Raw genomic sequence first — 72,089 nt, 5'->3', positions numbered from 1 at the left:
AAGACCCTATTTTCAAATAAGGTCACATTCAAAGGTTCTTAACTCATTACATCTGCAAAGACCCTAGTTTCAAATAAGGTCACATTCACAGGTACTGGAGGTGAGGACTTGAACATATATTTTGGGGAGACACAGTTCAACCCACAACACTTGTGTCTTGCAGCCTTGCTAAATTCACTTACTAGTTCTCATATATTTTCCTGCAGATTATTTGGGGTTTTCTATATGGATGATCAGTCAGTTCACTTTTGACAAAACACCAGAGCCACATACAAACAAAGGTTTCTCTATATTAACCACCCCTCTTGTGTTATTGCCGTAGAGTTCGAGGTTTTTTTTTAAAAAAATGTTTCTGTTGATTCCAATCTTGACTAATCATGTTGAGTCTCTTTTTCAGCACTTATTTGACATGTCTATTTTCTTTGGTGAGATGTATATTAAAATATTTTGTACTTTTTGCTAATGGATTTTCTTATTGACTTTTGAGAGCTCTTTATATATTCTAAATATGTTCTTTATCAGGTATACATTTTGCCAATATTTTCTCCTAGTATGTAGCTTGTCAACTAATTTTCTTACAGTGTCTTCTGAAAAGCAGAAGTTTTAAATTTTGATACATTTCAAGTTATCAGGTTTTTCTTTTATAGTTCATAATTTTTTTGTCCTATATAAAAAATCTTAAGATCATGAAGATTTATCTTATGTTTTACTTTAGGCACTTTATAGTTTTAGCTCTATAAATCTTTTTTTAAATTTTTATTTATTGTCTTCTTTTCTTTATCATGGAAAATCTGGTTTCCTTTTTTCCAAAAATTGCACCAAAGTAAAGTAAAGCTCTAGTTGATGGTGGTGTCTTGTGTAGGTGTTAGCAGTAATGCCCTCACTGTGCACTCATTGGACAGTAATAAACCTTAAGTTGACTTTTCTAAATTATTTCAAGCTTCTCTTTATACTAGGTGCTGTCCATGTCATCACATGTTTTTCCAACTGTGTAGCAGAGTGGTGGATGAGAATGAAGTGAGTGAGGCATGTGCTCCAGCTGCAAAACTTAAGGAGACACCAAGACTTTGGAAATCAAGATAAATAATACCTTTATGCAATATTTTAAAAGTAGACATTCACGTAACAATCCATGATGAACAAAATATCAACAATATAAATAAAGATAGAGGATTTTGCCCTGTATTCACATGACCCTGCCTCACTCGCCTCACCCTAAATCTGGCCCTGCTGTCTTGATTGCTATCAGCTGCTCTTTCTGAATGTGATCAATGTCAGTGAAACAAATTATAAGGTGTTTAGCATGGCTTCAGGCACCAATTTTGCCAAGCTCAATACAAATCTTTTTTCTCCTACTTTCACCTGATTTAATCCTGTGGTTCAGTTAGTTCTCAGTCTTCCAGTTCTCAGTCTTCCACTCTTTTTTAAAAATTATTATACTTTAAGTTCTAGGGTATATGTGCACAACGTGCAGGTTTGTTACATAGGTATACATGTGCCATGTTGGTTTGCTATCCCTATTAACTGGTCATTTACATTAGGTATTTCTCCTAATGCTATCCCTCCCCCTGCTCCCTACTCCATGGCAGGCCCCGGGGTGTCATGTTCCCCGCCCTGTGTCTGAGTGTTCTTGTTGTTGAATTCCCACCTACAAATGAGAACATGTGGTGTTTGGTTTTCTGTCCTTGTGATAGTTTGCTCAGAATGATGGTTTCCAGCTGCATCCATGTCCCTGAAAAGGACATGAACTCATTCTTTTTATGGCTGCATAGTATTCCATGGTGTATATGTGCCACTATCCAGAATCTACAAAGAACTTAAACAAATTTACAAGAAAAAAACAACCCCATCAAAAAGTGGACAAAGGATATGAACAGACACTTCTCAAAAGAAGACATTTATGTAGCCAACAGACACATGAAAAAATGCTCATCAACACTGGTCATCAGAGAAATGCAAATCAAAACCATAATGAGATACCATCTCACGCCAGTTATAATGGTGATCATTAAAAAGTCAGGAAACAACAGATGCTGGAGAGGATGTGGAAAAATAGGAATGCTTTTACACTGTTGGTGGGAGTGTAGACTAGTTCAACCATTGTGGAAGATCGTGTGGTGATTTCTCAAGGATCTAGAACTAGAAATACTATTTGACCCAGTGATCTCATTACTGCGTATATATCCAAAGGATTATACTCTTCCATTTTTTTTTTTTTTTGAGACGGAGTCTTGCTCTGTCACCCAGGCTGGAGTGCAGTGGCCGGATCTCAGCTCACTGCAAGCTCCGCCTCCCAGGTTTATGCCATTCTCCTGCCTCAGCCTCCCGAGTAGCTGGGACTACAGGCGCCCGCCACATCGCCCGGCTAGTTTTTTGTATTTTTTAGTAGAGACGGGGTTTCACCGTGTTAGCCAGGATGGTCTCGATCTCCTGACCTCGTGATCCGCCCGTTTCGGCCTCCCAAAGTGCTGGGATTACAGGCTTGAGCCACCGCGCCCGGCTACTCTTCCATTTTTTAAGGAAATGATACCTGTTGTGATAGGTTACATGTACAAGCTTGGTTTCAGGTCAAAGTCACAATTTCAGAGCATATTCTGGATATATGCTGGATATATGAGAGTATATGTCCAATCCACAAGCCATACAGGAAAATTAGAATAGATTTACATACAAAAATCTATCTACATTCTTTCTGCTCTGCTTGTCTAATTTCTACCATCACGTGCCCTGTCTCCCAGCCATGTTATTGTGCCAAAGGCGGAGAGCTGACCCACAGTGAGCCTATTGCATTTTCTTGTCTTTTAATTTGGAATCTGGTTTCAGAAATCATGTAGTAAGAACCGTGTGGAGAGGAATTGGAACATCCAAACTCCCAAGCTGTTTTGCACCCAATTCTAACTTGTGAACTGAGAAGCAGAGAAAGTTTATTAGCAAAGGGAGAAGTTTGATGCAGAGAGGCAGGGATGAGAGATAGAGAGGTAGAGTCAGACTTGGCTTCCTAACGGTTTTCCAGTTCATACTTTCAATCTCTTCCTGAGATCCAACTCTATCCCTTCTTTTGAATTCTGTGAGATACCACATCATTCATGTAACAAACACCACGGCTCCACTTTTTTTTCTTATACTTCGAATTTGCTTTCATTAGTCCAAATTAGAGAACCTTGGCTAATATGCTGTTTCCAACTTTCGAAATTAGATGCTTTATCCTCCCTGGGATTCTAAGGAAACTTTTGCAAACTGCTCTTTCCAGTGCTTTTCCCTTGTTAAAATCATTTCCTTTAGGAATACAGTTATTCTTTTCTTTCTTTCTTTTTTAAAAAAAAAACTTTATTTCCATTCTTCTTTCTTTTATACATTTCCCTGGTGATCCTCATGCTCACCTCATTTGCATGGTTCCCAAGTTTACTCTTCCATTATATTCTGTTTTTTCTTAGCATGTTTTTGGTCTATCCCATTGTTAGTGTTTATTAAGTATCTGCATTGTGTAAAAGATACAGTCAGATTTCTCTTATTTTCCACCCTATTCATTACCCAAGGTCAATTTAAATATTATTTTCAACCATACTGCCAAAAGCAATCTACAAATTCAAGGCAATTACCATCAAAATACCACTGTCATTCTTCACAGAATTAGAAAAAACAATTCTAAAATTCATATGGAACCAAAAAAGTCATGCTGCATAGCCCAAGCATGACTGAGAAAAAAGAACAAATCTGGAGGCATCACATTACTTGATTTTAAACTATACTATAAGGCCATATCACCAAAACAGCATGGTACTGGTATAAAAATAGGAACATAGACCAATGGAACAGGATAGGGAACCCAGAAATAAACCCAAATACTTACAGCCAACTGATCTTCAACAAAGCAAACAAAAACATAAAATGGGGAAAGGATGCCCTATTCAACAAATAGTGCTAGGATAATTGGCAGGCCACATGTAGGAGAATGAAACTGGATCTTTATCTCTCACCTTATACAAAAATCAACTCAAGCTGGATCAAGAACTTAAATCTAAGACCTGGGACTATAAAAATTCTAGGAGGTAACATCAGAAAAACCGTTCTAGCCATTAGCTAAGGATTTCATGACCAGGAACCCAAAAGCAAATGCAATAAAAACAAAGATAAGGCTGGGCATGGTGGCTCACACCTGTAATCTCAGCACTTTGGGAGACTGAGGCAGGTGGATCACCTGAGGTCATGAGTTCAAGACCAGCCTGGCCAACATGGTGAAAACCCATCTCTACTAAAAATACAAAAATTAGCCGGGCGTGGTGGCAGGTGCCTGTAATCCCAGGTACTCGGGAGACTGAGCAGGAGAATCGCTTGAACCTGGGAGGTGGAGGTTGCAGCGAGCTGAGATTGTGCCATTGCACTCCAGCCTGGGGGACAAAAGCGAGACTTCATCTCAACAAAACAAAACAAAACAAAACAAGAAACAAAGATAAATAGCCTGGGCTTAATTAAACTAAAGAGATTTTGCACAGCAAAAGGAATAGTCAGCAGAGTAAAAAGACAACCCACAGAGTGGGAGAAAATCTGCACAATCTATACACCTGACAAAGGACTAATATCCAGAATCTACAACAAACTCAAACAAATTAGCAAGAAATAAACAATCCCATCACAAAGTGGGCTAAGGACATGAATAGATTAATTCTCAAAAGAAGATATATAAATGGCCAATACACATGTGAAAAAATGCTCAACATCACTAGTGATCAAGGACATGCAAACCAAAACCACAATGTGATACTACCTTACTCCTGCAAGTATGGCCATAATCAAAAAATCAAAAGATAATAGATGTTGGCAGGGATGCAACAGAGAGGGAACACTTCTACGCTGCTGGTGGGAATGTAAACTAGTTCAACCATCATGGAAAACAGTGTGAAGATTCCTTAAAGATCTAAAAGTAGAACTACCATTTGATCCAGCAATCCCACTACTGGGTATCTACTCAAAGGAAAAGAAGTCATTATACGAAAAAGATATTTGCACACTCATGTTTATAGTAGCATAATTCGCAATTGCAAAAATGTGGGACCAACTCAAATGCTCATCAATCAACAAGTGGATAAAGAAACTGATATATATATATCATATATGTACATATATATGTATGTATATACACACATATGTACACACACACACTCATAACAGAATATTACTCAGTCATAAAAGGAATAAATTATGGCATTTGCAGCAACCTGGATGACATTGGAGACTATTATTCTTAGTGAAGTAACTCAGGAATGGAAAACTAAACATCATATATTCTCACTCATAAGTGGTAGCTAAGTTATGAGGATGCAAAGGCATAAGAATGATACAATGGACCTTGGGGACTCAGGGTGAAAGGGTAGGAAGGGGATGAGTGATAAAAGATTACAAATTGGGTGCAGTGTATACTGCTCAGGTGATGAGTGCACCAAAAATCTCACAAATCACCACTAAAGAACTTAGTCAGGTAACCAAACACCACCTGTTCCCCAATAATCTATGGAAGTAAAAAATTAAAAAAAAAAAATCAGTTGGGCATGGTGGCTTACACCTGTAATCCCAGCACTTTGGAAGGCTGAGGTGGGTGGATCACCTGAGGTCAAGAGTTTCAGATCAGCCTGGCCAGCATGGTGAAACCTCATCTCTAGTAAAAATACAAAAATTAGCTGGGTGTGGTGGTGGGTGCCTGTAATCCCAGCTACTCGGGAGGCGGAGGGAAAAGAATTGCTCGAACCTGGAGGCAGAGGTTGTAGTGAGCCAAGATAATGCCATGGCACTCCAGCCTGGGCAACGAGCAAAACTCTGTCTCAAAAATAAATAAATACATTAATTAAAAAAAATGATTTCCACTATGAGCCTGTCTCACCAATCTCTTTTTTTCCTTCAGAAAGAATATGGACAGCTCTTTGTATATAAATATATTTGAATTTTCCTCTATTATATCCCCTCCAGGCAAGGAATCGTATGTTCCTCATGCTTGCATTATGAGCACTTAACATATAGGAAGTGATGGGAAGGGCTGGTTGGATAAATTAGCGAATTAATGAAAAGGGTGGCCTACTTTGCCACATATGAAATTGGGGAACATACTTGATCCCAAATATCCCTTAAACATTAGGTTCTTCTGGTCTCTGCTATTCTAACTCCCGTTCTTTTCCCATTTTGCCCTGTTTCCCCAGATGATCTCAGTTACTGCCATGACTTGAGTTACCATCTGCCATATGTGAGTCCATCCTGAGTCTATATTTTTAGTCCAGATTGTCTCCGGAAAGCTAGACCCATAATTCTAATTACTTATCAGGAAGCACCAGCAGGTGCTTCTGCAGGCACCTCAGACTCAGTTTAGTCTGCCAAATCCACCCACTTCATTCCATCCTCCCTCTCTTCCTTCTTTTTCTCCTTCTTCTCTGATGTTCCCTAAACAATGAATGGCAGCATTACTCTGTCAATTGCACAAACACCGGTGGATGGTTAACACAGAGCACATTGCCTGGTGCCTAGTAAGCACTCAATTAATATTTATTGAGTAAATAAATGCCACACACTAAAATGGTCAAATCAGTTGAAAATGATAGATTTGATGATTACATTCAGAAATAATCTTAGACTTAATAGTAAAAAGCTAGAATGAGAATAAGCCCTGGGAATTTCCTGTCTTTCACTTTTGCTGCCTTTGAAACATTAAGCAAACCAACATCGCTCATGAGGTGTGACTTGAAGATCAGACCGAGAGGCTTATTATTTGTGATCCTCCATGAAACTGTCTGCAATGGTTTCCTTTAGACAAATGGGACTTTGTCATTATGCCCGATTATGGACAGTCTTTATATACATGCCAAGGTAAATTTTTCTGAGGTAAGCTTATAGGGATTGAGGACATAGTGTGTATTATTCTACTGGGAATAAGGCTGATAACTAAATGTTCATTCTTCTATCCCAGGCTAATATCTGAGGCATCAGTGGCAGGGAAACAGCATGAGCTTTGGGCGTCACACTAGTTTGAGTCTGAATTCCAGCTCCTCCATTTACCAGCTTTGTGACTTTGAACAAGTTACTTAAGTTTCCTGAATCTCACTTTCATCTATAATATGGAGAAAATATTATGCATAGCATAGGGTTATTTGAAAGTAGATATGTAATAAGTTAAGCATAGTCTCTGAAACAAGGGGTGCTCACTAAATGTGAGCTTTCTTCCCTTGCCTTGTTAGAGGTGTGGTGATCTCTAATTAGGTTACTCAACTCACCTTGATTGTCAGTTTCCTTGTCAGTGAATGAAATAATTACACTATCCACAGAGTTGATGTGAGGACTGAGTGATAGTGTTTTAAAGTGACTATCACGTGATACATAGTGATTAATCACTACTAGATCCCTTTCTTTCTTCCTTCTCAGCAGGGCATGGGAAATGCCTGACTGTATTTTAAGTTTGTCGGAACTTCTAGGTGATCTAGCAAGATATGGACATGGAATATTGTTGCTTTGCTCGTGTGTATAATATAATACTGCTCAACAGAAACGATAAATAGAGGAAACTTGCCATCTTCTCTAGGTGACAGTTGCATGCCCCAGCCGACATCATCAGATTTGCCTTGGGGTTTTTCATCAGGGTGCATGTAACCAATGGAAAAGGATGAATGCCTGAGAAGTCTTATTGGTTACTTGGGGGATGCCACGTCCTCTGACTGGTGTAAGCATCAGCCAATCCTCATCCACGTATTAACAGCACTTCAATTATTAATCAGGCAGCTGCTGACTTTGGCTAAATCAAGGTATCTTGCCCGACCCTGTGGACTACTCTCTATTCCTTCCTCCCTTCATTCTGCACAATAACCACCTCCCTACACCCCAACTATACGAATACCATTTTGTCAAGAACTGAGTCCATTCCCTTTAAACCCTCAGGACGTTGAGCTTTCTGCTGCTAGCAACTACAATAGTTACAGAAATGACTTATTTCTTTAGAAACACATGACTCTAGTAATGAGGAAGCTAGTATAACTTCAGTGAGTATGCCTTTATAATGATATGAGTTGGGGAACAGGCATACATGGAGGCCGGTTTCTCTAGCAGGTGCCACACATTGAGATGATAACCATTGCAAAAAGCTATTTTCCAGGACGGGTAGGGTAACAGATGAATCTCACCAAATCTCATTGGCTTTACTATTACAGAACCTGTCAATAATCAGCTTACCTTTAACTGGTTGCCTCAGAAGCCTCCCTGTTTGAAATGCTCTGGGTGTGTAAAGAATGGGGGCTGGTAGATGAGTTTGACTAGTAAGAAGAGGGAGTGGAGCGGAGCCCATGGCAGCGGAGGCCATAGGGGGAGTTTCCATGTAAGAAACTTTTCGTATCTGGGAGCAAACGATTTATTACCCAAACCTCCCACTCGCTTGATAGATTGCTGTTGGCATCTGCGTTATTGGGGGCAAAAAAAAAAAAAAAAAAAAAAAAAACCCAAAAAAACAAAAACAGACCTTGCTTCTTAGGAAAAAAAAAATTGGTGAGACAAATACAGGACATTCAAATACAGCAGTGGGAAGGAAAAGAAAAGGGAAAATGCACTTGGCAAGAATTCAGAGAGAGCGACAGCCAATTGTCTTTATTGAAATGGCATTGAATTACAAACTCAAAGGAGGTAGTGGCGTCTCTTTTAGTAGAGAAATAAAAAACCATGCCATCCCTACCCAGTAAACTGTGTAGGGAAAACATTAACAACAACTCTATGCAAGGTAGTTTTTTTTGTTTCGTTTTTTTCTTTTCTTATCTCCAAACAAAGAGATCTGTGCTTGCTACCGAAACACCCTAAATATACTGCCCACATACCCTGGTGGTTAAATCCCCCTCAAGAGGGTGACTGGACCAGGCCAACCCTCTGCCCCCAACCCCCTTCTGTTGGAGGCTTTCAGTCTGGTATGTCCCGCCTCTCTGCCCCAGCAGAGCACGGTCCCCAAAGCCCCGCAGATGCAGCACGTTTCCAGAACGTGCACTTTCGCAATGGGCGGCATCTCTCGCTCTCTGATGAACGGTCAAAAATGAGATTCTGGATGAGAACAATTAGAAACTTTAATTACCCTCCAGGCATCTCACAATTATAAGCCACATTCTTATTTTTATAAGGAATTAGCTACAGATTGGATAGTGCTTGTCATGCTTTGAAACATTTCCTGCGTCTTTCTGGCATCACTCTGTTCTTGTTAGAATGCTGGCGCTTCTCACATCCCCACTACCGCGAGCCCCCCCCCACTGCCCACCTCTCTCTGTCTCTCTATATGTATATGTATATGTATATATGTATATGATGTACATGTATATGTATATTTTTGGGAGGCTTGCCAATTCCCGCACCTTCACATACATTACCCGTCCTTTCATCTCCAAGATGACCTGAAATGACCTTTTGCTTGGCACGAGACGTGATTCAACTGATAATAAAAGAGTTTGGGGGGAGGGTAGGGGCGGTGTCTGTCTGCGCCCGGCTGAGGAAGAGCCAGGAGAGGGGCGGAGAAGGGGGGGACCATATCCATTTAAAGACGAATGCTGCTGCCGCCTTTCGTTGTGCTATTTCCTGTAATTAATTTTCCACATATCACCTATTACACGAAAATAAAAGTTTTTTTTTTTTTTTTTTTTTTTAAGGCATACCACTCTCTTTGTTTAACCGGAGATCCTGGGCTGTTTAGACACGGCGGCGGTGGGAGCGGAGGAGGGAGAGTGGGGATAGGGGGCAGGCCGGGGGAGGCTGGGTGTCCCCCCGCAGAGAGGCCCGAGCTCTCCGCCGGAATGTGGGGTCGGAACCCCGTAGCTTTCTTTCTTTCTGCCTGGGTGTTTGCTGCTGGGAGCTTCTTTTCAAAGCGACGGCGCCTGCTAAGGTTCCCGCACACAGTTCCCTTCCATTTTCCATCTGCAGCCTTTGAGGGGTGTGGGCTTTTCCCAAAGCCTTTATTTCTTTGTCGTTTTAGGAAGCCTCAATTTTTGCACTGACTCCAGAACTCCAAATGGATGCTGATAGCAAGTCTCATCGATCGTCCCCCTCCCCCTTCTTACATAGGGAGAAAAAAAAAGAACAAACTATTTATTTGGATACTCAGCGAGGTTGTGGGAGTTGCCACAGCAACAGCTCTGAACCTTGCACAGCAAAAGGCTCTTATTGTAGAGTGTCCTGCCTTCCAAAAGATCTCCTCTTTAAAGAAACACGGCTAGCGATACTATATCAGTTTGGTGTGTGTGTACATTGACATATCATCGACACCATTTGAAGAGACAAAGGCGAGGGTTTACTTGGGTGGTTCATAAGATAATTTTAGTCAAGCTTGACCAGATGACATGTGAGAAGAGAAAAATGGACTATGAAGTCACATGGGGACCTGAGATTAGAGAACTTCCTGCCCAGAGTCTTGTGAAATGGTAGAAAGTATTCTAAAGGTGTCCTGTTCCTTCTGGAGGTCATAGCTTGCATGTGAACTGGCGGGGGTGATTATGCAGGCTTCCTGTCACCCTCTTCTGCCCTTGTGGAAGGGATCTTAGACATGAGATAGATGCTGTGAGCTCAGAGACGTGAGGAACTCAGCTTCCTGGGTTCCAGGAAGAACTTCTTTTCCCTGAAGTCCCTCATAGGCTGGAAGTTCCATGAAAAGCAAGAGGTTGCTCCACAGTCCCAGTTTCATACGTTCTGGCTTTCCTCGGAAACCATGAAATCATTAATGCCTCATAGATATTCATATGTGCTAGTCACTACAGACATAAAGGTACAATTAAAGACTGGTCCTTAGCTCCTGCTCTCAAGGAGCTTTCAGTCAAGATGTGGAATAGGCAAACAGATAAATACAGGGGAGAAGGAGTGACTATGGGGCTGCCAGATTCATTAAAGCCAGCAGCATGATCCCTTAGTTCATGGAATGCCTGACAGAACGCCAGTCAACATCCCTTTCCTTTCCTTCTTCAAAAGTGCCTCCTTATAGGAAAAATTGTCATTCTGGGCAGATGGACGCCAGGAAGTTGGCCTTGAGAGTCACACTGTGGAAGGGCACTGCTATCATCTTCAGTGAAAACCTCAGCCCAATTTCCAAACTGCTGTAGAAAAGGAAAAATACTAATATTACTGAGTACCTTCCATGTGCCATACATGATGCTATTTATTACACTTATAATAAATAACACCTATAATAAATGCTATTTATTAAACCTATAGTAGTAAATGCTATTTTACCCCTACAATAAACACTATTTATTATCCTATTGAATCCTCATGCAGTCTTTCACATGTAGTACCTGGTTTTTTTCTGAGCCACAGAACATAGGAAATGGTTTGAGTGACTTGTTTTGTCAATTACCCCAAGGATGGTGCATAACTAATACCATTCTATATGATAGAAGAGAAATTGATTCCCTTTGTACAATGAATGCTTGAAGGCATTAGTTTTAATTCCCTCTCAGAGTCCCTCTTGAGAAAGTTATGAAGTATTCTAACTTAACAGACAAGGAAACAGAGACTCAGGGAAATTGCTCAAGATTACACAGCCAACAATGCCAACAATAATGGAAATTTCCTTTTTGACTCAAAAATTTATAATCTTTTGAGATAGCATGAATAGATGGCTCTATACTTCCATTTGACTATTTAAAAAAAAATAGAGGCTGGGTGTGGTAGCACTTTGGGAGGTTGAGGCAGGTAGATCATCTGAGGTCAGGAGTTCGAGACCAGCCAGGCCAACATGTGAAAACCCTGTCTCTACTAAAAATACAAAAATTAGCTGGTCATGGTGGCACATGCCTGTAATTCCAGCTACTTGGGAGGCTGAGGCAGGAAAATCACTTGAACCTGGGAGGTAGAGGTTGCAGTGAGCCAAGATCACACCACTGCACTCCATCATGGGCCACAGAGCGAGACTCTGTCTCAATAAGTAAATAAATAGAAAGTTAAGGTTAGAATTTTCAGTGACTGACAGTCATACTAACTTAAAGAGTTAGTTTGATTAGAAGCTCTACAAAGAGAAGAACTGACTTTTTTTTCTTCAATAATATCTTTCTTGGAATTATCTGTCCAGTTAGGCAAATATTATTACTAAGAAAGCCATCATTCATAGTGAAGGGAACCCCTTGCTTTTAATAACTCAAACCATTGCCACTCAGCCTGACCACTTACCAGACTTAACCTCACATGACCTTTAAAATCAAACATATCTTCAAAGACTGGAGACATTCATCATTGAAATCAAAGAACAAGCCTTTAGCTCTAGGGCCATTGCAAAAGAAGAGCTAGTTAACTCTTGCTAGCAATAGTGACCTGTTTGGCAAAGGTGAGCGCTTTTAAAAGCATCAGAGTCATTTGTAAGAGTTTTTCTATGACCTCTTCTTTTGTACAGTAAATTCTCAGTTCAGACCCTGCATCCTTGGGCAAATTACTCAACCTCTCTATTCCTGTTTCATTTTTTTTTTCTTTGAAGATAGGGGCTTGCTCTGTCACCCAGGCTGGAGTATAGTGGCACAATCATGGCTCACTGCAACCTTGAACTCTTGGGCTCAAGTGATCCTCCTGCTTCAGCCTCCTGAGTATGTGGAGCTACAGGCATGCACCACCACGCCTTGCTAATTTTTTTAAAGTTTTTTGTAGAGATGGGTCTCACTGTGTTGCCAAGGCTGGTCCCAAACTCCTAGCCTGAAGCAGTCTTCCCATCTCAGCCTCCCAAAGTGTTGAGATTACTGGCATGGGCCACCTCGCCCACCTGACCCCATTATTCCTTAATTTTACATGAAAAGTGGAGGAATAGTAACATTTATGACACAGGATTGTGGTAAGGATTACCCTGAGATTAAACATGTACAGCATTTAGCACAGTACCTGGCTCATATGAAATGCTATTTATTATGCTATGAGTATGCTAATTATTATCATCACTTTTATTTATATTAGAATTGATTGATTAAAATGGATAGTTGACATTTTCTTTCCCATGCCATGGGTGGACCCTAAGCTATATTGTGAAGCTGATAAGTCTTTTCTTTTTCAACTCTCTGTTTTTCTCTCACCATGTCACTCCTTTTCTTATTTTTAAACATCCATTTATCCTGGCATTCCCCTTCTTCCTTCCCTAGTCTGCTCAAACAAAACAAAAAAATCTTGTTCTGAAAATGGCTCTGTGATTAATCATTTACATTAGGGATCAGCAAGATTTTTCTAGAAAGAGCCAGATAGTAAGTATTTCAGGCTTTGCAGGCTGTACAGTTTCTGTTGCAACGGCTCATCTCTGATGTTGCAGTGCAAAACCAGTCATGGCCAATACACACATGAAAGAGGGGGACATGTTCTGATAAAACTTTATCTATGGACACTGAAGTTAGTTGAATTTCTTGGAATGTTTACATGTCACAAAATATTATTCTTTTATTTTTTTCAAGCATTTGTAAATATAAAAAACGTTCCTGCCTGTATTGATGCATATATTGCTGACCCCCAATGTATACTTGACCATGAGTTCAATCACTATGACATGCTCAGGAATATTGCATTTTATATTTTCAAGTTACATAAGAATATACAGGAAACTCTACTTCAGAGGCAGTGGCATGAATAGTGTATGTGCTAATGGCAGCCTCCTCCCTTGGCTCTCTTTGGAAAGGAAACCTGGCAGAGTGACCCAGGTTGGCCAACTGAAGATATTCATTTACTGGAAAACATCCAGGCGTTTGGGAAGAGGCAGCAAAAAGAGCACTATTTGTGATGTCAAACTTGGCTTCAATCAAATTTGGATTCTAACCCCTTAGTGGTGTTTTCATTTGTGCAAGTCACTTAAAGTCCTTACACTTCAATTTTCCTAACTATAAAAGTAGAAATAATAATGCCTGTCTCGAAGAGTATGAGACTGAATTATATGTAGTCATTCTATGTGACAATGTATATTAAGAGGATGACAATTACAACGTGGTGGGCATTTCATAAATGCTTGAAGAGAATTAACAGGCACTCAGCTCATGTTTCCTTCAATCATTTATCGGTGGGGGAAGGAGGGTTCAATTTTTGCTGTTGTGAAATACAAGAATAGGAAGGTTGGACATGGTGGTACTTCTGGTATTTAAAAAAAGGTTCTCTGACCTTTTGTGGGGGGGCAGGTGCAGGGACTAGTGAGAAGACAGGACATTTTTGGCACAGAAAAAAATAGACCTTTTAACCCAAGTGAAATGCAATCTTGTACTGCAGAAGCAGTGGCTCTGTCATCAGGTTAGGGCTCAGGTCAAGATGACACTGATTTATGAAAGGACAATCAAAGTGTCAGTGCTATTTCTGGACTGGTGTCTTCAGGTAGGCGTCCATTATTACTCATGTAGGCACCAAGAGAAAACTTTCCCTTCACCTTCTGAAGGTTCGCCGAAAAATCAACTGAAAACATGCAGATTAATAAGAGAAAAGGCATTCAAATTTATTAACGTGCACATGGAGGAGAACGATGGAGTGATTACTTCAGTAGGGTAGAGAAGCTTATATATAATACCATCTTGAGATTACAGACAGAATGAGGGCTTGGATCATGGCAAGACAGGTTATGGGAGGGGGAAAAGAGGAGGCCTGGCTAGCAAAGGTGGTCTCGTTATGTAGATGAAATCTCACAGGTAGCCACCCTCAGAGAAAAATAGATGGTGAATGTTTCTTTCAGACTTTAAAGGTATTAGACTCTCTGTTAACTTTTCTCAGATCAGGCAAGGGAAGACCATCAGAGAAAGACTGGCTGCATCAGTGGAGATTTTCTCTACAAGTGCAAGTCTCCCTCACAAAAGGCAACTTTGCAGGGCTACTCCTATTTGCAGGCCTTCTGAACAGCCATCTCAAAATATGTTAAAGAAATATATTTTGGGGTGAAATACTTTAATTTTCTTCACTTGGTTCCCACATGAATCAGGGTTTTAGAAAGTGAATCAGGACTGCTTGAGAAGGTCTGTTTGTGCAGATAAGGGAGGTGTTTCCACATGTGCGTGTGTGTGTGTGTGGTGTGTGTGTGAGAAAGAGAGAGAGAGAGGGAAAAGCATACTTTTCTACTCACTGATAAATCTTACGGATGAAGAAAAACAGAAGCAGTGTGGCCTGGAAGTTTAGAAACACAGTGGAGGCAGCCCATTCTAAAGATGGTACTCTTTCACAGTACCAGGTCCTGAACTGAGGGAAAAAGACTCCTTTTGTCTTGAGGGAGCTTACAGGTGCACATTTTTTAATATATGACAATTGAGGTTAATTTGTATTAAAATAATTTATGTAATATTTCTGATAAATAGATTATTTTTTAATATAATTAAAGAAATTGACCTTGAGCATACAAAAAACGTTTTTTCTTTCTGATTTTATCGACATGTAAATATGATGTAAGCACAGTTTTTATTTAAGATAAGATCTGGGTTTAGTTTCTCATGATTTAAGATTTTCTTAAAGTTAAAAAATTTCTACATGAATTACATGAGTTCAGTAAGTTATTTCTACAAATTGGTTAAGAAGTAAAAGAATATTGAATAATATTTAACTATATGAACTTGTATGAATGTGTATCTTTCAAAAAGGGTTAAGCTTGTGAATTCTTGTAATGCTGCAAATTGTATGGACATAATATATTAGCTTACATTGTAATTTCCAGATCTTTAGCCAACTTTAGACTAATATTCAATTGAATTAATATATGGGCAATTTATAAGTAAGACAAATATGCAAATATTGGTTGCTAAATATAGTTTTAATTTCCCCTGCTCTTTATTTTACATATGTAAATAACTATAGGTTAACAGGGTATGCAAATGTCTTTAAGTGATACCATATATATGCTTATTTTTTCACCTTAAAATTTGTTAAAATAATATAAATGCTTGTGGAAAAAATTAACTGGATTGTTTCTGTTTCCTGTCTCAGGTCTAGAAAAACAAAAGCTGCTTACAATATAAATTGTTGAGACAATATTAGGTACAATAATTTTGGAGAAATATGAATATGTATATCAGATAATAAATGTGGTTTATTTGCTTTTTAAGAAAATTGTTACAGTTTATTAGCATGGTAAATTCAATTATATATATGTTCACACACCCTTACATACATACATGCATTGTTTTATTTGATATGCTAAGAAAGTTAAAAAGTTTAATTAAATAATCTATTTTCACAGTTAAGTATTTGTATAAGTCGAAATACATACATATAAAGGTATATTAAGATTAATTCAAAATATTGAAAATTAAAAAAATGTAGTTTTAAGGCAAACCCTAAATGTAAAAGGTCTGAGGAAGGCAAAATTTGTTTGCTCAAGTTGGTAATGCTGGCGTGAGATTGAAGGAAACAATGATTTAAAAAAGAAAATTATATACAAAATTGACTCTATGCTAATGGATTTATTCCAAAAATAAAAAGAAAGGAAAGGCTCATGAATCCTCTACTGCAAGTTGTTGTATGGATGACTGTCTCTGTCTGTTTGGGCTACTATAGCAAAATATCATAGACAGAGGGACTTTACAGTCCTGGAGTCCTAATTCAGTGTCTGGTGAGGGCCCTCTTCTCTCTGTATCCCCATGTATCAAAAAGAGATCATCCCTCTTACGTCTCTTCTTATAAAGGCACTAATCCAATCATGAGAATTCTACTCTCATGACCTAATTATGTCCCAAAGACCTCCAAATACCATTACCCTGGGAATTAGGGCTTAAACATATGCATCTCAGGGGAACATGAACATCCAGTTCATAGCAATAATAATATATATACAAAGTGTAAAATGAGGATTTGGGCTTTCTTTAGAAAAAAATGACCAAATTATTCTGCGTCTAGGTAACAGACATTTTTTCAGTCACAAAAAAGATTCTATGAAATCCTGAAACTTTTGGAATATTTTGAATTGCTTTGACAGAAAGTTCCCTTTTTTGTTGACAAAAATTAAGTTTTTTAGTAATCATTGTTACTTTTTCTTATGAGTTAAAAATATTTCTTTATGACTATTTTTTGTCTTTGAATATCCTGACCTATTTCTATTTTGTTGCCTTTGATATCTCTTCTTGACTTTCCATTTCTAAGGTAAAATCACCAAATCAAAGCCAATAAACTGTTGAGATACATTTTAAACAAAATTTATCTTTGGGTTTCATGGTACGACCACTAAGTAGTACGAAGACTGACTCCTTCACTTTATGAAAGAAAGGGTGGTAGAAAAAGAGCTTGCCTTTATAACCAAGATTTTTAAGAAATAGAGCATGGGAGGCCGAGACGGGCGGATCACGAGGTCAGGAGATCGAGACCATCCTGGCTAACATGGTGAAACCCCATCTCTACTAAAAATACAAAAACTAGCCGGGCGAGGTGGCAGGCGCCTGTAGTCCCAGCTACTCAGGAGGCTGAGGCAGGAGAATGGCGTAAACCCGGGAGGCGGAGCTTGCAGTGAGCTGAGATCTGGCCACTGCACTCCAGTCCGGGCCACAGAGCAAGACTCCACCTCAAAAAAAAAAAAAAAAAAAAAAAAAAAAAAAAAAAAAGAAATAGAGCATGGGAAAGATTTAGGCAACGATAGTGTATATTTGGAGACTGTTTCACTTTTTTTCAGACCTTACAAATAAAGGTCACTGCATTCCCTTATCCCTACATGCTTTTGCTTTGCCCTAATCTGATCATCTCTACATTGCAAATTCCTCTACTATTTGATAACCTCATTGGAGTATTTTACTTGAAAACAGGGCGTTAGATGACCCCTAATGTCTGTTATTACATTGGTAGTGTAACAGTGTATTGGTGACTACCTACAAGTTGGACCTAGATTGTTTTCTTCCTAAACTGATGTTTGCATTCAGGATAGCCCCTGGTATCATCCAGAGTCTATCTTGAAGCGTAACTTCCTCTTCTTAGAAAAAAAGATCTTTAAATAATTTAATTCAAGAAGGTGAAAAACTGGGCCTCATTTAGCGTTCAAAGTCTTTAGCAGCTCCAGTGGAACTCTCAACTGCCTTCTTTTGTCTTTAAACCCCTTTATTTCATGTTTTACAGGCGACTCACAAGGTGGGAGAATCATACATGCTATGGTTCAGAAAAGAATAGGAGAGCTAGAAAATATCAACAGGACCATAGCACTTCTTGCCCTAAAGGCTCATGAATTTGACATACAGTAGTTCATGATCTATATAACACTGACTCTTCGAGGTGGAATGTGTGCTAGGGGGATTATTGTACTCATGTCTCCTCAGACTTCTTTAGTGTCTTTAATATTACTAACAAGATCTAGGACACACACACACAATCATGAAATTATGTAAATAGGTTAATTCCTGCATATCTGGTTCTTTAGTGTCTTTGGATTGGGGTTGGGAGCTATTTTCTTGATTTCATTTGTGCATGCTAGGATTCTAGCTTGAAAGTGTACTATAAACACTAATTGTATAATTTCTTCTGTCATAGTCTATTTCTGCTGCTATAACAGAATACTTGAGATTGGATAATTTACAAAGCAAATAAATTCACTTGGCTCATGCTTCTTGAGCCTTGGAAGTCCAAGATCAAGGGGCTGCATCGGGTGCAAGTATTCTTGCTATGTCATCCCATGGTGGAAGGCAGACGGGCAAGAGAGCATGAGATATAAGGGAAGGCTGAACTCTCCTTATAACAACCTACTCTCATGATAATGAGCCCATCTCACAACAACAACATTAATTCATTCATGAGGGAGGAGCCCTCATGGCCTAATTACCTCTTAACACCATCACAATTATAAATTTCAACATGAGTTTTGAAGGGAACATTCAAGCAATACCATTCCACCCCTAGACGCCCCCAAACTTATGTCCTTCTCACTTATAAATACATTCATTTTATCCCAATAGTCCCAAAATCTTAACTTGTTCCAAGTCAACTCAAAAGTTCAAAGCCCAGAGTCTCATCTAAGTCAGATATAGATGAGACTGAAGGTGGGATTCAAACTAAGGCAAATTTCTCTCCCTCTATGAGCTTGTGAAATCAAACTGAATTACATGCTTCCAAAACACAATGGTGGGACAGGCTTAGGATAGAGATTCCCATTCCAAAAGGGAAAAATAGGCAAGAAGAAAGGGGTAACTTGTCACGAGTCCAAACCTCAACAGGAAAAACAACATTAAGTCTTAAAGCTCCAAAATAATCTCGTTTGACTCCGTGTCCCACCTCCAGGATACACCAGATCAGGAGTTGGGCCCCCAAAGTTTTAGGCAGCCCACGCTGTGACATTGCTGAGCTCACTGCACCCAGCAGCTCTCACAAGTTGGAGTCTTGTGCTTGCAGCTCACCCAGGCTGATCTTGCAAGCTGGTAGTCTACAGTTATGGGGTCTTGGAAGTGGCCCTACTCCCATGGCTCCACTGGACATTGCCCTAGTGGGAACTGTGCAGTGACTTTGACCCCGTTTCCATTCAGCATTGCCCTAGTAGGGATTCTCTGCAGTGGATTTGCTGATGTAGCAAGTCTCTGCCTGGACTCTCAGGCTGTCTATGACAACCTTTGAAGTCTATGGAGGAAGCCATACCCTCACAGCTCTTGCATTCTCTGTGCCTGCAGGATTAGTGCCATATGGATGCTGCCAAAGTTTACAGCTTATGCCTTTGGAACAGTGGATTGAGCAACTCTTGGGCCTGCTTGAACCAGGGCTGGGTGGTTGAGGAGCACTGTGCTGAAATGCAGAGAGCAGAGACCTGAGGTGACCCTGAGCAGCAAACCCTGGGCCCATCCCTTGAAACCATTCTGCCCTCCTAGAGGTCTGGGCCTGTAATGGGAGAAGCAGCTTTGAAGATCTCTGAAATGCCTTCAGGGTTATTCTTCCATTGTCTTCAATTCCTTCTAATCTGTACCAACCTCTTTAACAAATTGTCACTTGGCCACAAGTGACCATTTGCTCTCCTAAACATGTCTTTTCTTTCTTTTCATAAACAGGCTAAAAAATTCTCAAAGTCTTTTTTTTTTTTTTTTTTTTCTTTTGAGAACAGGTCTTGCTCTGTTGCCCAGTTTGGAGCGCAGTAGTGTGATCACAGCTCACTGCAGCCTCAACCTCCTGCACTCAATACTACTTCAGCCCCTGAGTAGATGAGATTATAGATGTGCACCACCACGCTCGGCTAATTCTTTTTATTTTTTAGTATTTATTTATTTATTTATTTATTTTGAGGCAGAGTCTTGCTCTATCACCCAGGCTGGAGTGCAGTGGCGTGATCTCGGCTCACTGCAAGCTCCGCCTCCCGGGTTCACGCCATTCTCCTGCCTCAGACTCCCAAGCAGCTGGGACTACAGATGCCCGCCACCACGCCCGGCTAATTTTTTTTTTTTTGCATTTTTAGTAGAGATGGGGTTTCACCGTGTTAGCCAGGATGGTCTCGATCTCCTGACCTCATGATCCGCCCGCCTCGGACTCCCAAAGTGCTGGGATTACGGGTGTGAGTCACCACGCCCGGCCTTATTATTTATAAAGATGGGGCCTCAGTCTGTTGCCTAGGCTGGTCTCAAACTCCTGGGCTCAAGTGATTCTCCCACCTCGGCCTCCCAAAATGCTGGGATCACAGGTGTGAGCCACTGTGCCTGGCTCAACATCTTTTTGTTCTGGTTCTCTTTAATTATAAATTCCGTCTTTAAGACGTTTGTTTCACCTTGCGTCTTACTGCATGTGGCTAAAGTAGCTACTCAGTTCCTTAGGTATTTTACTTAGAAATTTCTTCTGCCAGATACCCTCATTCATTGTTCTTAAATTTTGCCTCCCATAAACACATAGGAGTGCATGAACACAATTCAACCAAGTTCTTTGACAATTTGTTACAAGGGTGGCCTTTACTCCAGTTTCCAATGAGATGTTTCTTGCTTGTGTGTTTAGGTCCTCATCAGAATGGCTGTTAGTGGCCATGTTTCTATGAATATTCTGATCAAAATTACTTAAGTAATCTCCAACTAGATTCAGATTTTTCCTGTAGCTATTCTCTTCTTCTGAGACCTCACCAGGATTGCCCTGAATGCTCAGTTTAGACTTTTTCTAACCTGCTCCTCCAAATTCTTTCAACCTCTATCCATTAACCAGTTCTAAAGCTGCTTCCACATTTTCAGTTATTTGTTATATCAACAGCCCCACTTAACAATATCCACTTCTCAGTATTTTCTATTAGTCTGTTTCCTGCTAGAATACCTGAGACTGGATAATTTATAAAGAAAAAACTTTGATTTTGCTCACAGTTCTGGAGGCTTGCAAGTCCAAGATGAAGGGGCTACATCTGGTGAGGACCTTCTTGCTATGGCATCCCGTGGTGAAAGGTAGAAGGACAAGAGAGCACAAGAGAAGAGGGCCAAGCTTGGTTTTACAGCAATCCACTCTCATGATAGCAAACCCTCTCCCACAATAACAACGTTAATTCGTTTGTAAGGGCTTTGCCCTCATGGCCTAAACACCTCTGAATGGTCCCAACTCTTACACCATCATAAAAGCAATTAAATTTCAAAGTGAGTTTTGGAGAGGCATTCAGATCATAGTGCCTTCTCTTAGCATTTGTTCTACTTGCGGTGCTCAGATGTTTGGTTTCTAGAGTCTTAAATGCTACTGTACACTGGTCAAATGATCCAAGACATTAGATTCCCAAACAACAACAACAACAAAAGAAATGCTGAGAGTTGGACTAACTACCATCAAAACTCCATCTAACACCTATGCAGATCTGAGTTCATCATTCCATAAACATGAAGAATGATAAACATGGGGAACTTAGAAATAAAACGAATACACTTTCCTGTTCCTGTGCTAAATAATTCTGTGATTAAGTATATCTTCCCATTTTTGTGCTAAACAATAGTGGGACCAGGAGAGAAATAACTTAGCTAGGTAATAATTGCCTCTGGGATATAAGACCGTTGACCAACTAAAAGGGTTTATTTATCAAAACTAATAGGTTGCACTGAGCACAAAGGATCACATATTACATGATTCCATTCATAGGAACTATCCAGAGTACATAAAACCCATAGGTAAACCCCAGAGGATATGGGAATGAGAAGTAGCTGCTGTGGGTAAGACTTTTCCTATTAGTTTTGGAATTGGACAGAGGTGGTGGTGGTTCAACATTGTGAATGTACTAGTTGCCACTGAGTCATGTACTTTATTTTTTTTAATTTTTTTTTTTGTTTGTTTGTTTGTTTGAGATGGAGTCTCACTCAGTCACCCAGGCTGGAGTGCAGTGGCACGATATCAGCTCACCACAACCTCCACCTCCCGGGTTCAAGTGATTCTCCTGCCTCAGCCTCCTGCGTAGCTGGGATTGCAGGTGCCTGCCACCACACCCGGCTAATTTTTGTATATTTAGTAGAGACGGGGTTTCCCCATTTTGGCCAGGCTGGTCTTGAACTCCTAACCTTGTGATCCACCTGCCTCGGCCTCCTGAAGTGCTGGAATTACAGGTGTGAGCCACCGTGCCCAGCCGAATCATTTACTTTAAAATGGTAAATTCTATGTTATATGAATTTCACCTAAAAAAAAAAAAATGACAAGATGCTTATCAAGGCTCATTTTAAGGTCATTGACTTATCCTGCCCACCACTGCAAAGCTACTGTGTCATAAACTTTGCCCAATTTCAACCAGTTTCATGCCTTATAAGACCTACTTTAAAACCATGCAACCCAGACCTTTTAACCCCATAAGTATGTTCCCTGAATTACTCCATCTGAGACACATCTTGTCTCTCTTACTACAGTAGTTCCAATAAACTTAGATTTGCTTTTTCTGTGGATTTTTTGGTGCTCTTTTGGAAGGTCAAAATAATTACTAAAATCCCTTCCGGGGTAAAAAAAAAAAAAATATATATATATATATATAAAAATATATATAAAAAATATAAAAAAATAAAAATATATATTATATACATATTATTTATATAAAAATAAATATAAAAATATATATAAAATATATATAAAATATATAAAAATATATAAAAATATATATAAAATATATATAAAAATATATATATATATATATATATAAAATATATTTAAAAAATCTATCTATCTATATCTATATCTCTTTTCTATCCTCAATATTAGATAGGCATCAGTCTTCTGATTATAGATAGACACATGATTGGCTCAGGTTTTCACATAGTAGCTAGAAGTGGAGATGCCAGCTCCAGTTCTCTAAGAGAGGGGTTAGGCAAAGATTAGGCATAGCCAAGTGGCCAGGGTTTAATGCAAATCTTCAGCTATTTTGGAAGCCAAATAACAAGCAAATAATTCTTGTTTCAGGAATTACACAAAATCAGCAGTAAGAGAAAAGCCCAGAAAAGCTAGTGTCTGGGGCTCACTCTGGATATGAGACCAGGGTTATAGAGAAATCAGTTTTAGCCTGAAGCAGTGGCTCGCACCTGTAATCCCAGCTACTCAGGAGGCTGAGGCAGGGGGATTGTTTGAGACCAGGCTGGGCAATTCCTGTCTCTGTAAAAAATAAAAATATTAGCCAGGTGTGGTGGCAGACCCCTGCAGTCCCAACTACTCAGGAGGCTAAGGTGGGAGGATCAATGGAGCCCAGGAGGTCAAGTCTGCATGAGCTGTGATCATGCCACTGCATTCCAGCCTGGACAACAAAGTGAGACTCCCCCACCTGCTGCCCTATCTCTTAAAAAAAAAAAGAAACAGAAAAAAAAAAACACAATCAGTTTAGATCAATTTCGTTAGAAGAGAAGGATGTAAAACTATCAGTATATTATTATTGCCTTGATCTGATCTAATCTTGATCTTAAATAGTCAGTGCTGATCCCATATATGAAGAGTCTTACTACCTATAGATGACTAGGATTGACTGATTTTTTAAAAATGTGTGCAAGTAGAGAGAGAGTGAGAGAGAGAGACAGAGTTGTCTAGGATGATATATTTGGTATCTATTCTGGCATTTTTAATTCCCCTAAAACTTAGTGGTTTAAAATTACACACATGTATTACTGTCTATAATAAGTTTCTTTGGGTTAAGAATCCAGGCACATCTTACCTGGTCTTCTACTTTAAGGCCTCTCCAGGCTGCTATCAAGATGTTCGCCGGGCTGTAGTCACCTCCAGGATTAACTTGGGAAGCTCAGCTTCTAAACTCACATGTCTCTCGATAGGATTCGGTTTTTCATGGGCTGACAGATTGAGGGTCTCAGTTCCTCACTGGATGTTGTTGAGAAACCACCCTCATTTTCTTGCCATGTGAGTTTCTTCTACATGGCAGGTTGTTTCATTAAAGGATGGAGACTGAGAAGTTGACAGAGTCTAGCAAGACAGAAATCACTGTCTCTTGTAATCTGATCAAGAAAGCACATTCTATCATTTTTGATGTATTCTATTTAGTAGACATATGTCATTAGCTCTTTCCTACACGTAAGGGGAGGGGATTACACATGGTATGAATACTAGTGGGAGTCTTTAAATGCTATATTTGAAAACTGCCTACCACAAATGATTACCATACCTAAATAAAATAAAGCATCCATCCTATTAACCATAGAAATTTGAAAATTACAGTGAAACTGTTTTTCTTTGGTTTAAAGTTATCTCTAAAATATCACAAGTAAAGAGGACTCCTAAAAGTTTTATCTGGAAGTTCTACAAGAGGTCAAATACTAATACATCGGTTTTCAAGATTCCAGACTTGTCTGAAAGTAATATTGTCTTTTTCTCAGAGAAGTATCAAATAGTTTTAAAACAGAAGTGTCTGAAAAGTTGTGTTACTCAGTATTTACTGTTTCTCTTGAACACTATAAGGTGTGTGCTCTCATCAGCATCCTTCCAATTAATTAACTGGGTTTACAGACCTCTCCGTAAAGCAGCTTCACCGCATGAGTCAAGTGGTTTACAATTAGTGAAGCATCTCAGAACATAGGAAGTCATCTTGTTTGCTTCATAAACAGGAGGGATTATTATATTTTCTTACCATCTGAACTTATCTAAGTATAGAAATAGAAACTCAGCTTGTCCCTATCTGTTAGACTGTCAACAGGTGTTAAATTCATTCTCTCTTGGAGATGAGATGTTTGGTGAGTACAATGTGTGTTCTACTGGATCAACAATTAGATAAGCGATTAAAAGACAAAAGCACAGGTAGAACAATTGTATAACATATCTGAGAGGGCCCTTAAAACATCCTTCTCATTTTACCTTTGAAGTAATCAAGGCACGTACAGCTAAAGTTGTTTATCAAAGAAGATAAAGCTAGTTAAAGGCATTTTTTTTGTTGACAGCCAGTCGATTCTTGGTCTATTTCAGCTTCATACTACAAGCACCATAGTGGAAAGTGCACTGGGCTAAGACCAATATTCAAATCCCACACATTTTGTCCATTGTGTTCCTCACTATCCCCTGTAGCTAAAACTGGGCTGACTGACTTGGCTGGTTACTGTTCAGTAGTACTTGTTGAATATATGAATGAATGAATGAATGAATGAAAGAAATCCTAGCTTTGTGACGTACTGATTGAGTAACCATGGACAATTTGTTCCCTTCTCTCGGCTTTAGTTTTCTCATATTTAAAATGAGAGTTTTGATCTGGTTAAGTTTTTAAAATTCCTTTCAGTTGTAATTTTCTATTATTTAATAATAATAATTATAATCAGAAGAGGAAGAAGAAACATCTGTTAAGCCTTTGTATCATGTACTGTGATTTACATAATAATGCCATTTAATCCTCATAACCACCCTAAGATACAACAAACCTATGAAAAAAATAGTTAATAGCTAATAGTTATTTTGATTTTACTCTGAGCCAGACACTGTTATTAACTCATCTTAATCCTCATCTCCATCCTATGCGATATGGAGAGGTTTAATTTATCCAAGGTTATGTAAGTATTAAAGGGAAGAGCCAGAATTTGAACTCAGATGGTTCAATTTTAGAGTCTACCTTTTTAATCACATTGTTAAACTAAGTAGTAATGTGAGGTAAAGATCAGGGTAGCAGTGGGGAGTGGGAGTGGGTTCTGTTCAGTTAAACCTCATTTCAAGCTTCTTTTTAAAATTTCCTGTTCATAAAAATTTTATCTACCCAAATACATTAGTCTTTACCTTTCCTTCTATTTTATAGTCTCAAGCAAGCCTTACATTGCTAAATATGTTTCTGATTTGATAAATCTTCTGTAATACTACCCAGTCATTTAAATGGTGGGTGGAAGCTACTATAGTCAGCATCAGGTTGTTTTAAAGACTGGGAATGGAAAAAAATAATGTTCTGAAGTCATGTCTGGAGTATGGTGGGTGGATGCTTGGCTTGCTCTGAGAAATTTAGCTGCAAACTCCAGAATTACTCAAATGTTTGGACTGGTAAGCCTTAATGTTCTAGTCAACTGGCACCAGAAAGTCATTAATCAAACCCAGGAAGAAAGAGGAAGATGAGGTTTGGGTGGTGTGGTCCATATCTGTTTTATTTTTTGTTTAAATTTCCTTAGTTTCCAACTCAAGAAATCTGAGTTTTCATTTCTGACTGTGTATTATGACTAAGAATACATTAGTGGCATATATGTACAGAAAATCTGAAGTGAAATTAGAGGCAACTTTCTAAATAATTTAACATTTTTCTTCAAGAAAATTGGGACCTACTCTGCCTGAATCCACTGAGTATCTTATCAGTGCTTGCTTCAATTCAGCTAGGCTGTGCATTCATATCCATATGGCATTGTGTAGGGTAGTGTTAAAGAGAAATAACATACTACAAGGCCAAAGATTAAGTGCTTAGTGGAAAAGTTTATTCTCAAGCAGGGAACCCAGTGTGATGGAGTCTAGACTCCAGGGAATAAGATTCGGGAGAGAAGTATGAAACAGGCCTTTTAAAGCTAGGAGGTATCCATTTTCTCTGTCTCATGTTAAGACAGCCTTGTCTCTGGGTGATGCTTATTGACTGGTGATACTGCACATTTCCCTTTAGGTAAGTCTCGGCTGGCTGGTCAAGGGTGGCCTGCTGTGTGTATGGGGTGCCAGCCTCAGGATTGTGGCAGTTGCCTGACTGCCCTGAAAGCGATGCACTGGTCTCATACTATGCCATTTGCCAGTGTCCACAGGCTATGTGGCCAGTCTGAACTTACCAGGAGTAAGCCTGCAGAACCTCACCTGGGATTAAGGAGTCCTGGGTTCTAGTTTTGGCAATGCCACTGACTTAGCTGTGTTGCTTTGGGCTTACATGAAACTTCTCTAGGCCTTAGTTTCCTAATTTGTAAAATGAGATTGTGGGCATAGATCTGTTGTTTCTTGTACTGCCAGGTATTTCAAGGGTTACTGTAAACTGCCATCCAAAAAGAGCATCTCTGCATTTCACCGATTTTGCAAATGGGGCTTACTCTGTGGAGTTCCTTCAAAGAATAGCTCTAGTTAAAAAAAAAAAAAAAAGGATCTTTAAGGTTACATTCTATAAAGGATTTTAGGATACATTATATAAAATCTAGTTTGAAAGCATTTAACCTAATTATTATTTTTTTAAAAAATCCAGTATATTCTCACTGGGAACATCATTTATGATGATTCCAAATGGAGGAGGAGATGAGTTTCGGTGTCACTTTTTTCTTCTAGCTCTTAAAGACTGACTTGCTGATATGCCACTGTGCATAATTGGAAGCCTGAATTTCATGTAAATTCACGTTGTGAAACCTGATATAAAAGTCTGGGAAATGTGACTGTATGGAAGACATAGTGTTCACACAAAGTATCCTTACCCTATGTTTTTCTTTGGTAAATATCTCATACAGAAAGGTGCCATCATTTTCTCTAAAAGTTTTCTCTCCTCTTCAGTCCTCAGAGAGCATTTTTAGTGAGTTCTTGGGAAAAATTGTTTTAAAAAGTTAAAGAAAACCACAAACTGTATATCCATTCAAAGTGCCTAGTGTCCCATCAGAGCTCTTAGGGAAGAGTAAACTCTCCTAGACAGCCCAAGTGATGCTAGGGTAGCCTGTAGCCCCAAGATCTCTTGTAGCCCCGAGACCTCTGCCTGTAGTCCCAAGATCATTGGTGCTGTTAGCCTATCTGTATTTTATCAAGGCAACTAAATGGAATTTGCTGTGCTTCAGTCTACTAGCGATTTGGCAAGAAATATTATGTATGCTGCAAAACTCATTGAGTATAAGGGTTCATTTTTTAGTTCCCAAGTGCGTCATTCTTGCGTAGGCAAATTCCATTAAGGTGAGTGCTCTCCTTGTGTGTTCTCTTGATGTTTTAATCCTGCCAGAAGTTTCCATGAGGTTTTCTCAGTGGGATTATTTGTGTCCCTGTGGCTCTTCAGGGAGCTTGCAGAATTCTAGCTAAAGATAAGAAGGACATCGCTTCAAATGGGAGGTCAATCAATGGAACATTAGGAAGGCTTCGTTCAGCTCGGCAACACCTTGGGTAAGTGCAAAATCGAGCTTTCAGCCACTGTCTACTGACAGGCACAACATTTCTTTGGCAATGAAGAGTAAACAGACACCTGTCTGGATTTGACACTCCTGGGGAATATAAAGATGAATTAGTAGCTGCCTCTCCCTTGAGGAGCTTATGTGGGTGCTCTTGTTATCTCTTGTTATATAACAAACCATCCCAAAATTCAGTGACTTGAAATAATGACAATCATTTATTTTACTTATGAATCTGCAATTTGGGCAGAATTTGGTGGGATCCTCTAGGTCTAGTCTCTGCTCCCCATGGTGTCTAAATGTTTCCCCTGGGATGACATACATATCTGGGGGCTGGAATAGCTCAGGGTAAGACAGGAAAATCTTCTTCTCTATGTCATTTTAAGGTATCTCTACATGGTCCTTCCAGCATGGTGATTTCAAAGCTGTTGAACTTCTTACACGGTAGCTTAGGTTTCCAGAGTTACTCTTCTCAGAAGCCCAGAATGAATCTAAAAGGCTTCTTATGACCTGGCCTCAGAGGTCTATCGTTGAGGCAAATCATTAAGGCCAGACCAGATTCAGGGGGAGGGAGTTATCCTCTAGGTCTCAATGGGAGTAGCAAAGAATTGGCACAGCACTAAGCCTGTTGTGCATGTTTTTCCTAATGTTCCCAACCACCCTGGGATGAGAATGTTACAAATGAAAAAATTGAGCCATGGTGGCTCAACTAACTTGCATATGCCACTCACGTCCCAAGTGGCAGAGTCAAGATTCAAACCTAGTACTCTGGTCTTGTTAGAAGAGAAGTTGTGGATATTTGGTTCAATTTCCTTAATTTTCAAATAGGAAAAACAGACCAACGAAAAACAACTGAACACAAAGAACGAAAAGAAAAGCCTGTTTGGTGTAAAATTTGACTTTAGGTCACTTATTAGTTTCCAAGGAGGAGCTGTGAAATAGTTCAGGCAGCCAGATCTTTCAAGTCTGGGCATGGTTATGTTGAATGTTTTTAGATGAGGTAATGCTGTAGATAGTTAACAGACAGCATGTTACTGTACCCTCCAATGGCTGTCAATTTCAGGAAACTATCGGAACACTAGGAACAGATGCCTAAATGACCTTGACCTCAAGTGCAAGTACTTAGGGTTAAATTATCTCACACTGTGATATAAATTTCCACTATGCTCTGTTTAATTGTATTTTATTTTCAGATTTCATCAGGTTTGACATAAATGTATTTATAATGATTGCATTAAATGGGATTTGAAGCTCAAAATGAATTTTTTTTTTTTTTTGAGATAGGGTTTTGCTCTGTCACCCAGGCTGATAATATACCTATAAAAGAAGGAAGTTTTAAAATGTCTTGTGTTGGAGAGGGTTGCTAGAGATGCCATCGTTTTTAGATTCACCAGCACTTAGCCACTGGAAGTCTTAGATGGTTCAGTTAAGAAGAAATGAGTCTTTATTGTAAAGAAAATTAAGATTTTCTGATTGCAAAATATGGACTTTTGTCATACTGTTGATATGGATACACACTCTGGGTTTATGGTCTCTCTTTTTTTGCAATTGAATGGTGAAGAAAAGCAATTTCTTCTTTCAAAGAAAGAAGGTAGAAGTGTAGATAGTATGCTGAGCACTGCAGGGAAAGAGATAAAGAGAGAAAGAGCAAGAGATAGAGCCAGTCCTGGCTATCAAGTTACTTCCTTCTACAGGAATCAAATCTATAATGGAAGAGATATTGCCAGGGTTTTTGTGTCTGGTGAAGTTGTTGAAATCCTCAAAAAACAGAGACCATTGAGGAAGTCCAGTCTCAAAGTAAGAGATCCAGTTGTAATTACTATATAAACTTGGAGAATACCTGGCATAGATTCATCAGTGACCGCCATAGCTAAGAATTTGTGTGTACAACGTTTCAATGTACAAAGGGGTTGTGTGATGAGTGCTCTGTATGTGTGAAAGGGTATTTCAGTGGGTGCATTTCTTTGTATTTGCCTACAAGTGTTGTTAGCAATGAATGATATTAGGGTTTTTGTTCCCGTTTTTCAACAAAATACTCTTTTTTTTTTTTTTTGAGACAGAGTCTTGCTCTGTTGCCCAGGCCAGAGTGCCGTGGTGCGACCTCGGCTCATTGCAACCTCCACCTCCCGGGTTCAAGCGATTCTCATGCCTCAGCCACCCTAGCAGCTGGGACTACAGGCATGTGCCACCATGCCCAGTTAATTTTTGTATTTTTTAGTAGACATGGGTTTTGCCATGTTGGCCAGGTTGGTCTCGAACTCCTGTCCTCAAGTGATCTACCTGCCTCAGCCTCCCAAAGTGCTGGGATTACAGGTGTGAGCCACTGCACCTGGCCAGAATGCTCATTTTTTAAAAAGGATAAAGGAGGAGGAAAGTAATCTGTTTGCCTCTAATTATAATGGGAAACAGCATAATTTGAACAAGACCAAAGCTCACATTGAGAGCTGTGATCTCTGCTTTTCAAGAAACCCAGAATATCCATCAGCAAGTTTCCATCTAGATTATTATAGGTATATTTGTTTTGGCCCTGAGGACAGCATACTTGTTTTCCGTGTCGTACTCATTTGTAATTTTAAAGTTCTAGAATTTGATTCCTTTCTCTTCTGACACCAAGAGCAGTGCCTTGAGCATAGGTGTTAGGAAGGGTGTGCTTCAGGGAAGAGCTAATAGGATTTTTGTACATTTCGAACAGTTGCTACTCTTGTGCTAATACAGTTGAAATTGTCTGTTGACCTAAATTGTCTACCCAGAGCCAGTTAAAGAAATGTTTGTGCTCTGGGAGCTAGGAGGAAGGCCCTGTGATGCTCTTCTCTAGGGGGCAAGGAAAAACTTCCCCTTTGCCCTCTGCAGGTTCACTGCAAATAAACTGACAAAAGGCAGATGAATAGAAAAAAAATGCATACAAAATGTATTAAGAGGCACACACGTGCACTGGAGTCACACAAAATATGAAAAGTCAAAGAAAGGACCAGATGGTTGATTCTTTCGTTAAATCAAGTTTAGTCCAAACTGCCTTCTTACATATTCTAAGTTTGACCTAAAGATTTCTCTGTATGTCGTGAACTGTAACCTAATTTGAGTTGTAAACAGACTGTAGCCTACTCTTGTGCCAATCACAGAGGTTTGGCCAATCAAAGGAGGCCAGCTCTTCAAACCGTGTTTAAATAAGGCAGATGCCAGGCTGTAACCAACTCTGCTGTTTCTGTATCTCACTTTTATTTTTCTGTATATCGCTTCCCTTTTTTTTTTTTTTTTTTTTTTTTTTTTTTGAGACAGGGTCTTGCTCTGTCACCTAAGCTGGAGTGCAGTGGAGCAATCTTGGCTCACCACAACCTCTGCTTCCTAGGTTCAAGAGATTCTCGTGCCTCGGCTTCCCAAGCAGCTGGGATTATCGACATGTACCACCACACCCGGCTAGTTTTTCTACTTTTAGTAGAGATTGAGTTTCACCATGTTGACAAGCTGGCTTGAACTCCTGGCCTCATGTGATCCACTGACCTTGGCCTCCCAAAGTGCTGAGATTACAGGCATGAGCCACCATGCCCGCCCCATCACTTTCCTTTTTCTGTCCACAAATCTTCTTCCACTATGTGGCTGTGCTGAAGTCTCCGAGTCTATTCTGCCTCAGGAGGCTGCCTGATTCATGAATCATTCTTTGCTCATTTAAACTCTGTTAAATTTAATTTGGCTAAGGTTTTTCTTTTAACACTTCTATACCATCTTGAGGTTACAGAAAGAATAGATGCATGGAGCATGGCAAGACAGGTACTGGGAGAGAGAGAAGAGAAAAGGCAAGGCTGGCAAAGGTGGGCTTGTTATTGTACATGATACCTCACAAGTAGCAGCTCTCAAAAAGAATAAGTTACTGTCAAACCCCCAAAGGTGTGAGACTTTCAGTAACTTTATCTCGTGAGCCAGTCCTTCCTAGATCTAGACAAGGAGTGAGCAGAGAAAGCCTGCCTGCTGATTTCACCGTTGGATAACTTCTCTAGAGATGCAGATCTCCACAAAAGGCAGCTTTTCAGGGCTATTCTGTCTGCAGGCCCTCTAAATAGCCATCTCAAAATATGTCAGGGAAGTATTTTGGGGTGAATATTTTTGTTTTCCTTGAGTCCTCCATTGGAAACTTTAATTTTTAGAGTGTCACATATTAAAGCCCAAGTTGGTAGGTTTGGGGAGATTTGGGTTAGAGATCGTGAGATACGAAGTTGGCAAAAGGGGAAAAGAAATCCCTATTGGAACAAGCATCCCACATCTTCTTGAATCAGTCTCTTAGTCATGAGAATAGGTCAGTTCAGTTAAACAGTTGTGTTCCCTATGATGGCATTGCAGATGGGCTCTTGTAAGGGCCAAGGAAAAAACTCCCCCTTTGCTCTCTGAAGGATCACTGAAAAATCACTGACTAACGGCAGGTTAATAAAAGAAAAGGCATATAAATTTATTGGGTCAGAGTTTTAGGTGACACAGGAGCTTTCTGAATAAAGACCCAAAGATGCAGGGAAAGTTGTCCATTTTTATGCTTAGGGTTAACAATGTATGGACAGCCATGTAGAAATGTGATTGAACAAAAAAGGTGTAATATAATGGTAATAGACTGAGTGGGGAAATGCAGCAAGGCCTGTCTGGTTAGATTCTTCTCGGTCTTTCTGTGCAGCATTCCTTCCTTCTGAGTATTGGGCAGTGCCCTCTCTGGAATGGAGGTCTTGAGACCTACAAGCAAACAAGATGGGTCAGGTAATTTCTTTTCAGTCAGTTTTTACACAGAAAGGTATGTGTTGTGGAGGTTTGGGGGAGTTAGAGTAATATTTTTACATTTTATGGTTGGCTTTGGGGAAAAGGTATTCTGGTTTCTATGAACCACCTCAGGGAAAAAGGATTCTGGTTTCTATGGCTAACCTTGGGAAAGAAGGAGAGGCTGGAGACAGAAGGGTGGGAGAAGGTCAGAGAAAGCAGGTTTTGAGGCCTTTATTTTGGGGTGTCATTTTCTGAGCTACATTTTCAAATCTAGGTCTCTATATATGATGCAGGAAAACAGATCTTTAATAAGAGGCACGTCTATGGAAACAGAAGGAAAACAAAAGTTAATGTCTGGAGTCGTCTATAAGCTAGTTCTTCTAGAAGCATCTTCAGTTGGAGTAGGCAGGCAGTGGAAGACTGGCAGATTTTTCTGGATTGCAGTTTGAGTCAGATGTTCCAATGAACTGTCTGGATAGTTCATATATCAGCAGGCACAAAAGCCATTTACATATAAATTGCTGTAGTGATTTCTTTCAAACTTTATATCAAGTAATCTAGCTTTACTAGGTAGGCCTTTTGAAAAAGCACAGTTTTAATTTCTGTCAATTAAAGTGACAAGGGTGGGAGAAAAATGGGGATCATCAGTCTGAAGGGTCACAGCCAGATATTTGAAGGAACTAACGTCTTAGAACTTTGTTTGGATAGTAGGTAAATAATACAACCTCAAACAAACAAACAAATGAGGCGTTGTTATCTAATATTGGGTATATTATAGGTTTTCTTCCAGAACATAATTTTTTCTCTTTTCAGTCCCCCATTTCTACCAAGAATAAGTAACAGGAAGACCTTTATGAGCCTAATAAGTGTTTGTCTCATTATTATACTTGGCCTGATTGTTTGCATAAAGTGCACCAAGAATAGTGATGTGCCATACAGGATCTTTTTAAGCTGGCTTTGCTGGAACATTGTGATGAAGAATTTGTGATTTGACTTTTGAAAACCTGTTGATGCTTAGGAGCCAAGTCAAAGGTTCTGTAATACCTGTACAAACAGGATGAGTTCCTCTTCTTTGAAGTTCCCTAAATATCCCAAGGTTCCTGGACCTGTCAGAAAGTGACATTCTTTACTTGCCACAAGGAACCTTGTTAGAGAACCACATAAACAAGATACCAGGCTTGTGTTTTCCCAAGTCTCTTGGTCTTCTAAAGTCAACCTCAGTTCCTTAAAGCAATCTAGTCATGTCTGAGAATATTACATTCCAGTCAGAGACGTGGTGGTAAAATAACCAATGTCTCCAATTGTGTTCTGTTACAAAAGAAAACAGATTCTTACTGAATTTATACAAACACTTATGTTGCCATACAAAAAGAATGCTCATGAATAGTTTTCAAATTCTGGAAGGATCAGGTAGAGAGAAAAGTAAATTAAGTTTTGCTCACAGATACTTTTTACCCGATTGCTACAAGCTATAGATAACTTTGAAACAAAAAAAGTTTTCTTGACTCTGGAAAACAAAATATAAAAAGAATCAGTAATGTTTTAAACAAAAATAGGCAAAAAGGTCGTTTTAGTTTTCCATAAGTTTCATCCCATGTAATTCATTCTTATTCTGGTTGAAGTTATGTTAGAAATTTTATAAATCCATTTTTTTTCCCTTGGAGTTTTTGAAATTGTTACCCAGTTTAATTATATGATCTCAAAGTTGTCAGAAATCTGTATTTAAGAGTACTTGTTGGTCAGGCGTGGTGGCTCATGCCTGCAATCACAGCACTTTGGGAGGCCAAGGCGGGCAGATCACTTGAGGTCAGGAGTTTGAGACCAGCCTGGCCAACATAGTGAAACCCAGTCACTACTAAAAAATTACAAAAATTAGCCAGGCATGGTGATGGGTGCCTGTAATCTCAGCTACTCGGAAGGCTGACACAGAAGAATCGCTTAAACCCAGGAGGCAGAGGTTGCAGTGAGCCGCAATCATGCCACTACACTCCAGCCTGGGTGACAGAGTGAAACTCCGTCTCAAAAGAGTACTTACTGCAGTCTTTTCCATAAACGTCCTTGAAGGCACCATACTAAGATTTGCAACAAGCTTTTAGAAAAAAAGGCGTCAAAATAAAACAATTAACTGTGGATGACAAGACTTAAAATGGCCATGATTAAAGACACAATTGACAAGGAAATTTGGTTATTTTCTACAAAAATTTAACCAAATAGTCATAGTTATGACATAAAATATACCAAGGCATATCAACATTTTAGGAATCATATAATTTTGGAACACCTGTTAATAATATGTATATACAAGATAAAGAAGGTTAAACATCATTTCTTTACTGCTACAGTTTTTGCTTCCTGTTAATACCACACAAACATCTTTTTCAAAAGAGAAAACCAAATTTTACACGTGTTTATGTATTCACACTAAACCTAATTTTAATAAAACCTTATAAACAAATTTATCCAATCGCAATAAGCTTTGACCACACAAGATTTCCACAAATGTTTTATAACATCTTATATTTTTCTTTTTTTTTTTTTGAGACGGAGTCTCGCTCTGTCGCCCAGGCTGGAGTGCAGTGGCCGGATCTCAGCTCACTGCAAGATCCGCCTCCCGGGTTTACGCCATTCTCTCGCCTCAGCCTCCCGAGTAGCTGGGACTACAGGCGCCCGCCATCTCGCCCGGCTAATTTTTTGTATTTTTTTTTTAGTAGAGATGGGGTTTCACCGTGTTAGCCAGGATGGTCTTGATCTCCTGACCTCGTGATCCGCCCGTCTCGGCCTCCCAAAGTGCTGGGATTACAGGCTTGAGCCACTGCGCCCGGCCAACATCTTATATTTTTCTATTCTCTTTTTATATCTGCTGAGTTTCGTCCATATCATTTTTTATTCCTTCAATTTGAAACAACCTTTAAATTACTTCTAAACTAGGCAAAATCATTTTTTCTTTAACAATAAAACCACATTCTCCTGCCCTTTTTAATAACTTTCTCACCAAAAACATATCTTGTACCCCTCTTTTTGGTGCAATTTGCATATAGAATTATTATTCTCACATTAGTGGTCTTAATTACATATGCTAATATAGATTTTGACACTTATTTACCATAATTTCTAGTGAAAATCTAGGAAGTTTGTGCTTTTGAACTGTTTTATATGAGAATTTGTAGTTAAAAACTATTTCGGCCGGGCACGGTGGCTCAAGCCTGTAATCCCAGCACTTTGGGAGGCCAAGGCGGGCGGATCACAAGGTCAGGAGATCAAGACCATCCTGGCTAACACAGTGAAACCCCGTCTCTACTAAAAAGTACAAAAAACTAGCCAGGTGAGGTGGCGGGCGCCTGTAGTCCCAGCTACTTGGGAGGCTGAGGCAGGAGAATGAACCTGGGAGGCGGAGCTTGCAGTGAGCTGAGATCTGGCCACTGCACTCCAGCTTGGGCAACAGAGCGAGACTCTGTCTCAAAAAAAAAAAAAACAAAAAACAACTATTTCATAATATCTTAGAAAGATATGTTTTCTCAATTTTTTGTTTATTGACAAATCTAAATATATTTAGCTTTTCTATATCACAAAAAACAAGATATCAAAGTATATAAACTTAACTTTTGTTTAGTAATTAATGTTTCAGTGTTTTACTTGGAAATGACTCAGACATTTTTATGATAATCTATTACATAATTTAATATAACATGACCAAGATTTTAAATTCTAAAAATAAATTTGAAATTATGACACAGATACCTATCCTAATTCATTTCCCCAGTGGCCACATGGCACCCAGGATGGCTATGAAGTGCAGGGTCTGTCTGGGTCCTGAATTCCCATACCAGATATACAGCCCAGGATGGAGGACAGAGCTGTGATGATAATGCCTGGAGGATTCACTCCTTCCCAGCATTGCCAAGAGGCATAGCTGGACCTGGGAGGATGGGGCCAGATTGAGCTTGGCTTTTCCTTGCAGCTAATTGTCAAGGCACTCTGGACACTCATGTCCCCAGTCACTGCCATGGCCACCTGTTCAGACTCCAGAATTCAGAGGCTCAAAATAAAAAAATAAGCTTATAGCAAGATGTATGTAAGGATTTGGGAAAGCCTAGCAGTCAGAGTTTACAGCTTTAGCTTACAGATAAACCAGGCATGTATATGAAATATTACAGAAGTAGTTTCATGAACTTAAAACATGTATCAGAGACAGCATAAACCTATTTGACCAGTAGACCCAGGCAAAAATGCCTGAAATTGTATTTAATACCAACAATTCTGAAAACGTTTCTATTTTATTTTACCAACCATCTTAAAACTACCTTTATTTACCTAAGATTATTTCAGATCACATGAACTATCACATATACATATAGATCTACAAACAGAAGCAGATCTTAAAGCTTTCATTAAGTTTTTGCATTTGCCAGCTTCTAGTTAGTTTTTGTTTTTCCCCATTCAGATCATTACACCTCTAATTATCTGTTTAATTGCCCTAAGCAATTGTTAACTGGGCGACTCTAAATTCACACTCCCAAAAGGATAACTCTTAGGTGAAACAAGAAGAAAATTTATATCTCAAAGGTGCAAAACTTAGATATAAACATCATTATTTACCAAGACAAAGAATGGTATGGGTAAAGGCCCAGTTAAGTCAAGATAGTCAGGAAAAGGACTTTAAATAAAGGTAAGATTTTCATGTAAGCTTTTAAGTAAATAGCTTTCCCATTGTAACAGTTTCTAGTGGTTTATGTAGAGGAAGATGCCCTTACAAATGGAGATTTTATTTACAGATACAAATTCCTTTTACAAAGAGTTTAAAAAATAGCCAGCTAAATGCCAGAAAGTTGTACTTTGGAAACTGATTTAGTTGGATAGGTGGCTTTTTAACTTAGTTTCTGTTTTTAACTGGATTACAGAGTTCAGGGCAGAACTCATTAAAAAATAGTGCTGACTCATGACTCTTGGGGCTCCATGAGGAAGACAGGGACCCCAAAAAAGGTCAGGGGTGCTTTGGCTGTGTTCCTCATAGGAACTTAGAGTCTCTACAAGCCTCTTTCCGATCTCTTTATGCAACAACTAAACCCGTCATGTTTCCTTTCTGTACTTTTTAAATCTATTGACTATCAAATGGAGGAAGTTGGGACTGACAAAGGTGGCAAAAGGAAGGGCAAAAGCAAATGGGCAAATTAGTCCAAGGGGAGCCAGTTTGGGAAGATCTTAAGCTTCTCACAAAGGCCAATACAATTTTATATTTTTCTTTAAAGCAAAAATCTTGTCAACAAGAAAGGAAGCTAACAGAAGGGCCAAACATAAAATTAAAAAGGGGTTTCACTTGACTGAAAAAAATACACATGAGAGAAATAGGATCCAAAAGAGAATAGAGGAATTTTTTTTTTAATCAGTCTGAATATCAGCTTTTAATTAAGCTGACTTTTGACCATAGCGCTCTTAAAATATATATATTTAATCTTTCGTTACCAGATTTTAGTCAGGACAAGTAGCCAATATTCCTGGCTTTTGAACTTCTTTCTCTCTCTTTCTTTTTTTTAATCAAAGGTCGCTATCAAGTGACTCAGAACCAAAGCCAGCATGTTTTTTATAGTTTCACCATGGATGCACTAGCCATCTCTGAACAGGAGCGAAAAACCAGTGCCCACAAGATCCAGAGCCACTCCAAAGAAAGCTAGAAGGAAAAAGAGACTTGGAGATGAACAGGAAAACAATAGCTGCCCACAGAAGGGAAAAGGATCAATAACAAATGAATATCTTAAAAAGTTGAGTCACACAAATACAAATTCAAAACAAATAATTCAAACTAATTCTTATAGATGTTTCTTTCTTTCTTTCTTTCTTTTCCTCCTGAGCTAAAGGATTTATATCCCGAAGGGACTGACTCTCTAACTGGAAATTAAACTCAGGCCTCAGCAGTGAATGTGTAGAATCCTTGCCACTAGACTGCAGACTGGAGAGATCCTGTGGAGGATCCACAGACTGAAGATCCTGTGGAGGATCCAAAGCAGGCATTTTGAAAGTATGAAAGATTTTAACTTAGTTTTAAATCTGATTTCTGCTTTTTTCAAATCATGCCAAGGAACTTTTTAAGGCTATATTTCTTTTTAATTTCTTTCATAGGTACTGATAAGATAACTGTTTAGGACAAGAGCTCTCCTAAGAGTCCTCTTTTAAATCTAGCCAATTTATTTATTTCATCAGTGACTCAAGCCAGTAAGCCTTTTCCATGGAAAGTCCCATGGGTGATTTTCCAGGTTTACAATACCATGGTCATAAGTGGCATTTTAAAAATGGATGCAAAAGTTGCACTTCCCCAATGATACCTATCTCGCAAATTTAGTCCCAGAAAGAAGCTAAGATAGCAAAAGACTCTTGTTATAGACAGTTATGGCTGCTGTTTATGCCTATAGTGTCTCCAGTATCTCACAAATTTGTGAGCGTCCACCAGTCACAGACCTGTTAATCTGTGACACTGGGTAGGCCCTCCTGGAATTGGACTGTCCTAGTTCTAACCAGGCAACAAGAGTTAAGGCAATAAAAGCCCCTTAGAGAAGAAACTCCTTAAGTCAAATTCCCCTAAAAGCTTGGCACACTTAGAACACAGAGTCTGCTGCTTAACATTTCAGGTTCCCAGTCCTTTCAGGCTGGCCACCATGGAGATCAGAGAACAAGAGAGAGTTACTTGGTTACCAGTCAAGCTCTCAAGGACGTACGATGAGAGGGACTCTTTATGACAAATATCATAGAAAGATAGAGACAAAGGAAAAAATACATTTGGAAAAGAGAAAAGAAAGAATAGTAATTTTTAGCATCTGCTTCACTGGATTTCACAGACACCAAGGAATCTCACTGGTAAGAAATTCGTGCCCTTCTGCTGGCTTGTCAGGTTCTGGGTAACATTGACTTCAGCTTTCAGAAGAGCAGGACAGTTCTGATTATCCTGCTCACAGCACCAAAAACTGTAGGGGCCAAGGAAAACCTTCCCCTTCGCCCTTTGAAAGTTCATTGAGAATAAATGGACAAAAGACAGATTAATAGAAAAAAAAGGCATACAAAATGTATTTACATGCACACATCTGCATGGAAGTCATACAGAATATAAAATCTCAAAGAAAGGCCCAGATAGTTGATTCTTTTATACCATCTTGAGGTTATAGAAAAAGTAGAGGCATAGAACATGGCAAACCAGGTTTTGGGACAGAGAGAAGAGGAAAGGCAAGTCTAGCAAAGGTGGTCTTGTTATGTAGATGAAGCCTCACAGGTAACAGTTCTCAGAAAGAATAGGTTTCTGTCAGACCTCCGAAGGTGGTGTCAGGCTGTCCGTCTCTCTCTCCCATGAGACAACTCTTTCTAGATCCAGATGGGGGACAAGGGGCAGAGAAAGCCTGGCTATTTATTTCACCAATGTGGATTTTCTCTACAGACGCAAATCTCCTCCACAAAAGGCAGCTTTTCAAGGCTATTCCTGTTTGCAGGCCCTCTGAATGGCCATCTCAAAATATGTTAAAGAAGTATATTTTGGGGTAAAATATTTCTGGTTTCCTTTATTCCTTTTAGCACATCTGCCAGGCAGTTTGCTGTCAGCTGTCTTTTCATTCTGTTCTAAGAAGCCAGGTTTCCTTACACAGTGTCCCCAGAGGATGGTGGGGGAGGAAGACACAGGGAATGTGGATTTTTTTGCTTCTCTTCTGCTTCAACCAGAGAAGACCCCTTGCAATGGTTTGGATGTTTGTTTTCTTGAAACCTTATGTCGAAATTTGATCCCCGGTGTTGGAGATTGGGTCTAATAGAAGGTGTTTGGGTCACGGGGGTGGAGCCCTCAGCATAGGTTAATGCCTTCCCTTGGGGGTGAGTGCGTTGTTGCTCTATTAGTTCTCCTGAGAACTGCTTGTTAAAACGAGCCTGGCACTTCCCTACTCTCTCTCTTGCTCCCCCTCTTGCCATGTTATTTCTGCACAGGCTTGCTCCCCTTTGTCCTATGCCATGAATGAAAGCAGCCTGAGGCCTTCACCAGATGCCTATCTTAAACTTTCCAGCCATCAGATTCGTATGCCAAATGAACCGCTTTTTTAAATGAATTACCCAACCTCCAGCATTTCTGTATAGCTACACAAAATGGACTAAGACACAGCTTTTACCTTATTTGTATAAAAGGCCTTTAGGTTTTGTTTTATTTCAAGTTTGAAAATGACTAGAATATGAAAGAAGTGTGGAACTTACTGCCCATAGCCCGAAGACAGTGAGACAGGAGTGTCCTCGTGACGCAAGATGAAGGGAAAGTGATGACCATTTACTGAGGGTCCAGCACCAGATTCCTCTGCCAGCTTGGCAGGTCCTAGCAGATGGGCAGCTGAGCTAGTGATCATGGGAACTCTAAGTGTTGGGTGGTTTGGGTGGGGGTAGTAGTGATTGTTTTATTCTGAGAGAAACAGCTTATGAGGAAGCTTATGAGTAGCTTATCTGCTACTGATCACATTATTTTTGCTCCTCTTATTCTCTTGTGACCACATGTCTATCTTTGTTGCTTCTGCTTTTCCTCCACTTGTGATGAGCGAATGCGTTGACCAGGCTCTGAGAATTTCTGGAACAGCCAAAAGGTGATTATGATGGATTTTACCAACATAAAGTAATCTTGTAAAAAGAATTCTCCAAAATAGGGTTAAATTCTCCAAATCGGGTTAAATGATGCCCTTCTGCCCTTGGGCCTACAAATCTATTCAATCATTGTTGCTTTAAGAAAACAGTAAGAGGAATCAGTTAATTGAATTACATTTTTTGTAAAACCTTTAATCCCATAATATTATTTAAAGGTATCCAGGATGGAAGAGCCCTTTGATCTAATTCCCTTCTTGCTAGACATTCTGGGTCAGGCTGTTCCTGGTTGACTTGACTAGGACACAGTGAGCAGTGCTAGATTCAGAGAAATGGAGCACCTCTATTCACTCTGCTGAGTAGTCGGCCAGCTAGATGACAAAACTTCCATCTCTGAGACTTTTTTCCCTCCAAATGTATAATGCTAAGTGGCAATTTAATGGAAAAAGCTTCTTTACATTTCACATTTAGACCTCGCCAAGGAATTTAGCATCAAGATGAATGGATTTTCTGAAGATGACATGAATTAAGAATGTCCTTTCTTGCAATATTTTCCCATCTCTAGCCTCCCTAGTCTAATGTCATCTTTGGCTCCAGCCTTCCTTTTTTTTCTAATCCCATTAGATTTTCTTCCTTTTACCTACACCCCCATCAAGGAACTGGCTAATGATCAGGTGGCAGGTTTCTGTGGTCATGCCAACATTAACCTGCAGGTGATAGGGAAACTCTGAGTACCCTCAGGATGAGCTATGTCCTAGTGCTATTCTTTCCTTGATGGTTTCGGACCAAACATTTGGCTGTATAAGGATGAAAAATGCTTCTGAATACAAGTGATGGCTTTTAGATTCCAAAAAAGATTTATGTAGTTTAACCTGAAGCTTTTTTGATGTCTTGACTAAATCCACACTTAGTTTGAAGGAGGCTAAGAGTCTGACTCGAGGTCAAATTAAAAAAAAAAATTATTTCCCTCATTGATGATTTGGTATCTTTGCTTTTATACCTGATGTATTTGGTAGTTTTCTTAACAAATGGATATATAGTAGAAACTCTCTCATCCAACCTCCAATTAACTGACTAGACAGATGAAATAAGGTGCCCCATTCTCTCTGTAAAATGTAAGTGGGTGCTATAGATGCAAACCTAACGCAGTGCAGTCCATACACCAGCTTGCCTCTCCATCAGTTAAGTTCCCCAAAGCCACTAATGTTTGTTCCTGTTTCTGCCAGTTTTACTTGCTAAGTAGATATAACTTAATTACATGATACATGAAATGTTGTTTCTACAAAAACTATGCTGAATGATGGAAAAACAGAGTCACTAAAAGTTTATTTTTGAATTAAGTATGGTAAAGACAACTCTAAAGGTAAGGGACATGTTCTAGATATTTAGAATTATTCTAGTTACTTTCGGTAATTACTCCAGGGCAACAGCTTCAGAGTAGGACTGCCCTGAGCAAATTAGTACATGTCAAAGAGATATGGTTTACCAAACCAGCATATGGAGAATAATGAATATTTCAATAAGGGGAAACTGTATGAATAAAGATGTGAAGGAGGGCGTGTGTGTGTGTGTGTGTGTGAAAATGAACCTTGGTTTGGTAGATCCTGGAAAGCCATGCAAATTATTAATAGGAGGAAAATGCGTACATTGTTTTAACTTTTTTACTAAAGTATAAGTTATATATGGGAAGAGGCACAAATCCTAAGTGTAGAACCTGATGAATTTTCACCATGCATCCAGCACCAAAATGAAGAAACAGAACATTACCAGAACCCCAAAAGCTATTCTTCTAACCCTGACCAGTCAATATCTCCTGTAAGGGAAATCACTTATCTTGAATCCGTGCATTATAGATTCATTTTGTCTGGTTTAGTCTTTTACATAAATTAAATTTTACAGAATGTATTATTTGTGTTCCTGGCTACTTTCATTCAGTATTTCTCTGAGATTCATTCATGTTCGGAGATTCAGCACATAGTAATACTTCGGTCACATTTGTTGCTGATTAGCATTTCATGATATGATTACAGCACAATATATTTATTCACTCTACTTTTCATAGACATATGGGTTGCTTTCTGGATTTGGATATCACAAATAAAGTTAAATGAATGGATATTCTTGTATATGTACTTCATCAAATATGTATACAAGTCTCTTTAGATGCACACCTAGGGATAGAAGTCTGGGTATAGGTTATGTGTATGAGCAAGGTTAGTTGATATTGGCAAATAGTTTTCCCTAAATGGCTGCACTAATTTACATGCCCATCAGTGGGTTTCGGAGTTCCAGTTACTCCACTTTCACACCATCACTTGGTATTGTCTTTTATATTTAGCCTTTCTGGTGACATGTGCAATAGCAATTTATTGTGGTTTTAATGTTTATTTTCTTAATGAATAATGAAGTTCAATATGTTTTCACAGATTTACTGTTCATTTGGACATTTTCCTTCATAAAATGCCTATTTTCTACTGAATAAATTATTTATTGTTTGAGGAATTTGCTATATATTCTGATTATTATTCTGTCATTTATGTGTATTATATACATAAGCCAGTCTATGATTGCCTTTTCATTATTTTATTTTATTTTGAGATGGAGTCTTGCTCTGTCGCCCAGGCTGGAGTGCAGTGGCACAATCTCGGCTCACTGCAAGCTCTGCCTCCCAGGTTCACACCGTTCTCCTGCCTCAGCCTCCTGAGTAGCTGGGACTACAGGCGCCCACCACACGCCAGGCTAATTTTTTGTATTTTTAGTAGAGACGGGGTTTTACCATGTTAGTCAGGATGGTCTCGATCTCCCAACCTTGTGATCCACCTGCCTCGGCCTCCCAAAGTGCTGGGATTACAGGCGTGAGCCACCAGGCCCAGCCCTTCGTTCTTTTAATGCTTCTTTTGAGGGACAGAAGTTCTTGATTTTAATATAGGTCAATTTATTTATCATTTTTTTCTTTTTGGTTTTTGTCTAAAAATAATTGCCTGTCCCTCAGTCATGAGAATATTCTCTTGTTTCTTATGTTTCCTTTCTTCCGTTTTGGAAGCATATTGAGGAAAAAAATAGCATTTTAAGAAGATAAAGGGGGCATATACACGCAGGATCAATCTGGGGAGAGGTTGGAAACAGGAAAAACAGCCCGGAGGCTGTAGCATTCACCTAAATACCAGGCATAATGTCATCCGAGACTAGGAGATTTGAATGAAAAGAGAAGAAGAATAGACGGTGTAGGGCAAATTTTCCTGCTTGATTGGAGGTGAGAGAAATGGCTGTAAAAAGCCTATAATAACTGAGATTTGCTTGGAAATCAAAGAATGTTTCCAAGCAAACATTTTTTATTGCAGAATCCAGCCTTTTAATAAATGTACTTTTTGAGATAATGTGGCCTCTGTTACTAAAAAGATGATGTTGAGCAAGTATTTGCCATGTGTGGAGGGCAGAAGAAGCAGTAATATCTTGATACGGAAAGTATGTTTGGAACAAGAAAAGACTGAAGAAATCTACTGGGAAAGAGCATAGGTCTTTATCTGAGAGATATTTAAAGTGGAACTGACCAGCCATTTATTGTGGGGAGTAGATAGATAGCTGACTGGGGCAGGGAGTTGACTTAAATAACCCTGTGGGCTCTCTGACAGGTTTAGAGGCCTCTCATCTGCCTTGCAACTGGAGGCTGAGTCATGGAGACCATTTACCGCTATGAAGACGGTATCTGTTTAATGCCAAGAAGGGATGGATTTGCCAAGTTTACTTTTTTGAAGCAGTCATTGATAAATTCCACCAAAAGTCCTTCTCCTGTCCCTCTCCCCTGAAATACACACGTCACACTGAAATTGCTTATGCTTTGAGACGGTCTAATTACTCAAACTTTAACATAGTAACGTCACGAGGAAAAGATCTGTGTAAACTTTTCAGAGAATAAAGGCTAGAGTTTAGATATTTTTGTTACTACTGCATTTGTACTGTGTTCCAGCAAAATCTGTGTTTCTATGATTCAAGTAAACAATTTTCTTCATCAGATTGGAGATTGATGTAAGAGTGCCCCTAACTTTTGCTAGGTCAGGATGTTGTGGCAGACTAAAATTTCTGCTAGTTTCTACTGGCAATTGTGTTTAATTCAGAGGAAGCAAAGGAATTAGCAGAGTATGAGACATGCAGAGTATGAGGCATGCAAAAAAAAATCTAATATCGTTTCTGAATTTTAATCCTAACTATTTGTATGTTTTACTTGCTTTTGTTTATGATCTGTCCTCATGGGACTGAAGAGGAGTCAGTTTCCTTCTGCAAAAGACTCTAGTCCCATTGAAGATACAGCTTTATCTACAGAATCATTTCTCTGTTCAATGTCATATCCCAAACCATCCCATCTGGATTTTAACCTTCTGGATAGCCAAGTCCTTTTTAGTTTTGCCTTTCCTAAATATTCTATAATAGTGTCTGTTATGGTTTGGAAATGGTTTGTTTATCCCATTATCAAATGTCATGTTAAAACTTGATGCCCAATGTAGTGGCACTGGGAAGTGGGGCCTGGTGGGAGGTGTCTGGGACATGGGAGTGGATCCCTCATGAATGGCTTGGTGCCATTCTTGCTGTAGTAAGTTCTTGTTCTAAATTAGTGAACTAAATTAATTCCCACAGGAATGGACTAACTCCCGCAAGAGTGAGTTGTTTTGAAACCAGCATGTTCTTTGAGTTTTGTCTCTTCACAGGTGTCTGCTTTCCCTTTGACCTTCTCTACCATGTTATGATGCAGCATAAAAGCCCTCACTAGAAGCCAGGGCCATGCTCTTAAACTTCCCAGCTTGCAGAACCATGAGTTAAATAAACCTCTTTTATTAATAAATCCTCCACTTTTAGGTATTCCGTTATAACAACACAAATGGACTAAGACAATGCCTTACACATAGAAAATAATTAATAAATAGTATTGAATAAAAATGGGTTGAGTAAAACAGGGACATGGAAGTGAGAGATCTAGGCATTGAATCTTTTGTGATATGGCCCAAGCTGGTGTGTACACCTTTATCTCTGACCACAGCTCCTCATACAGTCTATGCAATCATCACAATTGCCTCATTATCCTTTCTTTAACGTTGCTTACTTGTGCACCTGTAATGTACACCTGTAACTATATCAGATAGTAGAGAAATATTGAGGCAGAAAAAAGATTTGAAGTAATAATGGCCAAAACTGTTCAAATCTGATGAAAAATTACTTAAACCAAAGCACCAACAGGGTCAGTGAGCCTCAAGAGAAATGAATGCAGAGAAAACCACATTTCTCACTTTGGTGGTGACTTGGACATTTCTGTTCCTTTAGCTTGAATGGCCTTCTTTCTTCAAGGCAAAGCCTCCATAGGCACTTCACTCAAAAAAATATCCAAATGCTAAGCATATGAAAGTGTCCTCTGCCTCAGTCCTTATTGAGAAATTAAAATTAAAACCACAAGGAGACACCATTACATCTCCATAAAATGGCTAAAAGTAAAAAGACTAACAGTACTAAATGCTGGTGAGGATGCGAAGCAAATGGAACTCTACTACATGATTCGTTAGTAAATTGGCACAACTATTTCAAAAAAACTGTTTGGCAGTATCTAATAAAGCTAAACATACGTATTCTATGATGAATTAGTGAATATATTTCCCCAAAACTTGAGTGCTTATGTCTATCAACAAACAGTCATAAGAATGTTGGTGCCAGGCGCGGTGGCTCACATCTGTAATCCCAGCACTTTGGGATGCCGAGGGGGGTGGATTATGAGGTCAGGAGTTCGAAACCAGCCTGACCAACATGGTGAAACCTCTGACCAACATGGTGAAAAATTAGCCAGGTGTTGTGGCGCGCACCTGTAGTCCCAGCTACTCAGGAGACTGAGGCAGGATAATCAACCTGGGAGATTCTCCTGAAACTCCCAGGAGACTGAACCTGGGAGGCAGAGGTTGCAGTGAGTCGAGATTGTTCCATTGCACTCCAGCTTGGGAGACAGAGTGAGACTCTGTCTCACTATATGTATGTATAAAAAAAGTAGTGAGCACCCAAACCAGTAAACACAAATTTATTATATAAGTGCCATTATAAAATGAAATCTAATATAAACAATTAGAAAATATATAGTAAGAACAAATTTATAGCAAGAAGACAGCTTTTTAATCTAGATTGTATTGACAATATTTGGAAGCAAGGGTGGGAAGTGGGAAAATGAAAGCAAAATAAATCAGTCGTCTTATATAAAAGGTAAAAAAAATACTGATTTAAAGTGTAGAAAGTGTGGGCTGTAGAAAATAAATTTAAAAATTAAAAGAACATTTGGTTGCCTGATTTGAATTTTCTCTGTCAAAACACACAATTTAAAAAAACTGCCTCTTGGCTGGGCATGGTGACTCGTGCCTCTAATCCCAGCACTTTGGAAGGCTGAGGCTGGCGGATCACTTGAGGCCAGGAGTTCAAGACTAGCCTGGCCAACACAGTGAAACCTTGTCTCTACTAAAAATACAAAAATTAGCTGGGCCTGGTGGTGGGCACCTGTAATCCCAGCTACTCAGGAGACTGAAACCTGAGAACTGCTTGAGCCCAAGAGGCGGAGGTTGCAATGAGCCGAGATCATGCCACTGCACTCTAGCCTGGTCAACACAGCAAGACTCTGTCTCAAAAAGCAAAAAACAAATAGCTTCTTTGTTTTATTTTTTAAAGTTTTATATTAGATAGTAACAAATGCTATTTTTTAATTGCAATCTTTGAACTTGGAGCTCTCCTCTGTGATTTCTCTCCCTCAGCAATAGGTCTAAGAGATGTAACCATTGTCCAGTGTTTCCCTGCCTGGCCTCTCTGTCTCACTGCAGCATGAAATAATAAACTGGTATTGGGGACAGAGAAAATATGACCCCTGCTGCTGCACTGCTCCCCAGCGAGTTGCATTTTACAAAGGGAGTGGGGTAGCAATTATATTTGATTTATAAAGCCTAAGGCAGAAGTTTTTGAAGGAAATCTCAGGAATCAAGTTTCCTTCAGTTCTTTCTCCAACTTATGTCACAAGGGCTTCCTATATTTCTCCCTTCTTTACACTAACTTAAGTGTGAAGCAGTAGCTTTTGCAATTCTACAGAGTACACGATGCTCTGGCCTCCCACGATCTTAGAGCAGGGGCCACAGGCAGAAAGAAATTCTCTTAATAAAGCTGTATCTTTGCCATGCTGTTCCTTTCTGATTTCAAATCCAGCTAGTTTGGACCGATGCTTGTCTCTAACGTGGCACCACATAAGCAGTGGCAAGCCTCCTAAAACAGCAGCTTTGGAGGAAGCATTGTTTAATTAATCCTAAAGACACAAAAGGGCACACATGAAGTCAGCAGCTTTGCTGCATAACATGGATTGCTATTATAAAACTAAAAGCAAAAACTTTTTAAAAAATTTATCTTTTTATTTTCTTCAACTTTAAGTTCCGGGGTACATCTGCAGAATGTGCAGGTTTGTTACATAGATAAACATGTGCCAGGGTGGTTTACTGAACAGATCAACCCATCACGTAGGTATTAAGCCCAGCATCCATTAGCTATTCTTCCTGATGCTCTCCCTCTCTCTGCCCCATGACAGGCACCAGCGTGTGTTATTCCCCATTGTGTGTCCATGTGATCTCATTGTTCGGCTCCCACTTATAAGTGAGAATATACCATGTTTGGTTTTCTGTTCCTGAGTTAGTTTGCTGAGAAAAACAGTTACAGCTCCATCCATGTCCCTGCAAAGGACATGATCTTGTTCCTTCTTGTGGTTGCATAGTATTCCATGGTGTATATGTACCACATTTTCAAATTGGGGTTCATTCCATGTCTTTGTTATTGTGAATTGTCCCGTCCAGCGGGATCGTTAACACAGACCTTGGAGGAGGGGGTGGGAATTTAGAGAGACAAGAGACACAAGAAATGGAGACAAGACAGTATCCTGATCAAGTCTCGTTTATTGAGGGCGTTGGTACAGCTGATATAGGCTGATAAGAAAGAGGAAGTGTGGCAAAGCAGGCGGGGAGGAGAATAATGAGAGACGTCACCAGGCGCATGCTCGGTAGACTTAGTCTTTCCTGGGCGCAGCAAAAGTTGATGAAGAACCAGGAAGTGCGCCATCTTGTCTCCACAATGTGGAGCTTAAGTAACAGAGGCCGCCCAATTTCCGGGCCTCAGGGCTCCGGACAGTGAATAGTCCTGCAATGAACATACGTGTGCATATAGCTTTATAATAAAATGATTTATGTTCCTTAGGGTATACACCCGGTAATGGGATTGCTGGATCAAAGGGTATTTTTGGTTCTAGGTCTTTGAGGAGTCGCCACACTGTCTTCCACTGTGGTTGAAATAACTTACACTCCCACCAACAGTGGAAGTGGAAGAATAGCGTTCCTTTTTCTCCACAATCTTGCCAGCATCTGTTGTTACTTGACATTTTAATAATCGCCATTCTGACTAGTGTGAGATGATATCTCATTGTGGTTTTGATTTGAATTTCTCTAACGACCAGTGATGATGAGTTTTTTTTCATATGATTGTTGGCCACGTGAATGTCTTCTTTAGAGAAATGTTGGACATGAACATTTACAGCCCTACTTTTTAATAGGGCTGTTTTTTTTTTTTTCTTGTGAATTTGTTTAAGTTCCTTATGGACTCTGGGTATTAGACCTTTATCAAGTGGATAGTTTGCAAAAATTTTCTCCCATTCTATAGGTTGTCTGTTCTCTCCTATGATAGTTTCTATTGCTGTGCAGAAGCTCTTTAGTTTAATTAGATCCCATTTGTCAATTTTTGCTTTTATTACATTTGCTTTTGGTGTTTTTGTCATGAAGTCTTTGCCGACGTCTATGTCCTGAACGGTATTGCCTAGGATTTTTATGGTTTTAGGTTTTACATTTAAGTCTTCTAGGGTTTTTATGGTTTTAGGTTTTACATTTAAGTCTTTAATCCATCTTGAGTTAACTTTTGTATAAGGTGTAAGGAAGGGGTCCAGTGTCTGTTTTCCGTATATGGCTAGCCAGTTTTCCCAGCACCATTTATTAAATAGAGAATCCTTTCCCCATTGCTTGTTTCTGTCAGGTTTGTCAAAGATCAGATGGTTGTAGATGTGTGGTGTTATTTCTGAGGTCTCTGCTCTGTTTCATTGGTCTATATATCTGTTTTGGTATGAGCACCATGCTGTTTTGGTTACTGTAGCCTTGTAGAATAGTTTGAAGTCAGGTAGCGTGATGACTCCAGCTTTGTTCTTTTTGGTTAGGATTGTTTTGGCTGTTTGGGCACTTTTTGGTTCCAGATGAATTTTAAAATAGATTTTTAAAAATTCTGTGAAGAATGTCAATGGTAGTTTAATGAAAGTAGCATTGAACCTATAAATTACTTTGGGCAGTATGGCAATTTTCACAATATTGATTCTTCCTATCCATGAGCATGGAATGTTTTCCATTTGTTTGTGTACTTTGATTTCTTGGAGCAATGGTTTGTAGTTCTCCTTGAAGAGGTCCTTCACTTCCCATTTTAGCTGTATTTCTAAGTATTTTATTCTCTTCGTAGCAATTATAAATGGGAGTTTATTCATAATTTGGCTCTCTGCTTGCCTGTTTTTGGTGTATAGGAATGCTAGCAATTTTTCCATGTTGATTTTGTATCCTGAGACTTTGGTGAAGTTGCTTATCAGCTTAAGAAGCTTTTGGGCTGAGATGATGGGGTTTTCTTAGGATTACGTCACCTGTAAACAGAAAATTTGACTTCTTCTCTTCTTACGTGAATACCCTTCATTTCTTTCTCTTAAGGCAAATTTAAAAAATCAGAAATACATTTTATTGATATTATTTGAAAGTAGAGTTGAAAAGTGAGAAAACAACAACAAAATACATCAATCCTCTTATATAAAAATATACTGACTATTTAATTTTGACTTAGGCAATTACACATTGTAGGGTCTATCACTTGCAATATCTCATGCTTGTAGCAATTCTCTATGAGGTAGTTTTCCATTGAAAGAACTCAATATTGAGGAAATTTATCACCAACTTTAGTAGGAATAGATTCATTAGAGATAATCTTTTTCAAGGTGCACAATTTCCTCAACATTGCTAATTTCCCTTAATCCTTCTTACTTTTTTAATGGAAGATAGGATGTTGCCTTTCCTGTGCAATATTGCATCTTCTGCAGAATATTTCAATTCAGTGTCAATGGGAAGATTTTTATATTCATGGCATTCTTCCAATGATAGAGTTTCTTCCTTTCACTTTCCCCCATGCCAACCTCTTGACCTTTGTGACTGGTCTCTGTTTTCTTAAACTCTTTCTACCTGACTCCAGCATTTCAGCATGTCCAGAAATTCTTTAACTGTTTGATAAACAAAGGTAAAGAAAGATGTTCAGCTTTAACAGAAAAATATATACCACTATTAGTAGTGTAAATAATTGGTGACCCACCTAGGAAGAAGGGCAGTGAAAACATGAACTCTGCAGTCACTGGCAGAGTGCCCTTGGCTAAATAGAGGCTAAGGCAAAAGCTTCTGAACTACCACTTGATTAAGGTATACAATGTCAAGGAAGAAGGAGTGGTGAGGCAGATTAAGATGGTGAGTCAATATGAGGATATGTTGCCAAGGTGTCTGCTGCTTACAATTAAGTGAACTGAAACTCAGAGTATTTGTTGTTGCAGTGGGAACTGGGGTGGAACAAGTGGTTAGAAGTATCCAAAACTGAAGAGGCTGAGAGGATCTGAGATGGTGCAAAATAAGTGACTAATAGTGTAACGCTTGCACCATTAAAGTCCGTTTGGGGCCTCCTATTATATCTGGCTCACCATTACAATTTAGTTCTTCAAGTTTTGTGAAAGCAAAATGTCCTCACTCATGTTCTGATAGGCGAGGGACAAGCCCAACCAATGACAAAGACCTCTTCAGGAGAGTGGCTAGCAGCAATTTGGGAGAGGACTGACAGCAAGAAGGATATGGAAACAAGCTGCATCTGGTCCCAAAGCCATCCTTAATAATCATCATCTCTCCTCTCCTCCATTCATTTTAGATTTTTCTTCCCATCAGCCAACACTTTAGCCACTGAGTTTTCTCTGTGGTGGGGAAATCTAGAGTTCTACTCCTGAGGGGTCTGCAGCCTAAATTGCCTTGCCCTTTTGAGTTATGGTTGCTACATTGCTCATTTGCTCTCCTTTTTCTTTTTTTGAGACAGAGTTTCATTCTTGTCACCCAAGCTGGAGTGCAATGATGGTGTGATCTCAGCTCACTGCAACATCTGATTCCCAGGTTCAAGCGATTCTCCTGCCTCAGCCTGCCAGGCAGCTGGGATCACAGGCATGTGCCACCACTCCTGGCTAATTTTTGTATTTTTGGTAGAGACAGGGTTTCATCATGTTGGCCAGGCTAGTCTCCAACTCCTGACCTCAGGTGATCTGCCTGCCTCGGCCTCCCAAACTGCTGGGATTACAGGCATGAGCCATTGCATCCGGCTGCTCATTTGCTCTTATAATTGGGCATGGAAGCACAGAGAGAAGTCTCAGTGGATCTCTGGATTCTGGGAATTCCTTAGACTTCCTGCCCTTATTGTAGGGTGGCCATTCCTAACTTTTCAGTCATCAAGTTCAATTGTCACTCGGAATACAGTAATTCTTCTCTTTGACATTTGTCCACTGGGATGAGGAGTAAAGTGTGGCTTAGCTGGCTGTCTCTGTCTTCAATTCAGTAAAACTCCTGGTGGAAACATTCCCTCCCAGGAGTCAGGACCTCTAATCTGTCAGAGTCTAATGATGTAGGAAGGGGAAGCACAAGTTCTGCAAGTAGGTCACTGGGAGTGACATAGAGAGGTTTCAATCTTTCTGCTACGCTTTTCTTTCAAGATTCATGAGTTCCAGTTTTTAGAGACACAGGCAGTTTCATCTTTGTATTTGGCTGGCTGCCTCTGGGTGAGGGGTACATGGCAACACCCACAAGTCCTATGGTTATATGTCCATGGTTGTACCTCTTTGGCTGTAAAATATTTTCCTTGGCTTGAGGCAATGTTGAGTGTCATACCATGTCCATTGATTAGGCACTTAGACCGTGGTGCTGGTGAAAGCCACATGGTCAGGAGTGGGGGAGGAGAATCCTTTTTCGGCATAGATATAGCCTTGGATAAAGAGGAATCACTGCCCCTTTCAGCCTGGAAAGGATCTGATGTATCTGATCTGCCAACAGGCGCTGGATAATTTTCTAGGGCAGTAAATTCAAAACATAATCCATGGATCCGGGCTGGTCTGCACACTGTTACCAATCTGTGATATGCATATAAATTGTAAGTGTATAAATTGTAAATGTTTAAGAACATTTTTAAAGTAATTTGACATTGCTACAGTGTCTAAGCTCTGTTAATTTTTCTGATTATTTCCATGATGATTTCATTGAATTATATACAAGTGTTTTCCATAGTGTTTGGTTATTTATTGATTGATTTATATATTTGAGACAGGGTCTTGCCCTGTTGCCCAGCCTGGAGTGCAGTTGCAGAATCACAGCTCACTGCAGCCTCAACCTCCCCAGGCTCAAGCAATTCTCCCACTTCAGTCTCCTGAATAGCTGGGAATACATGTATGTACCACTATGCCTAGCTAATTTTTGTATTATTATTATTTTTTTGTAGAGATGGGGCTTTGCCATGTTACCCAGGCTGATCTTGAACTCCTGGGCTCAAGCAATCCCCTGACCTTGGCCTTCCAAAGTGCTGGAAGCAAGCAATTTGCCCACCTCAGCCTCCCGAAGTGTGCCTGGCCAGTATTTGGAAGTTTTTATAAACAGCAAATATAAAACCTGTTTACTCATCAAGGATTACGATGCTCTGCCCAAGAGGAATGGAACCATGTCAAGTGATTATAATTAGTCTCTGATGCTGGCAGATTGAGCAGTATCAAGAGCCTTGGTGAGAGGGAGCCCAGGCTGTTGCAGCCATGCACTTCTCCATCTTTGCCATCATAGCCACTCACTCAATGGCCCAAGACAGTATTAAACCATGAAGAGAGGCTGGTTGATGTCTGCAGAAGATTATGCCACCTCCTTGGGGACTGAGAACCTTTTCTGAGGTGAATACATCTTGATGGGCAGCAACACAAGACACAAAGTTCCTTGTACCTTGTGTGTCTATTTCCATAGGTTCAACTACAAATGTCTTCATAAAAATCTACCAGTCCCAGACCATGGTAGGCTGCCCCCAACAAATGTCCTCCTAAAACCTGCCTGTCCCAGATCATGGTAGGTTGGTAATGCACCCCAGACCCCAAAGATATCAGATCCTTATCCCTGGAACCTGTAAATACTACCTTATATGAAAAAGTAGTCTTTGCAGATGTGACTAAGTTAAGGATCTTGAAGTAGGGAGATTATCCTGAATTATCCAGGAGGGCCTTAAATAAAATCACAAGTGTCTTTAGAAGGAGGAGGCAGTGGGAGATTCCACACACACACTGAGGAGCAGGCGATATGAAGATGGAGACAGAGACTGCAGTGATGTGGCCACAAGACCAACAAACGCCAGCCGCCAAGCAGAAGCTGGAAGAGGTGCAGAGAACTTGTTTCAACCCAGTGACACCGATTTCCAACTTCTGGACTCTAGACTGTGAGACAATAAATTTCTGCTGATTTAAGTCACCAAGCTTTTGGTAGTTTTTGACAGCGGCCACAGGAAACTAATACACAAACATTGTAGTCTTGTTTTCTTGAGCCAAGTAAGTTGTCACTTCTCAGGAGTTATATATGTATACACACACATTTCAAATTTTCTTCCATAGGAAGTGCATAGCCCAGAGTTGTGCTTAAAGCTCTGACCTCTGGGAGAATTTTCCTTCACTAAGGTCCCTTCATGTCACTCCTGAGTGATGCTGTAATGTGTCAGCCGTTCATTTTTTGCTAGCACCCAATATAGTGTAGTCCCAGTCTTTTAACTGGACTTGAACTATTTTTTACTCTTTATAGATGTGAGTTGAGAGAGAAACAGAGCAAGGGGATGTAGAAGTCTGGCTCATATCATTTACTTGTACCTTCTGGAGTTCTGTAGGCCTGATACTCAATTTCTATTACACAGGTATTACTTCCTTGACACCCGATCTTATGAATCAGTTGATCAGGCAATCTCCAACTTGATGAGCAGCCCTAGTCACATAGTCACTTGGTATCCTACTCTCATTCAGTTACTTATGAGCTTCTTTTCGTATGAGAGTAATTTTCTGCTGCAGAAGGCATGGTTTTCCTCCACAATCCTAGATCTGTGCTTTGAGTCGCCAAGTGGGGTTTGCAATTCTACATATCTACTTTATCCACCTCCAACACTTCTATACCTTTGGATCTAGGCCTGAGTGGCAAGACAGTTTGAACTGCAGCCTGAACCTGCAGCAGAACCTTATTTTAGTCTGGACCCCACTTGAAAATACACTTAATATCAAGAGGTTCAATTTCACGGTTACATCTCCTGTCAGTCCTGTTCTACAGAAGACAGTCACCACTGAACTCCTCAGAGATGCAAGTGACCCCCGTAACTGTGCATTTCTTTTTGCCTTAATGAAGAGTATGTTTTGGACCCTCCCAGAATTATGGCTTCCAAAATCTTATATTCCAGTAGCTTCACTGCTAAGGCAGAAATATTCAGAGAGTATACCGGTGGACCCACTGGGTTTTGCTGAGTCAGTAAAGAAAGTTGGAAAGCCTTTGACCTCCTGTCTGTCATTATTTGAGTCAGGTGATAAATAGCGTATCACATTGGGAAGAAAGTAGAAGGGTCAGGATCTGAAGTAGGAATCCAGACAGATAATTAAAGCAATGTTATCTGGGTTGACTTGGATGCAATTTTGGCAATCAATAAAAAGTTATAATATTCTCCACGTATTTCTTACCACATCTATTTGGCTGCCATGACAGAGAACTCACAAAAATGGCATTATATCTCTGAAAGCACTCACCCTCCTAATGCTTATGAGGCAGTGGTCTCCTTTGCTCTCCCACCATCTTTGAGGACTCAGAAGCACTTTTGGTTACCTGTGGGCTCACTGTGTGGAGAAGGTCACATGGCCTTGAGTCTGCACAGAGCAGAGAATCTTCTTTGCCTGTATGTCCATTCTGTCTCTTTTGCCTGGTATCACCTTACAGCGTGGTTCTGGCAAGACTGTTTCTCCACAGTCTGCAAAATTCCAGGGGAGTGAGGCCTGAATTCTATTCTAAGAAAGAAAGAAGAAAGACAAGTAGATTACCTTACACATCCTGAGGATTTAATAAATCATTCCACCCTTTGACTGGCTGAGTTAGTTCTGAGAAGGAATGATCTTCTATTGCCTAGCTAGGCATGGGAAACAGTTGTTCCCAGCACCGGTTGTCAGCATTTCGCTCGCAGCTAACTCCGAGGTGGAACAATTCTCGTGACTTGGAATAATTAGCTTCTGAGACAAGGAATGATGGCCAAATGCAAAATAATTAATAAGACAAAGTCTATGCATTTCAATAACTTACTTTCCCTTTCCTTTTGCCCCTCCCTGCAATGGGCCAGAGCTGGAATCCTTTCCAACTGGAATGAGAACCTGTCTCTACTCTGAGCCAAGGCAGAATTAAATAAGCCATTGTGCCATGTGCTCATGGGTAATTAGGCATGAAAAGAATCTGCAGTCGGCTCCCTCCATTGTTTCTCTCAAGCTGTCCTTTTGCCATGTGCCCGAGCCCCCGGGTCTCAGTGCTGGCACTTGTACAGGGATATGGGTGCCGTCGTCATGGCAACTCCTCATGCTAAGCAACTTTATAGTCTAATATTATTAAGGGGGCAGGGGTCAAAAGCCAGAGAGGGACTTTGTCTGTGAAACCCAAGGTAATTGTGTCAGGGGTGGGGTAGGATGGGGAGCTCATAGAGGAGGGGACCTTAGGAAGCACAAGGTTGACCCCTCCAATGAACACCTTTGAGGCAGAGAGATGGCCACACTGAGAAGTCAATAAAATGTGTCTCTGAGGGTCCCAGTTTCTACTCTCCCATGTGCCTTCCTCGGTGCTTCGCTCTCTCCTTTTAGGTGCTTGGTTCCCTGCTACTCCCTCTTGGGAAAGGATCTACTTTCACTAGTTTCCATCTGAAAGTGAATTTTATTTGCTGCCCAATTCTAATTTGTATTTGTATGTCTAATCCTATTTCCAACTGTGAAACAAAAAGCATTGTCCAGGAAAATGATGGAAAAAATTTAGAGAAGAAAGACCTTTTTCTCTAAAGCCCTTAGTTTTTATAGTGAAGGAGTTGCCTTTTCTATTTTAGCATTTCTCATGAAAAATTTCATTCACCAAAGTCGGGAGAATCGTATAACAATCCCTGTGAACCTATCACTTCATCTGCCTTCTTTAGAGATGTTCACCTTGCTTGACAGGTAAATTCAGAGCCGAAAGGAGCACTCGTACCCTTCTGTTCTCCACCTCAGCCTCAGCCAGGGTGAGTTGCTCAACAGCCCAAGGGTGAAGATTTCTCTAAGGGTGACAGAGAATAGAGTCCCGGGCACTGCTGAGGCACGTCTAGAGCATTGGATTGCGGACTGTATGTTAGCGCTTTCATCTCCCTATCCTCGGGCAGTCAGGAGACCTGAGAATGCATAGAGAATCCACCTGCCCAGTCAGTGAGGGGCCCATGGTGGCTGTCTTCTTAGCCATTCTGCTGTTACTCCTATTACTGTTCCCTGGTTTGAATGGGACTAGCCTCACAGATTGCATCTCCTAGTAATCTTTTCTGAACCAGCCAACTGACTTCCTGTGTTGACCAAGAGGATGGCTCCAAAAATTGCTCTTGATCTTTGAATAAAGCAATATGTTTCCACATGAAGTAACAAAATGTACCCATGTCCTAATAGCATCCCAAAATGCTGCTACTGCTGTAAAAGTTTTCACAGCATCCTAAATCTCCTCTGAATTAGCTCTTGGCCTCCATGGACATGGAATTGGGGTCTATGCGTTCTTGAGACTGTGTTATAACAGTGTTACTCTCATCTGTCTGCTAATGAATTAGATTTTTGATGATCTCAAATTATACTAAATTTGGTATAATGATATGAAAAAATTCTGGTCTAAAATATATGGCCAAAGGGTCAACACAGGACTCTCTATAAGGTACAAAGATATAAGAGCTAAACTCAATTTCAGATTAATAAATATAATTTCCTATAGTGTAGACAACTATTACTACACCACCAGTACTTACTATTGTCACTACTATGGCCACTACCACGGAACATTTTCTGTTTCTAAAGTGCTCTGTTATAGCTGGAATACTTTTTTTGAAGGTGAACAAACATGTTAGAGCTTTTCCAGGTGAAGTTTGTTCATTATTCAGTTATCAGACATTAGTAAAACTCAACCAAAGTGGAAGATAGCAATGGCAGAGTAAGCAAAGAGCTTCAAGCACTCGTGAAAGAGAGAGAAAGAAGTGGGAGAGGCAGGTGGGTGAGATGGGGTGGGCGCAGCACTGTTCAGTAAATATAAATCATTACTCTTATAACTGATACAGACTCACAATTATTAACATCTCACATTTTCACTTTTCAGTGTGATAACTCATCTTTCAATATAACCATCCATCCTATAAGTAAATAAATGTTTACATTTCCACATTTTAAGAAAACTAAGACTTACAGAACAAACAACTGTTAGGCAAGCATTACACCTCTTGTCTTGCAAGTCCAGAGCTCTTTAGAAACAAATCAATAAGACAAATAAGCTGGTCAAGTTAGTCAAAGTAGCTCATTAACATTTTCTCCTTTCATTCCATTATATATAGCTCAAATGGGCCTTGTTCTAATATCTGAGCTTTTTCCTTTATTTCACAGGTAAGCTCCCTTTTTAAAAAGTGTGTTTTATTTTAGAAATTATTATTATTATTTCAACTGACAAAATTGCATATATTTATGGTATACAGCATGAAGTTTTGATGAACACCTACAATTTGAAATGGCAACATCAAGCTAATTGACATACACTTTATCTGATATACTTATTTTTTTTTTTTGTGGTGAGAACATGTAAACTCTACCATCTTAGCAATTTTCAAGTATACAATACATCGTTATTAACTACAGTCACCACAGAGTACAGTGGATCTCCTGAGCTTATTCCTCCTGTTTAACTGAAATTTTGTATTCTTTGATAGCATCTTCACAATCACTATTCTACTCTTTGCTTCTGTTAGTTCAACTTTTTTAGATTCCATTTGTAAGTGAGATCATGGAGTATTTGTCTTTGTGGGCCTGGCTTATTTCACTTAGCAGAGTGTCCTCCAGGTTCACAAGTGACAACATTTCCTTCTCTTTTAAAACCTGAATAGTATACGGTGTGTATGTATACCACGTTTTCTTTATCTGTTTATCTGTTGATGGACACAGGTTGCATCCTCATCTTGGCTATTGTAAGTAATGCTCCAATGAACATAAGGCTGAGATATCTCTTCAACAAACTGATTTTATTTTCTTTGAATGTGTACTCAGAAGTAGAATTGCTAGATCATATGGTAACCGTATTTGTAATTCTTTGAGAAATTAAACACACACTTGCTGACTTTGCTTCTTCCATATGTTTTCCATAATGTCTGTGCTAGTTTACATTCCCACCAAGGGTGTCTAAGGGTTTCCTTTTCTCCACATCCTCACCAACGCTTGTTATGTCTTGTCTTTTTGATAATAGCCACCCTAACCGAGGTGTGGTGATATCCCACTGTGGTTTTGATTTACATTTCCCTAATGGTTGTTGATGTTGAGTATTTTTTCATATTCTTGGCTATTTGTATGTCTTCTTCAGAGAAATGCCATTTCAGGTCTTTTGTCCATTTTAAAATCAAGTTGTGTGTTTTTTTATTATTGAGTTGAGTTGCTTATATATTTTGGATACTGACCCCTTATCAAATGTCGGACTCATCAATATTTTCTCTCATTCCATAGGTTGCCTTTTCATGTGGTTGATCATTTTCTATACTATGCATAAGCTTTTTAGTTTTATGGAATCCCACTTGTCTATTTTTGCTTGTTGCTCTGACTAGTTTCCTTTAAAAATAACTTTACTTAGGCTCTTTCAGTGGCAAAGAAGAAACATTCAACTCAAAGTAACTTGAGTGAAAAAAAGCTTAATGTGAAAGCATTTCAAGAGGACACAAAAAGCTCTCTGGAGCTGACGGGGTTGTAGAAACTGGTGATTCCTTATGCCTTTTATACTACCTCACTTCTCTCTCCTACAGGATTCCTTTTTTTTTTTTTTCCCTTTTTTGAGGTGGAGTCTCACTCCATCTCCCAGGCTGGAGTGCAATGGTACGATCTCGGCTCACTGCAACTACTACCTCTTGGGTTCAAGCGTTCTCCTGCCTCAGCCTTTCAAGTAGCTGGGATTATAAGTGCCCACCACCATGTGAGGCTAATTTTTGTACTTTTTGTAGAGATGAAGTTTCATCATGTTGGCCAGGCTGATCTCGAACTCCTGACCTCAAGTGATCTGCCTGCCTCAGTCTCCCAAAGTGCTGGGATTACAGGAGTGAGCTACCATGGCTGGCCTGGATTCCATTTTCTTTCTAGCAAAGGATTCGCTATTTCAGAGCTCAGTCTTTACATAACTTTGGCATATGTGTAGCCCATTATGGCTATTCCAGCCTCTAAAAGATAAGCTTTCTTCAGTTTTTTCTACTGCCAAGTATTAATTCTTATGGTATTCTCTTGCTCAAAATCTCAGGAGAGAAAATAGGATTGCCTGCTTACTGAGAGTTTAAAATGAACTGTCCTTGGGTCACATGTACATACCTGGGTCAGTCAAATGAGGCCTAAGTTGACGTACATATAAGACAAAATATGGTGGCTTAAAATTCATATGGAACCAAAAAAGACCCTGCATAGCCAAGATAATCCTAAGCAAAAGGAACAAAGTTGGAGGCATCACGCTACCTGACTTCAAACTATACTGCAAGGCTACAGTAACCAGAACAGCATGGTACTGATACCAAAACAGATATATAGACCAATGGAACAGAACAGAGGCCTCAGAAATAATACCACACATCTGCAACCATCTGATCTTTGAAAAACCTGACAAAAACCAGCAATGGGGAAATAATTCCCTATTTAATAAATGGTGCTGGGAAAACTGGCTAGCCATATGCAGAAAGCTGAAACTGGATACCTTCCTTATACTGTATACACAAATTAGCTCAAGATGGATTAAAGACTTGAGTGTAAGACCTAACACCATAAAAACCCTAGAAGAAAACCTAGGGAATACCATTCAGGACATAGGTATGGACAAAGACTTCATGACTAAAACACCAAAAACAATGGCAACAAAAGCCAAAATAGAAAAATGAGATCTAATTGAACTAAAGAGCTTCTGCACAGCAAAAGAAACTATCATCAGAGTGAACAGGCAACCTATAGAATGGGAGAAAATCTTTGCAATCTACCCATCTGACAAAGGGCTAATTTCCAGAATCTACAAGGAACTTAAACAAATTACAAGAAAAAAACAAACAACCCCATCAAAAAGTGGGCAAAGGATATGAACAGACACTTCTCAAAAGAAGACATTTATGTAACCAACAGACATATGAAAAAATGCTCATCATCACTGGTCATCAAAGAAATGCAAATCAAAACCACAATGAGATACCATCTCATGCCCAGTTAGAATGACAATCATTAAAAAGTCAGGAGATAACAGATGCTGGAGAGGACGTGGTGAAATAGGAATGCTTTTACACTGTTGGTGGGAATGTAAATTAGTTCAACCATTGTGAAAGACAGTGTGGCGATTCCTCAAGGATCTAGAACTAGAAATACGATTTGACCCAGCAATCTCATTACTGGGTATACACCCAAAGGATTATAAATCATATTACTATAAAGACATATGCACACATATATTGTGGCACTGTTCACAATAGCAAAGACTTGGAACTAACCCAAATATCCATCAATGATAGACTGGATTAAGAAAATGTGGCACATAGACACCATGGAATACTATGCAGTCATAAAAAAGGATGAGCTCATGTCCTTTGCAGGGTCATGGATGAAGCTGGAAACCATCATTCTCAGCAAACTATCACAAGGACAGAAAACCAAACACTGCATGTTCTCACTTGTAGGTGGGAGCTGAACAATGAGAAAATATGGACACAGGGTGGGGATCATCATACACCAGGGCCTGTCGGGTGGTGAGGAGCTGAGGAAGGGATAGCACTAGGAGAAATACCTAATGTAAATGATGAGTTGATGGGTGCAGCAAACCAACATGCCACATGAATACCCGTCTAACAAACCTGCATATTGTGCACATGTACCCTAGAACTTAAAGTATAATAATTAAAAAAAAAAAAAAAGACAAAATATGGTAGCTTAAGCCTACTTTTTCAGGCTGATTTACAGGAAAAAGGAGTGAAAGGCCTGAGTCAGTGCAGTCAAAGTACACTTGTTAACTTTATTTCTTCCCCTCTCATTTAATCCTCAGCCTGCATGGGACTAGGGTGAGGCCAGTAAGGCACTTTGGATGCCAGATTTAAGGCTGCCCTCACTCTCAGGTGCTGACCCCACCTTTGCACAACTTTGAGAGTGAGTGCCACCTTAAATTTTCCTCCTTGGGTGCCTCACTTGACTCACTTAGCCCTATCACTTCATTAAATGTATTCTTAGCAAGGTCACAATGATCTCTATATTGTTAAATTCAATGAACATGTTCAGGCTTTGAAAATCTTCTTGGTCTCTTTATGTGTTTGACATTCCTTCATTGAAACTCTCTTCCTTTATCTTTATGGTCACTCTATTCTCCTCTTCTGTCTCCCAATACTCTTGCTCTCTTGCGTAGGTTTCCTTTTTCAACCCGTCTTCACATTTGGGCATAGCGTATCTGGTTGTCTCTTAACATACTCTCTTAGGACAATTTATCTCTACCCATGGTTTCCACATAACTTTATATGCTAATGTGGTTCTGAAGTTCATACCTTCCAAATAGATCTGTCTCCTGCTTGACTGTCCATATTCCATTTGCCTTGAAACTTCTCCCTTGGTCTCATGCAACATCAAACTTAATAAAAGCCAGCACAGATTTATAACAGTCCCACAATAACTTGGTCAGTAAAAAGAATTCTCTATTATCCATATCAGCAAATCCACTAGAGCATCAAAACAGTTGACTATGCCATCCATGTCTCCTCCCCATCATAGCCAATTGGTCATGAAGGCTTTTTCTATTTCCTATATGTATCTTGTATCTATTTATTTCTACCCATCTTTACTATTGTTGCCTAACTTAGACTCTCTTTCACCTTCATTTGCATAACACACCTGTCAACAAATTGGTGCTTCTGAGTTCAGTCTTCCTCATCTTCCAATCCATTCTCTGTATTACATCTAGAACCCTCTTTCAAAAATAAAATTCTGAACATGTTAGTCCCTTGCTTAAAATTCTAAAATGGCTTGTCATTGCCGAAAAAGACAAAATCTAAACTTTCTAGCATGGCATTCGAGATCCTTCATAACCTGATCTCTTACTATCTGTGAATCTCATCTATCATCACACATCCTCTCCAACCCTATGATTTAGCCATATCCCGTTACTAATAGTTTCCCCCAACTCAGGCTGCTTTGTGGCCCTATCCTTTTTATATGCCCTTCTTTCTGCATGAAATGAATTCCCATTCGTCCAGAAAACTATTCTTCCTTTAAGACCCACCTCAAACACTACAGTATGACACCATCTCATTTAGCCAGCACTACCTAACCAGAGCTGGATGCTGCCTCTATACTGTGATGTGTTCATAATTCTATTATCTAGTACTTGTCCTACTTGTTGGCATTGATTTTTCCCTTATTAGATTTTAAGTTCCTTTCAGATTAGAGATTTGTTTTCCTCATCTTTGTAGCCTTGGTACTTAATTCTTTCACAGAGCTACTGTTCAATATGCAATATGTGCTTGGACTTGCTTTTACTTCTCTGGGCTCAGTGAATGTTGAAGAATGGTGTATTCTAGTCTCCAAAGCATTCTCACATGATTCATATGGTGTGGACTCTTCTATTCACTTAGCCTTTTGTGTATTGGATTACCTGGATCATGGATCATGCTTTTACCTAGGACTGATCCTTGTGAAGGGCAATATGGAGTGGCTGGAAGGGAACCAAGTCTTTCCCCAAAACTGTCTTTGGTGATGGTGTCACCTTGACGCCCATTTCATTCCTTTAGTGGAGCTACCTCTTCTCAGGCATCCAGTATATCCATGCCCTTCTCCTCGATTCTCTTCTTAAGAAATCCTCCTTCTATTCTCAGGAAGTAATCTGATAAATTAATTCACCCTGAGGTGAAAACCTTCTATATCACAGCAATTAGGCAACCACTAAACAGTACTTTCTGCTTGGATTTCCTACCCTTAAATTTTCTTCCCACAGCATGATGTTACTTAGTTACCTGAATTGAAAAATATGTAGTAACTTAAAATTAATATTCAATCATCAATCCGTTAACTTTTACTGGAATCTTGGCACAAATTAATTGGCTATATTATCTTTCTTAGCAAATGCCTGAGGGAATAATTGTCTGACCAGGAGGAGGGGAGTATGGAGGCAGAATCTGGGACCAGGAAACAGACACTGCCAATAAAGTCTGGTCAGCAGGAGGCTCATGGATAATTTTGGAGTGGAAGAGTTAGCTGTCATTTTTGGGTAGTGATAAGGGGTGATGAAAAGGGGAAGGAGGGAGCTGAAAGAAGACAGGATGTGTTTGGTGATTCATTCAACACTTTTATTGAATTTTATGATGGGCCAGGCACCAGGGATGATAAAAAATAATAATATGATGATTTTGCATTGCAATAACTCATTATCTTATGGAAAATTCGATACCGTAAGTCACAAAGCAATATTATAAGCAACAGCAGAGGTTAAATGTAATGTGATCTTGGAGCATAGAGTGGGAAGCAACAAACTCTATGGAAGAAGTAACTACAGAGAGAAAGAAGAGAAAGCAGAGAAAGCAAAGAAAAACAAGAAGCTACAGAGAGAAAGTAATATTTATTTGCATCTGAATGGGTAAACATATTTTGCAGATGGAGAACAGGAGGAATAATATTCTAAGGAGAGAAGATTGTAGAGGAATTCATTCACCAAGTATGTATTTATTGGACACCTACTATCCATTACGTACTTTTCTAGTTGCTTGGAATATATCAGTGAACAAACAGACAAAAGTCCACACTTAGGGAGTTCACATTCTAGTTAGAGAGACAGAAAATAAATAAGATTGATGATTAAAATATACAGAATGTTACATGTAGGTGGTAATGAGAAGGAATCAAGCAGGCATGAGAGATATAAAATGCTGGGAGGGGAACTACTATTTTTGGTAGAATGACCTGGAAAGCCTCCCTGAGAAGGTGATTTCAGAATAAAGATATGAAGAAAGTAAGGGAACTAATCATATGGCCATTAGGGATAAGGATGCTTTGAGCAGAGGAGGCAGCAAGTGCAGAGGCCTGAGCCAGGTGAAGATGTGGGGTCTTTGGGAGACAGTAAGGAGGTCAGGATGAGAGAAATGGAAAGACTGAGGAGTGGGGACTAGGAGGAAGTGAGATAAGAAAGGTAAAGAGAGGGGAGAACCTGGGGCCTTGTAGGCCACAGTAAGGACTTTGGCTTTTCTGTGGAGCAGATTGAAGAGCCATTATGGTGTACTGAGCAGAGGAGAAATACATTCTTTTTTTTTTTTTTTTTTGATATGGAGTTTTGCTCTTATTGCCCAGGCTGGAGTGCAGTGGCTCAATCTCAGCTCACTGCAACCCTGCCTCCCTGGTTCAAGCGATTCTCCTGCCTCAGACTCCCGAGTAGCTGGAGTTACAGGTGTCTGCCACCATTCCTGGCTAACTTTTTGTATTTTTAGTAGAGACAGGGTTTCATGATGTTGGTCAAGCTGGTCTCGAACTCCTGACTTCAGGTAATCCACCCACCTAGGCCTCCCAAAGTGCTGGGATTACAGCCGTGAGCCACCACACCCGACCGAGAAATACATTCTGACTAAGATTTTAATAGCGTCATTCTGGTGGTTATGTTGAGAAATGACTGCTGGGCGTCAAAGGCAGAAACAGGAGGATCATTTGGGAGGCTAGTTTTACAATCCAGGTCAGAAATTATGTTAACTCGAACCAGAGAAATGGGGATGCTGAGAACGGTTCAAACTCTAAATGTATTTTGAAGGTGACTGACATAAATTAATAATATTTTGAACATGAGGTATGAGAGGAAGAAGAGTCAAGAATAGCTCAAAGGTCTTTCAAATTTTAAACTTTTGTGGGTATATAGTAGGTGTATATATTTATGGGGTGCAGAAGATTTTTTTGATACAAGCATCCATTATATACAGGCATAATAATCACATAATGGAAAATGGGGTATCCATCCCCTCAAGCATTTATTCTTTATGTTAGAAACAATCCAATTGTGCTCTTTTAGTTATTTTTAAATGTACAATCAAATTGTTATTGACTATAGTCACCCTGTTGTGCTAGCAAATACTTGGTCTTATTCATTCTTTCTATGGTTTTTTTTTTTTTTTTTTTTTGAGATGGAGTCTTGCTCTGTTGCCCAGCTGGAGTGCAGTGGCATGATCTCAGCTCACTGCAACCTCCGCCTCCCAGGTTCAAGTAATTCTCCTGCCTCAGCCTCCCAAGTAGCTGGGATTACAGGCACTCACCACCACGCCAGGCTAATTTTTGTATTTTTAGTGGAGATGTGGTTTTGCCATGTTGGCCAGGCTGGTCTCAAACTCCTAACCTCAGGGGATCCACCTGCCTCGGCCTCCCAAAGTTCTGGAATTACAGGTGTGAGACCCCATGCCCAACCACTTTCTATGTTTTTTGTACCCATTAACCATCTCCACTACCCCTACCCCCAAGCCCATATTACCCTTCCAAGCCTCTGGTGACCATCCTTCTACTCTCTATCTCCATGAGTTTAATTGTTTTGATTTTTAGATACCAGAAATAAGTGAGAACATGCCATATTTGTCTTTCTGTGCCTGGTTTATTTCACTTAACGTAATGACCTCCATTTCCATCTGTGTTGTGGCAAATGATAGAATCTCATTCTTTTCGTGGCTGAATACTACTCCATTGTGTATAAGTATCATGTTTTTAAAAAATCCACTCACCTGTTAATGAACGCTTAAGTTGCTTCCAAATCTTGGCTATTGGAAACAGTGCTTCTGCAATAGACATAGGAGTGCAGAGATCTCTTTGATATACTGATTTCCTTTCTTTTGGGTATATACCCAGCAGTGGGATTGCTGGATAATATGGTAACTCTATTTTTAGTTTTTTAGGTTTTTGAGGAAGCTCCAAACTGTTCTCCATATGGCTGTAGTAGTTTACTTTCCCAACAACAGTGTACAAGGGTTCCCTTCCGTCTACATCCTTGCCAGCATTTGTTATTACCTGTCTTTTGTATAAAAGCCATTTTAATTGGGGTGAGATGATATCTCATTGTAGTTTTGATTTACATTTCTCTGGTGATCAGTGATGTTAAGCACCTTTTCATATGCCTATTTGTCGTTTGTATGTCTTCTTTGGAGAAATGTTTTTTCAAACCTCTTGCCCACGCTGGGCATGGTGGCTCATGCTTGTAATACCAGCACTTTGTGGGGCTGAGGCAGGTGGATCAGTTGAGCCCAGTAGTTTGAGATCAGTCTGGGCAACATGGCAGAAACTCGTTTCTACAAAACATACAAAAATGAGCTGAGTGTGTAGCTCCTGAAGTTCCAGTTACTGGGGAGGCCGATGTGGGAGAACCAGCTGAGCCCAGGAAGTCAAGGTTGCACTGAGTCATGATTGCACCATAGCACTCCGGCCTGGGTGTCAGAGAGAGACCTTGTCACAAAAATAAATAAATAATAAATAAATAATTAAATAAATCTCTTGCCCATTTAAAAACTGGATGATTAGATTTTAAAAAATAGAGTTGTTTCAACTCCTTATGTATTCTGGTTATTAATCCCTTGTCAGATGGGTAGTTTGCAACTATTTTCTCCCATTCTGTGGGTTGTCTCTTCACTTTGCTGATTGTTTCCTTTGCTGTGAAGAAGGTTTTTAACTTGATCCCATTTGTCCGATTTTGATTTGGTTGCCTATGCTTGTGGGTGTTACTCAAGAAATCTTTGCTCAGTCCAATGTCCTGGAGAGATTCGTCAATATTTTCTTTCAATAGTTTCATAGTTTAAGATCTTAGATTTAGGTCTTAAATCCATTTTGATTTGCATTTTGTATATAGTGAGAGATAAGGATCTGGTTTCATTCTTTCGCATGTAGATATCCAGTTTTCCCAGCATTATTTATTGAAGAGACTGTCTTTCCTTCAGTGTATGCTCTTGGCACCTTTTTTGTAAATGAGTTCACTGTAGGTGTGTGGATTTATTTCTGGGTTCTCTATTCTGTTTCATTGGTCTATGTGTTTGTTTTTATGCCAGTACAATGCTGTTTTAATTACTATAGCTCTGTAGTATAATTTGAACTCACGTAAAGTGATTCCTCCTTCCTTCTTTTTTTAAAAAAATTTTTTTTGGCTTAGGATATCTTTGGCTATTCTGGGTCTTTTGTAGTTCCATAGGAATTTTAGGATTGTTTTTTCTGTTTCTGTGAAGAGTGTCATTGGTATTTTGATAGGGATTGTATTGAATCTGTAGATTGCTTTGGGCAGTATGAGTATTTTAACAATATTGATTCTTCCAATCCATGAACATAGAATATCTTTCCATGTTTTGGTGCCCTCTTCCATTTCTTTTATCTGTGTTTAATAGTTTTGATTTTAGAGATTTTTCACTTGTTTGGTTAAGTTAATTCATAGATATTTAATTTTACTTGTGGCAACTATGAATGGGATTACTTTTTAAATTTGTTGTTCAGATTGTTCACTGTTTGTGTATACAAATGCTATTCATTTTTGTATGTTGACTTGGTATCCTGCAACTTTACTAATTTTTTTATTAGTTCAAATAGTTTTTTGGTGGAGTCTTTAGGTTTTTACAAATGTAAGAGCATGTCCTCTGCAAACAAGAATAATTTAATTTCTTCCTTTCCAATTTGGATGCCCTTTATTTCTTTCTCTTGTTTGATTGTTCTAGCTAGGCCTTCCAGTACTATGTTGAATAAACAGTGGTGAAAGTGGGCATCCTTGTCATGTTTCTGATCTTAGAGGAAAGGCTTTCAGTTTTTCCCCATTCAGTATGATACTAGCTGTGGGTCTGTTTCATATGGCTTTTGTTATGTTGAAGTGTGTTCCTTCTATACCCAGTTTTTTGAGGGCTTTTTACCATGAAGGGATGTTGAATTTCATCACATGTTTTTTCAGCATCAATTGAAATGATCTCATGATTTTTTTTCTTCATTCAGTCAATGTGGCATATCAAATTGATTTACTTGAATAAATTGTGCCCAGAGATGCATCTCTGGGATACATCTCACTTGGTCATGATGAATGGTCTTTGTAATGTGTTATTGAATTCAATTTGCTAGTATTTTCTTGAGGATTTTTGCATCAATATTTATCAGAAGTATTGGCCTGTAGTTTTCTTTATTTGATGTGTCTTTGTCTGGTTGTGGTATCAGGGTTAATACTGACCTCATAGAATGAGTTTGGAAGTACTCCCTCCTTTCTTTTTCAGAACAGTTTGAGTAGAATTGGTATTAGTGCTTCTTTAAATGTTTGGCAGTGAAGCAGTGAAGGCATTGGGTCCCAGGCTATTCTTTACTGTGAGACTTTTTGTTACAACTTTGACCTCATTACTTGTTATTGGTCTGTTCAGGTTTGGATTATTTTTATAGTTAATCCTGTTAGATTGGATATGTGTAGGAATTCATCCTTTTCTTCCAGATTTTCCAGTGTATTGGTTTATAGTTGCTCATAGTAGCCACTAATGATTCTTTGAATTTCATGGTATCAGTTGTAATGTCTCTTTTTTTATTTCTAATTTTATTTATTTGGGTTTTCTCTATTTTTTTGTTAGTCTGGCTGTTTGTCAATTTTGTATAACTTTTCAAAACAGCAGCTTTTTGCTTCACTAATCTTTTTTATTGGTTTCTTTATTTCAATTGTATTTGTTTCTGTTCTGATCTTTTTTATTTTCTTCTACTAGTTTTGGGTTTGGTTTTTTTTTTTCTTTTTTGTTCTTTATGATGCATCTTTAGTTTTGCTTCTTTTTTGATGTAGGCACTTACAGCTATAAACTTCTCTCTTGGTTCCATGTTTGCAGTATCCCATAGGTTTTAATATGTTTTGTTTCATTTATCATCTGTTTCAAAATATTTTTCAATTTCCTTTTTTTAATTTCTTCATTGACCCAGTGGTCATTCAGGAGCATATTATTTAATTTCCATGTATTTATTTAGTTAACAAAATTCCTCTTGTTATCGATTTCTAGTTTTACTCCATTGTGGTCAGAGAAGATGCTTGATATTATTTCCATTTTTAAAAAATGTTTTAAGACTTGTTTCATGACCTCACATATAATCTATCCTTGAGAATGATTCATGTGCTGAGCAGAAGAATGTGTATTTGGCAGTCATTGGATGCAATTTTCCATAAATATATATTATTAATAGATCTATTTGGTTTATAGTGTAGATTAAATCCAGTGTTTCTTTGTTGATTTTTCTGTCTGGAAGAGCTGTCCAATGCTGAAAGTGGAGTGCTGAAGTCTCTAGCTATTATTGTATTGCACTCTCTTTTTCTTTAGGTCTAATGATATTTGTTTTATATATCTGGGTGCTCCAGTGTTGGGTGCACATGTATTTATAATTGTTATAAATTCTTGCTGAATTGACCCCTTTATCATTATACAGTGACCTTCTTTGTCTTTTATAGTTTTTGTCTTAAAATATATTTTGTCTGAGGTAAGTGTCACTACTCTTCCTCTTTATTGGCTTCCATTGGCATGAAATGTCCTTTTCTTTCTTTCTTTATTTTTAGTATATAAGTGTTTTTATAGGTGAAGTGTGTTTCTTATAGGCAACAGATCATTGGGTCTTGTTTTTAAATCTATTCAGCTGTTCTATGACTTGATTGGAAAGTTTGGTCCATTTACATTCAATATTATTATTCATAAGTAAAGACTTACTTTTTCCATTTTGTTATTTGTTTTCTGGTTGTTTGTAGACTTCTCTTACTTCTTTTGTTTCTTTTACTGAAAGTAATTTTCTCTGGTGATATGATTTAGTTTCTTGCTTTTTAATTTTTTTGTGTACCTGTTATATTGTTTTGGTTTGAGATTACCATGAGGCTTGTAAATACTATATTATAACTCATTACTTTAAGCTGATAACAACTCAACACTTTCTCCATAAACAAATAAGCAAAAAGGAAGTTAATAAAAACTCTATGCCTTAACTTTGTTACTCCAACTTTTAAATTTTTTGTTGTTTCTATTTATACCTTATCGCAC

At 39.2% G+C, this 72,089-nt stretch overlaps 1 long non-coding RNA gene and 1 pseudogene across 1 annotated transcript; both read right to left on the bottom strand.

The window, feature by feature from the left end:
- Positions 1-802: 802 nt before the first annotated feature.
- On the bottom strand, positions 803-921 carry LOC117081883 (annotated as a pseudogene).
- Positions 922-32,773: 31,852 nt separating this feature from the next.
- On the bottom strand, positions 32,774-57,202 carry LOC117079961. The gene is made up of 3 exons (XR_004435667.1): positions 57,143-57,202; positions 56,599-56,853; positions 32,774-33,053 (listed from the first exon to the last, which is right to left on the bottom strand). It is a non-coding gene; the product is annotated as an uncharacterized LOC117079961 (long non-coding RNA).
- Positions 57,203-72,089: the final 14,887 nt, after the last annotated feature.

The sequence above is a fragment of the Trachypithecus francoisi genome, unplaced genomic scaffold, assembly GCF_009764315.1.
Source record: "Trachypithecus francoisi isolate TF-2019V2 unplaced genomic scaffold, Tfra_2.0 Lachesis_group8, whole genome shotgun sequence".
In the NCBI taxonomy this organism is placed as follows: domain Eukaryota; kingdom Metazoa; phylum Chordata; class Mammalia; order Primates; family Cercopithecidae; genus Trachypithecus; species Trachypithecus francoisi.
This window is presented reverse-complemented; position numbering and strand designations above follow the sequence as displayed.